The 72,089-nt window shown below is 40.1% G+C and overlaps 3 protein-coding genes across 3 annotated transcripts; all 3 read right to left on the minus strand.

The window, feature by feature from the left end:
- Nucleotides 1–6,809: 6,809 nt before the first annotated feature.
- On the minus strand, nucleotides 6,810–9,316 carry LOC134416617 (cytochrome c). The gene is made up of 3 exons (XM_063153380.1): nucleotides 9,167–9,316; nucleotides 8,208–8,384; nucleotides 6,810–8,060 (listed from the first exon to the last, which is right to left on the minus strand). The coding sequence occupies exons 2-3, from the start codon at nucleotides 8,374–8,376 to the stop codon at nucleotides 7,912–7,914; spliced, it is 318 nt and encodes a 105-aa protein (XP_063009450.1). The 5' UTR covers nucleotides 8,377–8,384; nucleotides 9,167–9,316; the 3' UTR covers nucleotides 6,810–7,911.
- Nucleotides 9,317–18,911: 9,595 nt separating this feature from the next.
- SPMIP4 (sperm microtubule inner protein 4) lies at nucleotides 18,912–31,457 on the minus strand. The gene is given in 10 exon segments (XM_063152174.1): nucleotides 18,912–19,098; nucleotides 19,252–19,299; nucleotides 19,543–19,665; nucleotides 19,751–19,754; nucleotides 21,938–22,033; nucleotides 22,036–22,057; nucleotides 24,526–24,533; nucleotides 24,643–24,827; nucleotides 30,952–31,032; nucleotides 31,438–31,457. Coding segments are annotated over 10 exon segments (774 nt in total).
- A 17,622-nt stretch (nucleotides 31,458–49,079) lies between these two features.
- On the minus strand, nucleotides 49,080–51,456 carry NPVF (neuropeptide VF precursor). Its single transcript, XM_063153413.1, has 2 exons — nucleotides 51,316–51,456; nucleotides 49,080–49,505 (listed from the first exon to the last, which is right to left on the minus strand). Exons 1-2 carry the CDS (start codon nucleotides 51,454–51,456, stop codon nucleotides 49,080–49,082), a joined length of 567 nt encoding a protein of 188 aa, XP_063009483.1.
- Nucleotides 51,457–72,089: the final 20,633 nt, after the last annotated feature.

Here is a 72,089-nt window from a genome sequence, read left to right on the forward strand (position 1 = left end):
ACCAACTGCTTTAGCAAAGGAATAGTTTACTTGAAATCTTAAGATGATATAAAAAGATTATTGAAAACCATTTTCTAAGAGAAAAATATAAATTTGGCTAACCTGATCAGTCAGAGCATCAGCCTGCACTACCTAGAAACTGAAAACTGCTGTTAAAGAGCCAGACAGGCAAAGAGCCAGACAGATGGCACTGCAGTAGATGTGGATTCACTGGTCTTTTCATCTTCACTTCTGGAGACTTTCATGATGACTTGACTTTCAACTGCATTCTGGATTGGCACAGAGCAGCTCAGAGAACTATCATCCTTATATTTAAAATAAAATATATCAGCAATGTAAATGTAATTTAAGCCAAGCTCCCCATCAATACCTTTTATATAGTCTGGCTAAGGAACAAAGGCTCTTTTTCATGCTGATTCTACTGTACAACTCTCTCCTCTGCTAGAGCCCATCTTGTTACCTTTTCATCTACAAAATGTTCACTGCATCTACTAAAGATTACTGACCTGTATTTTTCAGGTAAGATCTGAAGCTGGAGCAAAATTTAAAGCTATGCCACCAACTGCAGTGTAACTCAAGCATATTGTGTGAGTAGGGACATTAGGCTTTGGTGTTCCTGAAGAATCAGAGCTGACAGCCCCACAAAACATCATCTGATGTGTGTACTGAGTAAACATCACACCATTTCTCAGCTGGCTGATTTGCTAACGTGGGACATATATCAGTAAAACCAGTGGAAGTGAAGTGCAGACTGCTGGAGCCAGGTGGCCTCAACTGGATGACTTCAGTTAGCTGAAGCAAAATTAAATGCATCCAACCAAAGAGATACTCACTGAACACACACACCCACTCCCTCTAAAACTTAAACTGAAGATACACAAGTTTGGGTTTTGTTGCTTCTGGGTTTCCACTGCTTTTCTCTTCGTTCTGCAATAGGTGAAATCACAGGTGCATTCTTTGTCCCTGTTGAACATATAACATGTCACCCTGAACTAACCTTGTTTAATTTCCACTTTGCTTCCCCTTTCTTTGCTTCATTTGTGTCATCTTGATTTCCATCCTATGATCCAGTTCATTTGTAGAAGACTACCCTATGTTTTTGATAGATTTTCTGATGTGGAAGTATCTTTTATCTGCAAAGCTCTGTCTTTGATTGCATCTCTCTTTGAGGAGTTTTTTCTGATGTGTTACTGGATGCTGGTACAGAGAGAGATGTCATCTTTCTGAGAATTCAGAGTGACAGCAAACACATATATGAGCTAAATTTTTAATGTCTGATCAGACTGCTCTTGGTAGAGTTAGGCACTGCAAAACAAGCTTAACTTGAAACATAAACATTGACCATGAACTGACAGGACAAAAGGCAGCATGGTCTTTTGAAGAGTTGCAAAGGCTTCATGATCTAGCACATGCCTATGTGCTAGAAAATCCATACTGATAGTTAAATTAACATTGACATCCTCATAAGAAATATCTCTGCTAAGTAAAATTCTAAATAAATGTTAGAAATCTTAGTTTTCCTAGGATCTTATATAGAATCAATGCAAGTATTTAGATACACATGTATTGTAAAGCATCATGGTTTTCAGGGCAATTTGATACTGTCACCAAACACCACCTATACAGCAGTATTAAAAACAGACTTAAAAGTGCTTTTTTTGCTAACAAAAGTCACAATGTTTCTGCCTAACAGCTAGTGGAGAAACTATATTACCTGTATATCCATTTCACGCTTAATACTTCAACTGGTGACATCAAAGTGAGCTCCAGAGTAGGAACAAAGCCAGAATATACATTAGAGATTGCCACTTTTGATTTAAGATTCTTTTGAGAAGTTAGAAAGAAACATTTTGCTTCCTAGCTGAATCTTTTACCATTTGAATAGCTGAAATTTAATACAGATTATTTCAAACTTGAGCATGCCTCATGAAATATAAAACATTAATTGGTTTAGGACTTCAGAATTCCACAGACTTATTGCAGACATATCACTATATTCAGCTGGATAATCACCTCCAGCGTTTTTTGCTGAGCACTTGCATTCAAACTGCTTTGGGTACAAATGAAATTTGTCTTTCAAACTGAAGCTTTTTTAAAATTACCTTCAAGAGCATGATACAACTCCTCTGCAGCTTTTTTTGTACATTGGCTCCCTCTCCTGTTCATTGAGCGCAAGCAAGAAACTGATCAGGTGCAGCCAGTTAAAGACATTTCTCAGCACTTCCATTGTTATTTGTGTTTCTGAGGATCACAAGCAAGGATTTTCTTAGGTATCCAGTTGAAACGGAACCTCTTTCAGTGAATTTAAAGCAAAAAAAAAAAAAAAAAAAAAAAAATTGAAACAATGTAGAAGGATTCTTCAAGTAAAGTCTTTACCTTTAGAGTCCACATTAGAGTTAGAGATGTACATTTTAGAGTCCACTGCAGAGTTAAGAGATGTATAAATAAAGACTACATTTGAATAGTAAACTACAAGATGCTGCATGCAGTTCAGAAATGAAAAGTATATATTGTAACAGTAATATGTGAAATGAAGAAAAGTAAGACCAGAAGGGCAAGCTAACAAGCGACAATTTCTACATGAGAATTAGAACTAAAATTACTCACTACGGCAAAAAAATCTGTGGAATCAAAAATGTGGTACCTTTCCTGTAAAAATACCACTGGAAGGAATACAGACCTAATATCTAATACTCAGATAAATTATTGTCCCCCTACTTGGCACTGGTGAAGCTGCACCAAAAGTCCTGTGTCCACTTCTGGGCCCCTCACTACAGGAAAAAACATTGAGGTGCTGGAGTGAATCCAGAGAAGGACAACAAAGCTATTGAAGGGTCTGGAGAACATGTCATGCAAGGAAATCTGAGGGACCTGGGGTTGAAAGTGTTCAAAAGAAGGCTCAGGAGAGACCTTATCACTCTCTACAATTCTCTCTAGAGACCTTATCACTCTCACCTTACCACTCTCTACTCTGCCTGAAAGGAGGTTGTAGCCAAGTGAGGATCAGCCTCTTCTCCCACACAACCTGCAACAGGAGGACACAGCCTCAAGCTGTTCCAGGGGAGTTTCAGGTTGCACATCAGGATGAATTTCTTCATGGAAAGGGTTGTTAAGCATTGGAATGGACTACTCAGGGAGGTGGTGGTCACCATTCCTGGAGGTGTTCGAGAACAAGTGGACATTGTTTGCACTTAGTGCCATGGTCCAGCTGGCAAGGCGGTGGTCGGTCACAGGTTGGACTTGATCTTGGAGGCCTTTTTCAACTGAAATGATTCAGTGATTCTGTGATCAATAGCAAGCAAACTGATTAAATAACTGGAAATAAAATGTCAGTGTTATAGGAAACAAGGCAAGGTAGGGAGAAGTCTGACTTCCTTTCCTCTCTGTTCTCCAAACCAAAAAATCAACAGTGGAAGTAGAAATATGAGACACACTTCCAAGGAAAGGCTGGTTACAGTCAATGTAGGAAAACTCCTGCAACAAAACCTGGGCGGGTAAGAGCACCAGATCATTGAGGGCACTGGTGCCACATAGGTGACAACCACGATGTTTTTAAAATGCAGTGTGTGTGCATCTTTCTTATCTGAAAGGACTAGACATCAGGGAATGCTCATATAGTCATGTTGTATCTCATACTAAAAAAACACCTGAGGCATAGTGCAGGTAAAAGCCACATAAAACCACCTGCTTTACTTAGCTCTTAAAAATTTAGAATTAAAAAACACCAATAAAAGGCAATGTCCCATATCTTAAAAACCATGAGATATCTTAAAAAGAAATTGTCACCAGACACACACAACTGAATGGGGTCATCAAAAGTCAATTTCTATGAGTTTTGTAAGGGTGAGAATACAGCTTGGTATTTCTGCTAACAGCTTTTCATTTGAGTGCTTATGACCAGAAGACTGGTGGTGGGGTAAGACAGGGACAGCACAGCCTTCCACACAAAAATATGCTTTAACACATAGAGGAAAGGAAAGATGTATCTGGAGAGTGGGTGATTCTGAAAGGAAAAAAGCAGTGGCTCACATTGCATAGGCAAGCTGCATTGAACAGCTTTAACGAGATGTAAAACCAGCAGAGTAATGACTTCTGATCTCCACTGACAGGTTTATTTTTATCCAAGGCTGTTTAAAATTAATTAATTAAATGCATAAATAACCTGGAGAGAACACACCTCCCCTGCTCCCAGGTATGTATTTTGAACACTGTGCTATAGTTAGTTCCTCTTTTGCTAAATTTTTTTTGGCTATCCTTTTTCATAATGACAGCTTCAACAGAGGCATAGAGCATCTTCTTCCCAGAACACAGGTTCAGTTTGTTGGTTATTGCAGCTTTCTGGAAACTGAGAATGTGAATCTCAATGATGTTACAGAAGCAAACACCACCCACTTCTTTCACATCCTGTGACATTGACCTCTAAGCTGAAAGCAATCATTCAAAATGTGACCATCACACTTACTGTATTTCAGATCACAAGAACAATCCTGGAAAAAAGCATGCAAGTACTCATATGCAAGCTCTAAACCATGAGCAGAGGGACATCTGCCTGGAGTCCTGACTCAGCAATTGCAGCACTGGGAAGGGGCAGGATTTCATACTCCTTTCCAGGGTTAGCATGTCCTACTGCTAGCTCTGGGCTGCTCACCTCCCACAACCACTTGGTTTTCAGGACATCAGCTTGAAAGGGTGCAACTCATCCTGTATGTAGTAAAACAGATTTCTGCTGCCTTTAGCCCTAAATGAGATTTCAGGATGTGTTTTGGATAAAGGCCAATGACAAGGCTTACTATAAAGGTAAATGTGTGCACATCAATGGGCTTTGATATATGTGACAGACTAGAATATCTAATTATTACCTATTGGCTGGTTTTGTTCTCCCTCGTAAACAGCAGGAGGATAGTGTGCCTCATTCCTTTTAGAAATTGATGCTATATTTTATACCAAAAAAAGGAAAGCATTACATAATCCCATACAAAACCAAATCTATCAAAATGAAGATCTTTATCTGAAGAAATTATTTACAATTGTACAGGCAGCAACAAATGGAACTTTCTCAAGCTGGTTTTAGAGTGGTTACACTTGAATTGCTAAGACTCTAAATAAACAAGGCAGCTTCTGTATCACTATATTTCAATTGGATGTACAACTAATAAGTTTTGTAGCTTTGTAAGTATCCTACTTATTTGGAAGTCACACTATGAAAAGGTGTGCTTTTGGATTTCACCTTTTTTCCAGTCATTAACTATCTTCCTTCATTTGCATAACTACACATGAAAATATCACAAGATCAGTTTCAAAGGCATGCCCAAGCAAAGTTGTGAACTAGTAGCCAAGCAGAATTTTTACAGGATGGTGCAATGTTTGGCAGTGGTGCTTTGATTCTCTAATTGGCAACTGTAAAGGAACTACTGAAATACCAAATGTCTAGACTGGTATAACCCTCAGAATGAAAACCACTAAACTTGATACTTCATAGGCAAAACCCCATCCCTTTACTCTGTAATATAAACTAAGAAATGAAGAACTAAAGCTTGATTATGATCATGATGCCTCCTTCCCACCCAAGCAAGCCCTTGCATTAACACTTACTCAAGTGATAATCTAACCTCCTTGCAATATTCTTTGCTTATCCATTAGTAAAAGACCCTAGTATTGCATTTCTCCAGTGGCAAATGGCTGCTTATTACCTACCACAAAACTTTTAAGCCAGTGCAGTCCAGGGCTATATACATAGAAAGATGAAATTTTAAAGGCTTGAACAGTCTTTTCCCTAACACGTTATCAAGAATGAATGCTGAGTATACATTTAAATTGTCTCAGTTTTCAGTGTTATGTAGAAGCAACATTTATCTTTGCATACACAGATGGAAGAGCCAAGCTAAATTGTGTCCTCTGCTTCCTTTGGGCAAAGGATAACTGCTTCCTCGAGCTTTTCTGAGGATGGGTAACTTACTCGTTGCAAATTGTAATCTGTGCAGAAATTACCACACTTTACTGAAAAATCCTCTTCCCTAACTGATCTAGAGAAGAAACACGTTGTAAAGAAGAGCAGCTTGGAGGTCAGTGTCTTCTTTCACAAAGGTGCTAACAGAACAAAGTGTCCCAAGTGTCATCACCATCGTCATCCTGGAAGACTGCAGAGCTGGGTACAGTTACATTCTGTATCTACAACTGCTCTATCAGGATTTTGGCATGGAAAAAGCCTCAGTTCTGCATAGCCATAAAAGTGCCATGACAAACGTTCCTTACAGAAATTGGAACAGCAATAAACCACTACAATTTGAAGTTTTCTGCTAACAAATAAAGTAAAAATGGTTTTTTTTTAGTAAAACAATTGCTATTAATAGTGGATCCATAACTGCAAGAAATGCTGTTTGCAGGTTGGTCTGGAAAGAAAAAAATCATCACAACACATATAACAGCAATCACCGAGACTACTGTTAGTAATCTTAGTTCCTTTCACTCATTTACTCTGAGTAAAGCACTTTGCCATTCCATCGTTAGGTACACTACTCCATATAAATCAAATGCAGCCCATCCTACAACTTCTCAGTTACCTTGAATTTGCTCCCATCTCACTCTGGAAGCACAGCAGAAAATGCTACTGAACAGCACATTCCTGAAAGAGCTTTGCTGGCTCTTGTCCAAAATACTAACTTAGCCACATTTATACTTCCCCCACCAACTCAATTAGAACTTACCTTTTTCCATGTGGAGCTTTTTTTGGTCTCATTTCCTAATGACGTAAATCTGGGCACACAACTTTGCTCTGCATTCCCACTGTTTTTCACTTAATTTCATAGACATACAGCAAGCAAGACTTTTAATTTTTTTTTTTTAATTTACAGTATTGATTGCTCCAAATTATGCCTTACTGTTGGTACACAGTAAATACATTCTTCTGAACAACTTAGTATGAAAAAACGCAGATAAAACATCAAAAATACTGCTTTACAATGTGTGAAACAGAACCTTCAGAAGTAATGGTGGTGGCTACAGCCAGGCACAGAGGAAGACTGCTTGATTTTGACTTTTAGTCTACCAGCACATTCACTCCTGCATCCCTTCATCTGAAACTTCCTGTAACAATGGATTCTAGGTGAGTTTTTGCTGAATTAAGAAGATTAGGTAACTCTCATCTTGGCCACTAGCACTCGTATTCCCAGAACAGGATGCTTTCTCTCACACTAAGAATGGCTGTTATCAGATTTACTGAGCAAAGGGCACCAATAACACATCAAAACTGGAGATGTTTCTGAAGGGGAGTTGTACTCTATAGGAGCATGCAGCTGTCGAGTCTGGATGAATTAGGTAACATGCTTCCCCTAGATTAAAGACAAGTGGCTGGGCACAACTGGCAGTTCACAAATTGTAGTTAAATCAGATGAAATACGTTTTTATCACAAGCTTTAGACAGATTAATACATATTGCAACACCTAGCACTGATTAAATTTAGAAAAATATTATACTGGGACTGTTTTTCTTTTTAATAGCCTTTGTTGTTTTGTTGGTAATGTAACAGAAGATGTATGGCAGAAGATGCCAAAAGGACCCTGCTTTTTGATGTTAAAGAGCTGAGCTGTCAAAACTATTATGCTGCTGATGATTACTCATTTGTTTATTTACATATTTTTTTAAACAATGAAGAGGCAGGAAATGTTTATGAATTTTTTTTTTTTTTAATTTTTATCATCAAGGATGAATAAACCCAATTACATAGTCTTTGTTAAGTTAGTGGCTGCCAAACAAGTGTGTACTCCAGTGACCCACCTTGAGCAAAGTTATCTGATGGGTGATTTTCAGGTTAGACATAGTACATGTAAAAATAGAAAGTTTAAAAACCAATCTCATCACATACATTTCCATTGCCATCTCCTTTGTGAAATAAATAAGGCAGCAGATAACTTTTACTTTGCAGTGGCAACTTTGAGGTATGCTATTAAGTCTGCTCTCTCGTTCTTCTTCTTAATACCCGCAAAAATCATCTTTGTTCCAGGAATATACTTCTTTGGATTTTCCAAATACTCCATCAGAGTATCCTCACCCCAGGTGATACCTAAAAGAAGGTATAAAATCCAAACAGTTAGTAAATTCAAAATAATAAACACTAATATTCTTGTCCTCTGCTCAATTTTTGGCAGATTTTTAAAATTATCCCCAAGAACTGAGTATTTCTGTCCCCTAAGGACAGCTTTAAGTTTACCTTTGTTCTTATTAGCATCCGTGTAAGAGAAACCTTCGGCTTGCCCAGTCTTGCGTCCAAACAGGCCGTTCAAGTTGGGTCCAGTCTTGTGCTTGCCTCCCTTTTCAACCGTGTGGCACTGGGAGCATTTCTGGACAAAGATCTTCTTGCCTTTCTCGACGTCTCCCATTGTCAATACTAGACCAAGAACACACACACGAGGTCAGTATTGCAACCTCAAGGTCACCAACTGAGCTGAAACCTTAAAAAGTGTCCTGCAGGTTTACTGAACCACCAAACGCAGCAGGTGAACCTGGCAATTCTCCAGCACACTGTCTAACCTCAAGCCACAGCTCCAGGGCTTGAAGGTTATTATGAAACCACGAGACTACCCAAAAGGTATCAAGGTGATTAAACACGCTTGAAGGGCAGGAAAAACCTTCCCTCGGACAAACTAATTGTTTAAAGGGTACGGCGACAATTTCTGAAGAACAAATTGAACATAACTTGTACAACTGTACAGGAGTTTCCTAGTCGTGAACGACCTCGTGTAAAAGCACAGGACTTTTGGCAGGCTTTTCCTTTGGAGCTGAAAAAGCGCACCAGACACATACTCTTTTTTTTTTTTTTTTTTTTTGCCCGCGGAAGTCTGGCGGGCACCCGGCGGTCACCGTGACCCGGGATGACCCCAGCGGTCCCGCCGGCAGCCACGCGTGAGGAGGCGGGAGGGCCCAAGGGCGCCCGCACCGCCCGGCTCCGGCTCTACCCACGCCCAGCCTGGCCCCGAGCCTCCCCTCAGACCCCCGCCCGCGGCGCGGCCGCCCGGCCCCACGGTGACCTTCCGCCGCAGCCCGGCCGCCGCCTCAGGCCGCAGCCCCGGCAGGGGAGAACGGCCCTCAGAAAGGCCGAGAGCAACGCCCGCCCGCCCGCCCGCCTCACGTCCCTGCCAGCCGTCACCACCCCGCGGGGCCCTGCCGCACCTGCCTGACCAGCTGGCCCGCTGCGCCCTCAGACACGGTGACCGCACACCCGGCACCTCGCGCTCCGTCTGCGCCCAAGGACACGCTGTACTCCGCCCTATGTAACCCGGCACCGCCGCAACCAACCCCTGCGCGCGCCCGCCGCCCGCCTCCCCGCCTGACAGCCAATCAAGCGCCGGCTTCTGGAGTGCTGATTGGTTACAATCAATGACGTCACGCCGCCGGCAGCTAGTGGGGTAGGTTGCGACCGGCGGGCCCCCGGACTTCCTTCCTTCCTGCCCCTCTTCCCTCCAATCGTGGCGGAGCGACGTCAGACGTCCCTCTGCTGCCGAGGGGGCGCGCAGCAGCCAGGTGCTCGTGTTGCGGGCGCATGCGCACAGCGCAAGTGGAAGCAAGGGTCGCGCGGTGCCCTCAGCACGAGGCGGTGGGCGGGGCCTGGGCAGTGACGCGGCGGGAGTCGCGGCCGGGTGGCGGGGGCGGCCTGTGGGGGCCGGGCCATGAGGGCGGGAGCGAAGGGCGCGGTGACGGAATTGCCGCATCGGTGACGACGGGAAACGCTTCTGTCGCCGAGTCCGTTCTATGGAATGAACACCGCCCTGTCATACCACAGCGCTAAGCGCAGTGCCCTGTGTAAATATCGCCAAGGACAGCGACTCCACCCCCTCCCTACGCAGCCCATTCCAATGTCTAATCACTCTTTCTGTGAAGAAATTCTTCCTGATGTCCAACCTGAACCTACCCTGGGGTAATTTAAGACTGGATTCTCTCCTGTCGCTGGCTGCCTGGGAGAAGAGGCTGACCCTCGTGGCTACAGCCTCCTTTCAGACACTTGCACAGAGGATAAGGTGTTCCCTGAGCCTCCTTTTCTCCAGGATAAACACCCACAGCTCCTTTTGCTTTTCCTCACAGGGCATGTGCTCCAGACCCTGCACCAGCTTGTCCATGAATTTTAAAAGCTTCTCCAGGGGAGCCAAGGGAGTAATGATGTGGAAGTGTTGTAGTAGCCAAAGTGAGGGGAAATCCCCCTGGAGAATCCCCATGCCTGCCACCATGGCCCCACTAGGGGCTGGAGAGGAGCAGGCCTGTGGCTGGATCCTCCATCTGCGGGGGACACCAAAGCCACACTGCTCTGACAAAAAAGAAAGGGTTATTGAAGGGACTGCCACTGAGAGGGATGGAAACATCCCAAACGCCAGTCCACTAGATGTATTTGTCCTGCTTCAGGGCAAATTTTGGAGAGAACCCCTCAAAGGGGCTCTTCAAGGAAAGCAGATTCAATTGGTACCTCCCCCCAACTGATCCAGCAGAAAAAATACTTCTTTGGAGAAAAGTGGGAAAAAACCTGTTTATTGAACAATAAAACTTAAACAATATTAAACAATAAAACTCTGCTGCCATAAAAGAGATGACAAACTCAGAAAGTCCGCTCCCCAGGTTGCAGCTCAGCTCAGTCCTCTGGTGCTGGAAATGCCATGGCCCAGGCTCAGCCTGGTGGGCCACAGGTGCAAGCTCAAAGAGGACATGCCAATATTCATTGTGGCCTTCCAAGCAGAATTTGAATGGTGAATTCCAGACATGACTGCCATCTCACTCTGCTTGGCCAGGAGGAGGAAGAGCTGTTGGAAAAGCCCAATGTAATAATGTCCAGTATTCAAAAGAGTTGAACTGTTTGATTTAACTATGGACATCAAAACTGTCACAATTTTCTATTGTCTGGCACTGGAAAAACATTTATTTTCTGTGTGTGCTTTTATGTTGTCCTGGAACTGGTATGGGTGTGCCCCTGTAATTGCCTATGGGGCAGGGCTCATGTGAAGTGTCAACATGAAGCAGAAAGGAGTGAGGACTGTAAAAATACATCAGGGGTTCCTCTGGTGGCAGAATTTTGTATATAATACACAAGACCATTCATCATCACTTCCTAGTTCAGACAGTGCATTGCCTTCCAAAGCTCATGGTATTTAGACAAGACACAGGTTTTGTGCATGTTTTAACACTTCATCACAAGGTACATACAAAATATGCATTCTTAAACTTTTAACAATTTATGCTGTAATCTTCTTGACAGCTCACTGGCCACAGTAAAACTGTTTTGCTTACAATATACAGATAAATTCATGTACTTCATGAAGAGTGAGGAAATATGTGCAATGAAACCACTTTAAATCAGGATCTTGAATTCTGCTGTTGTTGCCCAACTCAAACCTCAAATCATGTCAGACTCCCATAATTATGAGGTTGACTGGAAAAAATATTATTTTAAAAACTAAAGGCATCCTCTCTTTCTTTTATTTGTTTTTGGTTTTGAACCTTCATCATGCCTTTCACTCTTGTTTTTAGACTTTTTATCATGATTGTAGGGGCTGAATTTCATTTAGTAAGGCTTCTGTGTCTTAGATGATTCCAAGGGCCAGATGTAGCTTAAAATCACAAGACCCGTGATAAAATCATGTCTCTTCTATTTGTAAAGAAGAAGGGAGCTGAAAGCACCTTTTAAGCTGCTCTAAGAAATTGCCTCAGTGTAAATTCTTAAGCCTCTTTAAGCACTTGTTGTGGACTGATTTGTGCTGACATCTATTCTGAGGTTCTCCCTTTCTTCACAGAACACAAACTTCAGGCATCTGTAGCTCTCTTAATTTCTGTTGCATTTTGCCTTTTAAATATGTATGCTCCATGCTGAAAATTGCATGTTGTGTTTCACAGTTAACCTTTCTGATGTGGAGGGACACTGTAGCAATATTTTTTTTCAGTTTTTTTCCAAGAAAAAAGAAGCTTTTTTTGAAAACTGCAGCTTAATTCAAGACAACTGGATGCACTCATGATATAATATTCTTTCCTGAAGGTGTAAATGATACAAACAGAGTATTAGTGGGTTCCCTTACTGTATTAATACTGGAAGCAGAGGTTCTGATATAACAAGATAATAGCTTAGGGGCTGTGTTTTCACCAGTAAAAAGAGGTATCTCAATTGGAGAGGATTTTTCATATCTGTTTGAGGCCACTTGGGCATTACTAAGGGTGGATCTGGGGCAACACTGTGGTAAGAACTGACCTGCAAGTAACGTAGAAGGTGCAGGAAAGGATGTTGTTCAAGGTGCCCAGTGTTTGCTTTTTGAAATGTTCTGTGATAGGACAAACTAATAGTGACATTTTTGCCTTCTCTGCTAAATGTGGCATCTGCAACATCCATTGCAGTTATGTATGAAATATATGTGAAATCCTGCATCTGGCTTTCTGTCTAGGGCAGAGTGTGGTGTGGGATTTCGAGAGGCAGCACTGAAGACAAAGGCAGGACTTTTCTGGCTTTGTGGGTTTGAATTGCTGGAGTAAATGAAAATGACTCGGGGTGCAATTTCAGTGCTCTATACTTTACACACATTAACATTCATTAGACTGTTTGCCTTGGTGTGGTTTGCCTAGAAGGCTCATATTTTAGTCTTTCAGTTATTCACTCTGGTTACACCTGGAATACTCTTTCCTAGCTCAGGCCATTACACACTGGAACTACAGTTATTTTGCAGTCAGAATTCCGTGTGTAACTCTATGTAATTCTGTCCCAAAGGAAGGAAAAATAAACCAAATGTGCCAAGTCCAATAACAAATAAAGTATGTCAAAAGAGGCATCCAGATCTCCTTAAGAGGGACACTGCAAATGAAAGAAAAAAATGTTGCCCTGAATTATAGACCTACACTGGAACTCAGGAGAAAGTGTGATTTTTTTTTCTCCACTCTGTGCTAAACTTCTGGTTTGGTCTTTGACGAATAACTTAGAACACATTTCTTATGGAAATCATCACCTCATCCCTGAGCAGCTTGACTACCTCGTTTTCATCCCCTTCCCATGTGGAAGTGGGACAACCCTGAGCTGTTGCTGGTTATCAGCAGACTGTGCCAGCACTGGGGAGTGTGTGATTTGTGCTGGATGCACTGTGGTGTGAGCTGGTTTTAAGAAAGAGTTGGAGTTATGACCTGAGTCATAAATCTTACCCCATCACAAAGCAGTACTGACTGATTTGCACCATTATGATTTCTAAATTGTATTGAAGCAGTTCAGAAAACCTGAAGGGTTTTTTTTTTTTTCTTCTTTCTTCTGATTTTTGCTTTTGGAAGTGTTTGGGAGAAAGGTATATCTCTTCCTGGGTTTTGCATAGGCCAGTTTAAAAAGATGAGAGTTATTCTGGGCTGGGCTTGAAAAGTTTTTTATGCTAGTATCCTTCAGAAAGGAATATTCCACAGTGGCAAATGTATGGGTTTAGGGTTACTTTCCAACACATTTATGGGACAAGTCCTGTCACTTGGAATATACAGCTGGCCTTATGTTTATTATGTCTTTTACAGGCTATTCTGGGGGAAGACAGGAACATGTATACCCAAACAGAAAGGAAACAAAGTTGAAAAGCATTAGAGACTCAAAAGGAAATAAAAATGCCTGATGAATGGTGTGCCTCTAATCTCTACTGCTTATTGTGTTTTATACAGTCTAAGACAGGGAAGCCAATTTTGCTACTGCTTTAAACAGTTGCAAGGGCAGTTTCTGAGATGCTGCAGTTCCTAAAGGTGATTGTATTCCTTCTTAAGACAAAGCTTTTGTGTAATATTTTACCAAACAATTCTTGGTTTTATTTTAAGGACTTCTTTTAGTAATTTCTTGTGGCAATGTATTTATTCTTTGTGCAGTCACTCTGACAATATTGTGGTTTTTTTTTTTAATGACAAATATAACATTGACTTGAGTATCTAGATTGCATTCAATGCTTAATTGCCATAATTGAAAAGGAAAAAACTATTCCCACATTTAAAAGAACTGCTGATGTATTTTCCCATTCCTATATTATAAAGACAAATTATTTGGAAGTGGGACATAAAAATATCTTCCACAGCCAATGCGTAGAGTGGCAGTTGAAAGAATTGTCTTGACAGAGGAAAGCAGAACTTGGAATTCTTGCTTCTGTTCCTAAGTTTTTGGAGAGTGAGTTTTGTTAAACTGTGAAAGCAACTACTTGGCACTAAGGGACGTCAGAAAGTCTCTTAAGTTCCAAGTAATGAGAATTGGCTGGCCAGGATGCTGTAGGTTCCACTTAGGCAGAGGGTGAAGCAATGCTGCTCAGCATCACAGTGAGTTGTAAAAAAAACCAACTACAGGAGGCACAGGGAGAGACAGCAGCCAATCCAGCCAGAGTGGGAAGCTGGGAGATTGCCAAGCTTTCCTAGCTGAATCAATTGCACAACCATTGATTATAATGCCATGGCTTACTGAGTGATAAATTTACTGATGAGTTTAACAGGTGTGAAAATTGCAAAGCACTTTGACCATTCTGTGATGCTGTGGTTCTAAGCCTCAGGCATGAAGATTTATCCAGCAGCCATTTATTGTATGATAAAGTGTCCCCAGGACTGGGATAGGTAGAAGTCTCTGTCATTCATCTGGCCTGGCAGATAAGGAGACCCAGGGTTCAGAGTCACACTTTGTCACTTAAAACAAACACAGACCCCAAACTGAGCACATTGACTGAATACCTGCCTTCACTGCGTGGAGATATGGGGTTGCCCTGCTGAAGCACTTGCCCCAGTAGCTGCTTGCATCTACTGATAGATGCCTTCTTATCTGTGGGCTCACAGAAAAATATCCTTGGGCCTTAAAATACGATGTGTGGGATACAACTTCTCTGTCATAAGATGATGGTTTGATTAAAGTGACACAACAGAGGCATCTTGTTTGAATGAGTACAGAGGAGTAGTGAGTATGAAACATAAGTGCATTAAGTTGGGGTAATTTGCTCTGAAGCACAGAATAGCAAAAAAGGACTGAATGCAAGACTTGTCCTAGGATGCAACTGCATCAACTTCTGGTTTACTATCAGGAAAATAATTCTGAATCATTATAATCCAGTTCACATAGTGAAAGTAGGTTAAAAAAAAAAAAAACTTCTTTATTTCAAGGACAGAGTTAATTAAGTTAACCAAGAAGGACATTCACATTTGAAAGATTCCGCTTTTCTTAAGGACATAACTTTTTCTTTTGGAAAAGAGCTTCAAAATTAACTTTAGGGCTTCAGTAACAGAAGGGCAAATGAAAGGATATTCTTTTATCCAGTCTGTTATGTTTTTAACTTTAGAGTTAGTCTCATGCTATTGTGGAGCCTGCCACAGTTTACTGGAAAGCTTAAAATAATAGAGGTATAATAAATGTCCTTGAACATTGTCTGATTGCATCTGACAAAAATCATGCTACAATAACAGTAATTTTTACTGGCCTCAATATCGGCTTTTGGATGGCAAGTAGTTGGTCAAAACTACCCCATTTTCCATATTTTTTTTCTTTGTAATGAATCAAACTGTTGGAAAAAGTTTCTGGAATATCCTGTTTGGAGGGGATGATAATTAGTTATATTGATAACACATTTGCTTTGTTTATCTGTGGGAGCCAAGGATTATTGTCCTCTCACTTACATGATCAGCTAGGATATAGTCTTCTGAATAATCCAAGCTGTCGAGTGAGAAGTACCTCTGCAACAGCCTAAATTCACACATTCTGAGATTAGTCTCCAAAGCATCAACTTAGCCCCAAGAAAAGCTTAATTTTGAGTCCTTTCGTAAGGAGATTTGTATGGTTGGTCTCCTTATGTAATGATGCTAATTTAATGTAATCTACCAGAGCCTATGCAGTTCTTGTGTCTTAAGGTATAGGCCAGACAGGAAAACCTTGCCTGAAATATGAGCACTAGTGTGGTCCCAAGAATCACATGAGAATCTTAAAAAGAAAAGCTTTGCTCACCTTAGAATTTTCAAAGGAGAAACCTTTTATAACATAAATAGAGATAAGGCCATAAACTGGTGCATTTCTATCTGCTTTCTGACAGAAAGGGAATTGGTGTGCTTTGGCAGGCTTAATTCTCGTAATGTAAACCCCGCTCTCTGCAGAGCTGTGAGGCCTCTGTTGAATGTGAAGCCTGACCAAGACAACACATTCATGGATTGTCTTCTTCCTAGAGAGGAAGTCACTCCTGCAGGTGGTGGAACACATGGGGTGTTCCTGTCAGTGGACAGGTGGGTTTCCTCCCTGTAAGGATCTTTGCTGCCTGTTGTGTCAAGTTTTCATGAGTTTGGTCACCAAGTAATCACCTGGCTGGTAGTTTTAGAACCAGAGTTTAATAGCCCAGCTTCGTTGCTTCTTTTTACATCAGACTTCAGGTATGTGTCAGGTTTTCTATCAGACCAGATTAGAGGTTTAGTGCTGTTTCTGACAGTGATGAATGCTGGATGTTTTGCAGACACAATAAACTACTCAGGATGAGTTTATGATCCTACGGCATGGAGCTTCAGAGCTCTGAGAACACTTAATCCAAACTCCTAGGGTGGATGATGTTTTTCTTATGATGTTAGGACATATCTCTAAGGCTTTTAAAAAAAATTATGTCAATCCTTTTGCCTTTATCATATTCCCAAACTTTTTTGCTTTTTGTTACTTAGGAAGTGTGCTGAACAAAACTAAATGCAAGATATCCAAGTAACAAAATATTCTGTACTAGGCAGAGCAAAAGGCAGAGGTCTGCATTTATTTTAAAATATTTGCTCCATGAGGTAACAACCATCTAAAAACCCATTTATGGCTGAATTGTCTTCAGCAGATCTCTGCAGTAAGTTTCCTCATACTTCAGTTTTAAATTTCAGCTGTTATTATGCTGCTTGGTTATTTTTGTGCAAAGTCCTCTAGATGCTCTCCTGTACTCTCCTTGTGTCCTAATAAATGCATAAATCACCTCTGTTTTAACAACTAAAAGTCTCCTTGTTTCTGAAATGTGTGAAGGTGGGATAGAAAGTGAGTATCTCCTAGTGAAAAATAAGGTCTCTGACTCCTGCAATGTCATTTTAGTTGTATCCTTTTGGTAGCCTTGGAGCCCTTTGTACTCTTAATACTTGCCCAGAAAATAGTGCACTGCTGGGGCACTGTGTCCTGGCTAACCTCCTGAGGACCTCACACATGAAAAAAGTCATAAGTGATTTGTGCCATGATTCTTTGCTGGTATCTCTTTTTTGTAAGGGCAAGTTCAGTTGATAAGGATTAGCTGGAAGCAAGGTTCTGTTTGAGCCTTGTATTCAGGGTATGATCCTGCCAGTCTCCTGAACTCTGGTGATTTGCTTGAAGGGAGAGGGAAATATATCTGATTCCTTGATGGGACAGCTTGAAAGAATGCAATGAAAAAATTCTCAGTGAAAAGCACAATGGTATTTTGCTCCCTCTTCAGGTTCACTCTAGGAAATGACTGAATAATTTCTCATTTATTTAAGAGTTTTAAAAGCCCCTAATGAATGTCTGTATGCTGTTTCTGTTTCTCTAATCCCACTTGGCTGCAGCTTCTGAAGATATGCATTGAACCAATATGAGCTGTTCCTGAAAAAGCTGCTCCAATATTATGTTCCTGAAATCTGTATAGCGGCATCAAAAATCTGTCAACACACAGAAAATAGCAATTTAAGTGTATTCTTTGCATTCTATTGTGAGATAGCTTTCCACAAAAGTTTCCTTTGCTGCTTCCTTATTTTCAAAAATCTTTACAAAATATATTATATTTGGGGATATTTAAATATATTGTATTTGGGGATTGTTTTGTTTAGTGATTTTTGTTCACACTTCTCAGGAACCTAAAACTGCTCTGTGACCACAACATGGCAGCAGGACTATTCTTTCCTTATCTCTTGGTATTAATTTTTTTATAACCCCCAAGTTAATGCTCATTATTAATCTCTGGCTGCTATATTTATCACTTTCAGCCACTTAGGCCTGACTCCTAATAACAGATTGCATGTTTTTGGTAACTTTCCTGCCTCATCCTAAAGGTTCTTCAAATCCCTGGCGGGACTATTAATTCTCATTCTCCCTCTACCAGACTTCCCTTCAGTTTAAATAGTCTCTGTGGCCTTTCCAGTTCTCTAAAACATTCCTGCCTCAGACAGTGAGTGAAAAAGGAGAGAGTAGAGTGTGAAACACAGGCCACAATAGTCTGATATAGGAATGTGTGTTTGGAGAGGCCAGTCAGCCTTAGAGCTGGAGACTTTGGGAATGTTCTGTGCACAGAGACACCATGGCTCATAAGAATCATGTTTGTCCCCATGTGTGCGTGTGCAGCAGTGCTGTCTTTGTTGGCATTTGACCCTCTGCAGAGTAGCAGAGGATCCTTTTCAGGTGGAAGCTTGCTGTTTGGGAGGGCCTGCAAAGAGCCTTACTGGGGCAGTGACGCTGGTCCCCAGCTGTTGTTGGCAGCTGTGTCATGGCTCCTTTCAAAAATGGAAGCAGCCTCTATTCTGATCCTCCTCTTTCAGCCTCTTCTGATCCTCAGCTATTCCTGAAGCTCCGTGCTGTGAACATTAAAAATCATCTTGTCATACCCACCCTAAGTTTATTCCCAGTACAACTGTAATGCTCATTTATTAATCCATTTGGCCTTTAATGAACCAACTCTTTCCAAACCAGTGTTTTTCCCACTAATGTGTTTCTCTAGAGTAGTCATATTTTCATGGCCTCTAGCTCAAGCTTTTCTAGTGTTCTAAAATGGTCTGCACATGTCCTGGGCTACTCTAATTGCTCTTCTCTTTACTGTTTGAATTTATTATGGTTCCCTGGGAAAGGCCAGACAATTTGTATTGAAGTTCTTTTTATTTGTTACTCCATTAAAAAAAAAAAATTGTCAATTAAAGAAATAAAAAAATTATTGAAACCATAGTTCTTGTGTCTTTTTCAGTAGTGTTATCTGTGAGGATTTTCTCTCTCTCCTTTTACAGAATCATGTACATGTTTTTGTGCTGCTGTCATAGAGAGGGAATGCTGCAGCTCCATCAGCCCTGTCTGGAGCTGGGGAACTTCACAGCTGGGGATCCATTCAGGCAGTGTTATCTCTCTTGGCCCATCCTCTGGTCTCCATGCAGGCAGACATGTTTCTTGATGGCAAAGTCTGTGCAACAAAATTCCACTTTCTTCATGCTTTACAGCCAGTGGCAAGCTTGGCTTACTTAGGCTAACTGGGTTTTTCAATATTGTATGTTGATCCAAATATCTGGGCTTAAAGTCTTCATAGGAAAGTGAACATGCAGATTTTGGAAGGGCTTCAAATTTGGGCCTTCCTGAAAGCTGCCACCTCTACAGTGCCTCTTTTTGCAACATCAGTGATTTTCAGAAGGTGGTTTATTGTGGGGCTTGAATCAAGATAAGGAACTTTCTGGTAGCATCTCTGAGACAGAGTGTCCTGCTCTTGGCTGACATCCCATTTCTGGTCTGTGCTTTCTGTCACTTTGCACTGATGACCTAGGCTGGCTGCTCTTTTTATTTCACTCAGTGTTGTGCCTTAGTAGCTGGTGACAACAGTGGGAATGCTGAGTACGGGTGAAGGCTTCTGAAGGAGTGTTGTTTTTGCAGAATTGATTAATGGGGATGTTCACCTTGAAGTAAGCATGCAGTTCACCCCTCAGGAGGTGTCACTTGTGACAGACCAGCAGAAGTGTTTCTGTATGAAGAACGTAGCAGGATTTATACTGCCATCTATGTCTCTTAGCAGGGACTGCTTATTTTAGCAGACCATTGACCCTGACTGCCCTGAAAAGGCACAGTTAGAGGTCACTCAGTAAAGAGAAACAGCCCAGACCTTCACTACTGCTCTGTCTTATAGGGAGCTCAGAGTCACTCTTTATGCTTTGGAGAACTAAATATTCTTTTCCACCCTGGTGCATAAGATATAAATGGGTATAAATGTCTTGTGCTTTTTTCTTTCTTCTATAAGCATCTGTCTTCTCAAATGAGTGATAGTGTAAATGGTGACTTGAATTAGTGTGTTTTTAAGTTCTTTTAGGAACAGCTGCAAGTGGTTTTTAGGATGCTCACTTGCATGTGACTTTTTAGCTTTCTCAGCCACAATTTGATCCACTGCTCACATACTGTTAACCTTTATCAATCCTTTACATTGTTGAGGCTTTAGATGCTGGTGCAGAGCCAAAGGAACTGTTCAAACATAAAGTACATTTGAGTCCCATGGCCAAAGAATGAACTTCAGCAGTTACTGTGCTGAACAATCTCAGTGTTTGATATTCAACATATGTATGCTTTAAGTAGATGAGTGTTGTTCAGGTAAATCACCATGGCCCAGGACAGGCCTCTGCCAATCACACTTTGGAAGCCAGAGGGCAATAAAACTGCTCAGTTTTGAATTATGTAAGGTGCTGGTCTGGATTTTCATTTCCAGAGACAAACTGTTGAAAGTGTTCTTTGAAGCCATAAAGCAAGCCATTTTTTTTTCCTTCATCACACTGAAAAAAAAGTTAGACAGCTTTTCCATTTCAGATACAGAGATTCAATTATCAGAAATTTGTAAATGCATCAGAAAATGTAAAATGTAAATCAGAAGGGATTTCCTTACTTGGATTTGTTTTAATCCAATAGAAGAAAAGCAGGACAATCTGGGAACTTCTTATCCAGGGCCATTTGGGACTATAACTAAGAAAATGACAGCATCTTACTTAGTTGCCCTGCTTTATGTAAGTCCATGCAGTTTGAATCTGGAAGTGTGTTCTGGTGTAGTTCACCCTAGGACAAGGTGCTATAAAGCCAGCAGAGCAGGAATGTGCTCCTTCTGTTTTACCTGCAGAATTGCTTAGTCAGTTACAATTGCTTAGAGCTGCAATCAATCAGGACTGTGTCTATAAAGCCATCACAAGTAATGAGGCGTTAGCAAAACACAACTCTCAACTTGATTTGCTCTGCTTATATACCACATTATGCCCTGCTTGCATGAGTAGCATTTAATGCAGATAATATCTTTTCACTTTTATACAGGTCACAGAGAATATAAAAAGTGTTGAAGACAACAAACACAGTTTTTCAATACCGTTTTATACATCCTTAAGAGTAAATCTTGGCATTAAAATAGAATTTGCCAGTGTTATTGATGCACCCTGGAGGAAGAAAGGCAAATCACTCATGGAAATGGAATCATAGAAACTCTGCCAAACTTGAACTGGTGTGTTTAGTAAGGAAGCAATAGTCTGCAATGGTAATAAGTCACTTATCAAACACATAATGCAATAAGGATAGTAAATTGGTGAGTTCAGTCAGGCTGATTGTCCTGATTGTCCCCATTCACATGACAGCTGCCAGCTCATTTTATGGACACTGTTACACATACTGCTCAAGGCTAAAGGTCTTTTGAATTTCTGTTGTGTCTTGGTGCCGACTTAAAAGAGTAAGATAAAAAGTAAGCAGATAATCACAGTAACTTCCCCTTCTGCAAACCCCAAAGAAGCCATTAATCCATTCTGTCAACCTGCTGTGTCAGGACTGATTTAGTATTCTGAACTTTTGCCTCTGCTTTGGAGTGAGCTTTGCCCTGTGCTTAAGTATTGTCAAAGAGAAGGCTTAGTTCTGCCAGCTGATTTTGATAATACTCCTGCCAGTATTACTTGTGGTGGAAGTATGAGATTCTTAGCAAATTCAGTATTTATTAGTTCTCCACCTAGTTGTTCAGCCAATCTGCAAACTGCTTTTATATAAGGAAATATATTGGAACTCTTCCTAAACAGAGACATGTTTTATTGTCACACATTTTTATGGGTTAGGAAAATCAGGACTAATGCACAATCCCCCTGAAAAGCCTCAGATAATTTACAGTTTATGTGTCCTTTGTTACTAAATGACAAAAAATCAGTGTCTTTGAGTAATTTAGGGCCTAAAAGTTTGTGGTCTCACATTGCTATCCCAACTAAATTAATTTAATAAAAATTGCTTACCTGTGAAGACCTGACTGTATGTTGTGATCTTCAGAGCCCTTTCAGTGTTTTGTAGCATATTGGTTATAATCGGAGAAAAGTTATATTTGAGCTCTTTAAAATGGGGTTAGGGGCCACTATCTTTGGATAATGTTTAGATTTGGATAATATATTTGACCATTTTCTTCTTCAAACTTGGAAAGCCAAAGGATAAGAAGAAACAGCTAAGGTGTAAAATAAATATGTGTGCTGTATGGGGAAGACTATTTTAAAGACTTGAAATAACCTGTGGTAACCCTCCTCTCCCTCAGTTATCTGTTTAGCAAATGCTAATAAAATTTAAATCTGGTGGGAGGAAAATATATTTGCTGCAGTATTAGTACTCAACTGGAAGTTTCAACAGGTATGTACTTGTGCTGAGCTAGGGTCAAATAACTTGGAATCCAAGTTCTCATGGTAGCCACATATGCTAGGCAGGGAAAGCTTTGTAAGCTTTTTTTGTCATAGTCACAGTTATAAACTGCCTTAAAATGAACTGCCTGCTATTGTTTCCATTTTCACATCTGTAAACAGTGTGTGCATGGAGCAGAATGACAGATGGATCTGCATTTTTAGCTGTAGATGAATGCTCACTATAAAGACAGCTGTGATGGTGGGAGAGGTGCTTTCTGTGAGCTGCTGCTGATGTCTCTTTTGCCTTTGGAAACTGGGCTGATGGATGTGCAAACAGAACTCACTCTTTTGGTACAAAATCAGCAAGATTAGACCAGATCAGCTATTTTATCAGCATCAGTTAACCCAGTGATGTGTGATGAAGTCTTAGTGGAAGTACTCTACATGATCATCTGCAGCACTAGATCTGGACAATCCAATTGTCTCAGGCAAAGAGGTGGTGACAGGCAGCTGAGAGCTCGATCTTATACCAGAAAAAAGCTGCCTTGCAGAAGGCCACCTTGCCATTGCCAACTGCAGGATCTCTGGGTTGATTCACACACCAGCAGGGAAGGTTCTTATTTCATTTTCTGTGCATGATTTTACAAACAGGAACAGCAGATTCTAAAACTTATTGAATTGTGAAGCTCATTCTGAACTCCTAATGTCACCATCAGGAATAACTAAGTTTTTCTAGATGTCTTTTAAAAATGAAACTGCAGTGGAATTAGTTCCAACTCTGTTTCTGTCACTGTTTTTTCTTTCTCCAGTCCTTCTGCCTCTTGTTCCCTTATTTACCTCACAGTGAGGCTGCCAGCATTAATTACATAATAGATATTATGAGTTTAAAGGAGAGATGTGGAAAAGACCCAAAGCTTTTAAGCACAATCAACTGTTTGTAAAAGTCACCAGGCTGTTGTCTGGGTTATCTGTATTTAACCAGGGATTTCTCTTTCAGCCATGAGAACTGGAGTGTCCCAGTCTCTGAGAAAGTCAAAACATAGGGAGGGAACAGCAAATGAAATTAAAGTATTTCCTTAGTGCCCATGGTAACTGTCCCCTTAGCTGATAATTCTGAACCTGTTAAACGTTGCTGGAAATAGATTTTGGTCTCTGATGATCCTCCTGTTGTGCAAAAATAGGCTTTGTAAATCCACCTCCACACATGATTAGTGTTTCTTAAATTGACCAGTGATCAGTGAAAACTGACTAAAAATTACTACTACTAGCATTACATATTCTATGGAAGGATTTTGGTTTTGGATGGACAAATACTTCACTAAAAATCACTCATATACCTAATTATATAAATAACAGTACAGCATTGTACTGACTAGGAATGGCAGCTAATTAATGCAAATTGACCTCCCACTTGACATTATCAGCTTTTACTTTCCTGAAAAGCTTCTTATCCACGCCAGCATGTGCTTCTTGTGTTTCAAACCGTTGCTGTCAAACCTTTCCTGACAAGCACTGCCGTGGCACACAGAGGTGCTGGCTTTTTCCTGTCCCAAATTCCCGCTAACCCTGTGCAGTCAGTAGCTGCCAAGTGCTCCTCATCAGTTCACAAAGATGATCTTTGAAGTCTTCTGAAACACAGTACCTGTCAGTTAAGAACAATAATTTCATGCTCTTTTCGTCTAATATTTGATGTAAAACACTCTCAGGGTAAGATGCTGCTGGGGTTAAAAACAAGCACCTCATGATGGCTTTCATAGTGTTCTGCAAATGGTGAATGTCCAGGGTTTCATCTCAGGCTTCATAAGGGATAGGAAGAATTGTTTTTTCTCTCTGGATCTTGTTCTACTCTTTGTGTAGTGATAAAATGTTTTAAATCATTCAGCTCTTGTTCCATGGGTATTTCTGTTGACCCCAATGCAGGTGGCAGGCATGACTTTGGCTCAAAAAATGCTGCTTTTGGGTCCCACTGATGATTTTTTTCTTTCATTTTTCTTTCCCTGTTTTGAAATGTGGAGAGTTAGTTGTCTGGCAGAAAATATCAGACACACTAAGAGATCCATCAGCTTTTGTGCGGAATGGGAGCTGTGCTAATAGCTCTCTTGGCTTCTGTGGCTACAAGGGGGCCACAAATTGCTTTTATTCTCAGTGCTGAGGCATCCTCCATTGAGACTGCAACTATCAGCACATACAGCTTTATTTTAGGCCAAACTGCTTACCTTGACCACTGGTGTAGTCAGATTCTGTTAAACTTCAGCAGAAATGAGTCCCGGCTGCCATAGTGATTTTAGGTAAGTTTCAAGAATAAAGGGTAAACCAGTGGAGTTCTCTCTTGCCTCTGGTCTTCCTCAGAACAACCAGGTCAAAAGTCTTGCTAGAGATACTGGGATGGAAAGATTGATGACTGCTTGAATTGATCCCAGTGTTTCAACCCTCAAGTGATCTGAAGTTTGGGAACATGGTGTGCCTAGAAATGTGTGTAGGGTAGGGGTAAGAGGGGGAAAATGGCAGGCACAATGATCTTGGTTTAGTTTAAGTTGTCAGGAAGAAGGACAGAAAGAAAGAAAATTTCCTTATATCACATTTCACTGAGCTTTGGATTAAATATAACACTTTGCAAGAACGGGGAGAGATGTGAGAATCAAAAAGGTGATATCTTAGTTTTTTAATCCCCTTTTTCTCGCACCCTGCAAGCAAGAATTCCCAATGATGCTGCCCTTGCAGCTTTTTTACATGATCAATCATACTGATTCTCATTTACTTTTATGTGGCTTAAGGGAATTTAAGATTCTTGCACAGCTCCAATTAATAGTAACTGAGTTTGTGCTTGTGTAATCAAAACTTGCCTCTAAGATGACATTTTTTTCTGTGAGGAAGGAGGATAAAGCTAAGCTGGAGATTTTATGGGATACTGAGAACTGGCATTTCATGGAGCGCCCATGTTCCTGTGGCTGTTCTTTTCAGCTATAAATTTTTAATGATAGAAATTTAAGACTTAATAAAATCAGGAGTATCATGAAATCTGAGGAAAACTAACGTGGCAGTTTATTCCAGTAAGAAAGAGCAGGCTGTTAAATGAATCCCTGTTTGGATTCATTTAACTTTAGCACCACTGCATACAGCAGCTTGCTGAGAGCAAACACCTCCCCCCAGCTGCTGTGTAAAGCAAAGTCATGGTCTTGTACAGGAGCCAGATTAATTCAGTTCCTGGAGCTGTGTGTCATGACATAACTAGGTCTCACCAAGCTGGACTTTTCTGAGGCTTCTCTCAGAAGCTTCTCTCAGAATCTGCTTTATGAGAGAGAAGTTGTCCTTTGTAGTTGCTCTTAGACACTTCAACTCTCATCAGGTAAAGAAGCCATGAACAACACAGCCAAGAAAACCCAGTTAACCCATAGGCAAGTCAGTGAGATCACTATTTGTTAGGAGAGTGTGTGTGCTAAGTAAACAGTGCTAATCTTCTAAACCTAATCTTTGCATGCTTTGTTCAATAGAGAGATTTTTGTGCTTTATAGTGTTGCTGCTGCTTATTGCCAAAGAACATGCACTGTGCAATTATGACTGAGAACAACAACTTGCCCTTTTATTTCATTAAGGAAAGGTAAGATACAGGTAAAACGTACCTAGGCAAAGTGTCTGGTGGTTTGGGAAGCCTGTGTTAGGGAAGAATTAGCTGAAGTGACCCACTGTCCTTTGCATCTCCCACCCTTTATCTGAATCGGTGCAGTCAATATATGTCAGGGACAAATCAATGTGTAAGCAGTGCAGGCAGTGTTCTTACTCACACCACTCATTACATGAGGAATGTTTTGTGTTGCAGGGTGCCAAAGACTGAAAAGACATCAGGAACATGTAATGTGTGGAATGTCTTTTTAAAACAGAGTGAAGGAATAAAAAATCTATCTCCTTAGACTTTTGTGTAATAAGCTCTATATTAGTTAACAATGGTATGTGCTATTAGTACAAAAATAATTTTTAAAAAATTCCTTTTATCATTAATGCAAAACAAAAATCATACCCTGTTTATACTTGCAGAGAAATTACCTCTTTATACTATGCTAATACATTATTTATATTTTACCTTGGAGACTTATTTATTTGAAGGCAAGCGAAAAACCCCACTAACTTTAAAGGGCAAGAATTTAATCACTAAGCCTAGCTAAGAGTCTCTTGACAATTTTACCAAGTCAGAAAAATCTAAGGTTGAAAAAGTAATTATTTGCTTAATGGTTCTTTTTGGTATAATAAAAAATAAAACAAATGCCTGAAGTACTACTGGGCTAATCTAAGTAGTTCACCTAGAGCTCCAAAATTTTGTGTATTTCATAAGAAAGGCTTATCTTCCAGGCCTTGCTTCAAAGGGTCTTTATTGTAAATGGGTAGGAGATGTTGTCAGATGAGAGCCCTTTTTAAAGCTTTACTATTTGTACATTGTCACACAATGTTTTTTCAAAAGCTGTGTACCAAAACCTGTGTACCAAATATTGCTAAAACCCCTTCTTTTCCTCAATGAGAAGAGTGATGTCCCAGATTAATTTCCAAGCAGGAGGTGATGGTAACTTCAAGGCTCCTCCCCTTCCTCATCTTGAGGACATAGAACAGTTGGGATGTTAATCAGCCCTGCAGGAATTCTTTCATTTCAGCCTTAGCAGTTCCTGCAGGGGCTCTATCCTCCCATGGCTGGGGTTTGTTCAGTAGCCTGGTTAATGACATAGCTGTGGCACAGGAGCTGCACCCAAGCTTTCTCCATGTCATCTGTGACTCAGGGTGCAGCTGGGCCACTCCATCACTGAATTGGTCTCTATAAAGATAAGCGTTGCAGAGTTACAAAGAGGAAATAAGTCCCTTCACAAAAAAGAGTTTAAATACAGTCGTGTGCTTATTTCTTTCCATACTAGCATGGGTGTTTTAAAGATAAACTTCAACTGCCCGATCAATTTTATTCACACATTCTGATACAAGATACACAAGTCATGCACTTCATTGTGAAATCTGTGCTGTGATGCTCTGGGACTCACTGCAATCAACATGAGGTGTGATATCTCACAAATTGCTGTGCCAGCATAACTCATGCTTCAGCTGAGCTGAACAAAAGGTCTGCTTTTAATGTGTGGTGCTACAAAGATAACAGGACTTAAAGTGTTGAATTCTGGCAACCATTTGTATATTGTTGCATTTATAACAAACTGGGACTCTGATTCGAAGTTCACATCTGTCTTCATAATGGAAGCCTTGATAGAAATGCCATACTTTATAAAAATGCCATGCAGACCAGCAATCTCTGAAAGTTTATTCCACAGATAGTTCTAGTTGATTTTCCATTTATTTCTACTGTATATCTACCAGTGCTATAGATATGTAGAATACTTCTTAGTATTTCTATTCAATTCACATTATTCTGTTACAGCTGTATTATTGTAACAGAATGAGAATTGAAAAGAAATGCTAAGAAGTGTTTTCAATTTCCGTTTTGTTGTGTTGCAGTGTGACTTGCTACATTTTCACTGCAATAATTGGACATAGTGCTGATACACATACACATAAATAACGACAGTCAATTTGCTTTGAGCTCTGGCATGGCAGAACTACTTAACTACCATTGTATATCACTTTTCATTTTAACATCTAAACTTAAGATAGCAATAAAATAAGGATGAACATGCATTTTCATGACTGCCATGATTTAGAGAAGGTTTCTGAGCTCAGCTTGTAACAGCCAGCAAAGTTTTGCATTTTTAAGGGTAGATGGTTGTTCTGAATATTTGTTATATTTTTAAAACTCATACTCATACTGTGGCCTGAAGCCACCCAGAATGGAAGGCAGAAGAGAAAGAGGAAAGGTAGAGCTTTTTCTGGAAAGTAAGTAAGATATTAGCAGTTTTTAAAATTTGGCACTGTTTTCATTGGAGTTCTATTAGACTTTTGCTGGAGTCTGCCACTATCACAGAAGAAAAGTTGGTCAGTATTATATCATCTGCCCCTTCAGTCTACAGAGCATATGGAGTTTGTCCAGTGAAAAGAAGTCAAGGCTCGTGGTGGCAGGATTTATGCTCCCAGTTTGGAAAGGCCCAGAAAAAAATCCAGGGAGTTGTGCAGATGAACACCATCCCATTTCCCTAGCAATGAGCAGACTATGAGCACTCTTCAATCACTTTTTTATAAAGTAGGCATAAATCAAGTTTCACATGAGAGAGAATATCCTTATGGACGCTCTGGCTTCTGTGCAGTAGTTCTGCAGCTTCCCTCATGATGGCAGAGCTTTAAGTGGAGAGATGTACCTGTGCAGTGATAGTAATAAGAGAGACATTGGAACCTGTGTGACCTTCATGAGGGTGTCCCACTTAGTGCTACTTTCCTACTCTCTGACACATGCTAGGGGCCTCTAAAAATCTGTTTCTTTTCTCAAGTGTGGTTTTGGCCTGAAAGGGATGCAGCGCGGGCAGCCTCATGACCTTCACCTTCTTTTCTAGATCAGGCCAGAGAACATTTTGCTTCTCTTTCCTGTTGCTTTCTCATGTATTCTGTAAATTATTAAGAGAATCAGATGCATCACTCCTGCCAATTTTAACAGAAAGGAAGTTACAAGTAGAGAATAAATTGTTTCAAGTGTATAAATTGCCTTTCTCTACAGCCTTTTATTCTTGCAAAGGGAGGCAATCACTTATCTTGCCTAACCTTAAATCCTGCTTGGTCAGGAATCTGCAGATCTGGGAACCACCATGGGTCAAGGAGCTGGGAGACAGCAGAGGAATGTAAATACTTTGTGGCCTGATAAACAGCAAAACCATATTAAAACCCACAAAGCAAAAAAACAAAAAAACAAAAAAAAAAAAAAAACCAAAAAAAACCAAAAAACCCACACCCCAAAAAACCCAGCCACCAACCCAAAAAGCTTAACAAAACAATTTTCATTCATTGTATGCTGTCACTAAACCTACTGGAAGCCTTATTGCTGTGGCTTGTCTGTGGGAGGACAGTTGCTAATGCTCTAGCCTGATGTGTGTGTGTATAACTAAGGCTCTTGGCAGTGGCTGAAAGCTGTTTTGCATCACCTTTCCTAATTTTTGTGGTCTTGTTTGTTGTGAATCTGAGGACCCATTACACCTATAGAAGTGAAGAGGCAACTCCTTTTCTCCAGTGCCTTTGAGTGGGAGGGCATGTGTGTGTGACCCACTGCCAGTGCACTGAGCAAAGCCCATCTCCAGCCAGTCAGTGACTGATTCCAGTGTGCAAAACTGCACAAGGATAGATAGTGCTCATCTTTAAGGCAAGGGCATTGTTGGTCCATGAAAGTGTAAAGAGTTATTGCAAATACCTTGTAATTCATTTCCCACAAAAGACAGTAATGGCTCAAAGGAGACCTCACAGGCTATAAGGTAAATAAACTGAGTGTTAATAGCTCCCAGGTAGGTCTGCTTAGCACCACTCAGAGTGCATTTTTCAGGAAAGGTTCCATGTGGCTGTCACCATTTAATAGTTTCTGATGGCAAGAAGAATATTTGCTCTGAAAGACCTTGGACTATGAACGTGGAAGAGTTTTTGTGTGTGGGTTTTACTTTTTCCTTTAAAGGATATATTCTTTCCTTCAATTTAAAGGTCTTTTAAAGACCAAGAAAAAAGAATATTATAGGGAAATAAAATGCTTAAACTAGGACGAATGAAAATATTTTTAGAGACCCAGCATATTTCAGGTTAAGATGTGAGTGCATAATAACAGAGAAAACATTTTAATGATCTGCTGATCAAACATTCAGAGTCCAAGGTTATGTACTTTTCAGTGTGTACGGGGGCAGAATTTGACCTACTCCTGTAAAATCTCCTTCCTCCTTATACAGCTGACACCAGGGCGCAGAGTCACAGCAGTCCCTGGTTGCTTCCTGTTAAGGAAGAAAATCCCTGGAAAGGTGCTGGGATCTCTTCCTCAGCCTGTGTCCCTGGATGACCCATGCAGGTGAGCGCCTGTCATGAGGAATGCACCTCACAGCCCTCTACGGTTAACTGTGAAATCATCACAGAATTATTCTCAGGTTTCTAATATACTCATCTATACTGATAGAAGAGGTTGTTTATTTTCTCTTTTTGAAGAATTTACATCTATGCTTCAAACTACCTTAATCTAAAATCCGCGTAGTTTGATCAAGTGTTTTGCTGGTGCCATCAAGTGGCAAAATGTTGGATTGCAAAAGTACCATAGCATCCAAATTGACTCAAATACCTCTTGAACAGGACCAATGAGGAAAATAATCCCTGGCAAGCCTCCTCCAAAAATACATATGTATAAAGATGTATGAGAAAAATGGACTGAAGTAATCATGGTGTCATGATTACTTCATGTACTTCAGTCTGATCTGGATTTTAACAAGTGGAAAGGCGAATATTTTTGAGTATTACTAGTTGATAAATATAGGCAACCTGTAAAGCAAACTCAGAGATCCTTGTTGAAGAGCTACTTAAACTGAAGTGGCACAATGCCACTGAATTTCTGTGTTTACTGTCCCCTGTTACTAGCTAATCTCTTTTTACAGAACATGGCCCTTTGATTTCATAGCATAGCTGCACTTCATATGATCACAGTAGACTGAATATTCAGTTTGCTGCTGTATTCTCTAACTTCACAATCTGGTTAACTGAAAATTTAAACTTAAAGTTCATCATTCATACACACATAACTTTTTTTTTTTTTTGCCAGCTGAGTGACATCATGGTATTGTTCAGTAGGAAGGCCTCTGTGCAAAAGAAACACATAAATTTATAAAGCTTATGCTCTATTTCCTTGTAAAATCCAAATAAATTGGTATGTTTTTGTCTTGATTTCTCAGGGGACTGCTAGTATCAAAACTCATAGATGATGCCAGTGTGGAAATTATCCTGTGTTTCAAAATCTACATCATGCAGGGCTGGATTTTGAGAAGTGCTGAGCACCCATGCCTGACTTAAAAATTTCTGAGAATGCTGAGCTTTTCCCCCTGTTAAAACCTGGCTCTTACATTTCCTTACCACACACACCTAACACTCAACAAGACCTATGGGAATGCCTCAAATAGGTACAGGCTCCAACTTTTTACCCTAAAATGAGTTATTTCTACACTCTTGGGATCACTTTCAGGTCCTCCTGATGCCAAAGGGCTCACAGAATCCAGCCAAGCTGCATGGTGCTTTTCACTGACAAGAGTCTGAAAACAGCTCCACACCAAAAAACAAAACCAACAACAGAGAGCAAATGAGAGTGTGAAAAGGATGGAAATGCAGGTGGAAAGATCAGCCATAGTCAGTAAGATTTTTCTGGCATTAGAAAAAGCCTTACATTTTAATTAATTCTCACTGTGGATACTTCCTGACGTTTTATTTACAAATTCTATTATAAGCATGAGTATATTTAAGCTTCTTATATTTTCTCCACTGAAATTTGTGCCAGTACTATGAGAAGCACAAACATGAAAATATTTCATTTGAATCTTGCCCACTTCAGCTTTTTACACTGTAATTATTTGCACTAGACTAAGCTTTTAATTAATATCTAGCCTGTATCTCTGGTATGTTTGGAGATCAGTGAAACTGATGCTATTGGGGTTACTGTAGCCCTGTTGCGTGCCTGTTTTCTGTGTTTTACAGAAACTAAGTATGAAGGAAAGGCTACACTCCTTGGCCCCTGAGTAGCACCTTCAGATTTTAGGTACCTGTGTATGCTTTGAGCAACTCTCCTGCAGTAACATTTTATTGTGAGAGTTGTCCAAAACAAGCAAATGGATGTCATTATCATAGATGTAGTAGCTATGAGGTAGCTACTAACATGAAATAGCTTGCTAACCTCCCTTTCCGACTGCTACATTGGTTTTCTGAGATGGGACATGTAGTTGCAATGACTCATTTGCTTTCTCATGAGATACTATGCCTGAGTTGGCCAGAATCTCTCCTGGCTTGCAGTGTGAGTGTAGGAATGGGGAGACACAGACTACATGCCACCTGGGCAATTTCCACCTTGTGGAATAGGAATGGCTTTTTTCTGGACCTCTTCTTTTCTTCCAAATGGGATTCACTTTGCTTGATTAGGGGCTCTACACTAGTGTGCCTGGCCAACAAATAATCCAAGAGATTGCATATTCAGAAAAGACAAACACAAGAGCAATGAAAATTCTTGTTTCAAGCTCATCCTTGCACCTGTCCTATCACTGTGGCATCACAGCATCTTGCCATGCTTCTGGGATGGAAGTCCCATCAGCATCATTTAACAAATGCAAGTGCTGGACTCTCCCCTGGGATGGGGTAACTGCTTATAGGAACAGATTGGGTGATGAGAGGCTGGAGAGCAGCCCTGGGGAAAGAGGTCTGGTGTTTGGGTTGATGGCAAGCTGAAGATGAGTCAACAGTGTGCCCTGGCAGCTGAAAGGGCCAGCTGTACCCTGGGGTGCATCAGCAGAGCACAGTGAGCCAGGTGAGGGAAGTGACTGGGAAGCGACTCCTGCCCTGCTCTGCCCTGGGGCAGCCTCACCTCGAGCACTCTGAGCTGCTTTGGGTGCCTTAGTGGAAGAAGCACATCAAACTGTCAGAGTGTGTCCAGAGGAGGGGACCAAGATGGTGAAAGGTCTCAAGGTCAAGATGTTGTACAAGAGGCAGCTGAGGTCACTTGGTTTGTTCAGCTGCAAACCTGAAGGTGAAGGGTGATCTCCACAAAGTCTGTATCTTCCTCAAGGGAGGCAGAGGTGCTGATCTCCTCTCTCTGGTGACCAGAAATAATAGAATGTGAGAGAATGGCATGAAGGTCCATCAGGGAAAGTTCAGGATGGATATTTGGAGAAGGTTCTCCGCTGTGTGGGTGACCAGTCACTGGAACAGAGACCCCAGGGGAGTGATTTTTTTTTCCTCAGTGAGAGGAAGAAAGAAGGCGATAGATGTGTGCAGCATGTGCATCTTGCAGTGTTATTGAGTATCAGATGCCAGCACATGCATACCTGCACTCTCAGCAGCATATGGACAGCAAATATATGCAATAGCACAGATGGAAGCTTTAGCATCTAATTCCCACTGATTTCAGAATTTGTAATTTATGCCTTGAAAACTTACCCTCTCCATCTCTAGAGAGGGGTGAGAATGTTACTGTTTAGTAGCTAAGTTCAGACTGAAGGAAGGAATGCTGTGTTAGGCACTCTCATGGATGTGCTAGAGGCTGAGGATACTCTGAATATTTCCATACATTGGTGTCATTTGACACCGAGCAGTTTGATGTTTATGGTGAACCAAAACAAGAATATGATGTGCCATAGACTATCAGAAAACTTTTCTGTTTCTCAGTTTCTGAAGGAAGTCAAGCATTCACTTAGAAGTTCTGTCTAAAATTTTGCCCCTGATCTGAAAGTGGTCAGGCAGATGCCAAGTCACCTGTGTGGCTGTGATGTTTGCATTCATTAGGCCAGCTCTCACTGGAAACATTAATAAACCGTTCCTGGTGGCTGCTCTCTATAGGCTACCAAGCTGCAGAGCAACCACTTTACCTTGGACATAAAGAGAAGCATTGCACACAGAGGTCTGATCATCTAGTCAGTTCAAACAGGACTGGGTAAAACTTAAAATATTTACAAGTCTCCTTCTCCCAAATAAACATTTATAGCCAGTGGTGATCTAGTGACATTTGAGATCTCAACACACATTAAAAAATGTCTCAGCCCAGAGATTATCAAAAAAGGGCTAAGGTGAACATATTTTTAAAGTGTCTGTCATGAACAATCCTTAAGAGTCTCAGCACTATAGACAATGATTTAATAGAAGCTATTAGGATTTTTAACTTCCACAATAGTAGATTTATTCTGAATTCTGACAGACAACCTCCAGCTTTCTGGCTCTTTTCTTCTGAGAAAAAACCCACACCACCAAAAATATAATGTTCTGGGATCCCAATATCAGTTTGCTAGTGCTTTCTTTATTATGAAAAAGTTGCATTTTCCCCTTCAGGTTTGTTTTGTATGTCATATGGATGTCAAACCAGAGTGTAAGAATACAGTGTCTTAAATTATGAGCTTGTGAAGGCCTCCAGAAATTGTTTTCATCAGTGTGTGAGGCCAACACATCTGAGGGTGTGTGCTGCCAACAGCTTCCAGCAGGTCTTGCAAGGAGAGTTCTTATTCATACTGGCATTTTAATTCAGGACTCTGCTTTGGACATGAATCTCCCAGTGGTCTCTATTTTGCAGTACCTTGGTCTTGGAGTACATGAACTGGGTTCCTTATGGATGTAATTATCTGAAAGCTGTGTTCCAGAAATATTCCAGGAGGGTACCACAGCCACAAATGGACTCTTAACCCAAAGTAAAGAGCATCTGAAATGTATTTTTTCGGCACCTCAGATCCTCAGCATCCACTGTTTCACTCTACACATCTTCTCCTGTAGTCCACAATGTGTGCCAAGTGTTCATGTCACTGAGCAACATGCAGATCTAGAATTAATTGAATTTTTTTTAGAGTGGGATGGTCTGAATTTGTTTTTATTATCTGTTTCCAATAAACCTATAAATAACTATGCATATAATGTTAGGATATCAATGCTGAATCTATCTGATGATAGAGTAAAATACATAGGATACCTTCTTTGTGTATATATATATATATATATATATATATATATGCAACTTAGCATTATTCAAATATATGTGCATGCTTCTGGTTATTCAGTGGCACAGTCTAGCCATGCAAATATTGGTAGCAAATGCTCCAGTCCAAGAAAAAATTGTAATAAAATTAATGGATTAATTATTTTAAATGCTGAGAACAACTGTCTTATTTATTTATTTATTTATTTATTTATTTATTTATTTATTTATTTGTATTTATGTGACTAGGAAAAAATGTAACATTTTAAAAACATATGATATTGTAAAACATGCAGCCATCTTCTTTTCAGGTATGGATTGGGGAGTTCATGTGTGTGTTTACAGTAGCAGAAAAATGTAGTTTATGATGTGTGTTACAATACAGATTTTCATGGTCACAGAGAAAAGAATGTTGCAGCCTTGCTATGTGTATTTAATGTTTGGGTTTCAGAATTGGGTCTAACATAGTTGTCATCTGAAAGGTACCTTGCTGTTGCATTGCTTAATTTTTCCTTTTTCTGGGTATCCTGTGTAGCTAACATAATTCTTTCCTGGATATTCATTAAAATTTAAATCAGGCCTGTAATACAGTAAACTTCCAAACCTATTAATAGTTAAAAGAGTGCAGATGGAAATTCACCAAATTCCTGCAATACAAGGAATACCACAAAAACTTGCCTCAGGGCAGATATGTAAGTGGGAGGCATCAAGACACAGCTTGACAAGTGTTAGAATTCAATAATATCAAAGTATTCTGACTGAAATTCAGATGTTGGATAGGAGACATTACAAATACAGAAAGAATTTATCAATTGTAGTAAATCAGAAGCCTGCCAGAAAGATGGAAACTAGGACCTGATTTTGCTAACAATAGAGAGAAAATCTCATCTGAAAGAACATTGGAGGACTTGAGGTTCATTCTGGAATCCATGATGTACGGAAAAAATACGAATTTAGATTGAAAAAAAAAATGTCATGAGTGTCAAGCAGCATGGAAGTTCAGCTTTCCAGACCTTTAAAAATTGCAGGAATTCTGCCATATCCTGCCCCCCAGCTATTAGTATAATCGAGCCTGTAAAATGCAGTCAAAACACATTGATTCCTAAAACTTCCTGATTACATGCTGATGATTACAAAAGCTAAATGCAAGCTTCCTTTAATTTTAAATTTTAATTTAAAAGTTTATTTCAGTAATTCTAGGTCAAACTGTAATCTAGGGGGAAAAAAGGTTTAAAACAGGAGTAGATACCATGATAAATGTTGGTGATTGATTTGTCAAATATGCTCATTTTTTCAAATTAGAAATAAATGCAATATATGTGTTCATTTTATTCTTTATGAAAATTATTTCAGGAGATTTTGAATGCTAAAACCACCGTATAGTTATTTTAGCAGTCCTCTTTTCAGCAGTAATGAACATATTTCCTGGGGGACTGACAGACTATTGCACAAAGTAGAAGATACTCTGTTTCATTAAAGCAAAAAGAAAAAAGTGTGTCTTGCCAGAAAAACATAACCATGAGAAAATGCTTTCAGTAACAGCAAATTGATATCAAATACTTCTAATGGAATAATTTTCCTTTACAAGTTCTGCTCTTACCTGTCTTGAGATAGTCGGACAAGCAAGGAATTTGGAATGGAGTTAGTGCTACATTCAAATTGAAGGTTCTTGATAGGACCTCAGGTCTCTAATTTTCTTGGTAGTGTTGGGGCAGGTTATGCAGTAGCAGGTTATCATGTTTCATATTTGAACTTTTAGGGGAAGATGCAGGATAAAATACCAAATACCAGAGAATTTGTTGCTGCATCTGAATACTAAGGAGAAAACAGATGAGCTCTGTCTAATTCTGGCAAGTGTCTACAGGAAACAGTACTTGCTTTTACTACTGCTACTGGTTATTTTGTACCAGGTTACAAAAGAAAACAAACAGAAAAACAACATGAAAGAAGCAGATTAAAGAGGTGTGATACTATTGTTTTGTGTTACTGATGAACAGAAGCTGGAAATAAACTTTCAAGTAAGAGCATAAAGTTTGGACTCGCACAGAAAAGGACTTCTGCACAGGAAGTCTCGCTTGGTGAATTCAGTTTCACTGTGAAGTTCCAGTCCCACTCTGAAAAGGACTTTAAACCCATGATACATTTAATAGAAAATACCTTTTTCCTAAACTGCCATGGTTTTTGTCTCTACATCTGTGCTTAGGGGAAATGATTCAGTCCTCCTTTCACTTGAACAAATTTGTATTTCAACGCTGGTTGATCAGCTGATTGTGAGGAGAGGAGCTGTACTAGGTCAGTGTAAACCCCTGAGCTCTCCAGAGCTCCATGCAGGCATTTATATCTAAACAAGGTGCCTCTGCTTTGAGCTGCTCTCTTGTGCAAGACAAAAGCATCAGGACTTTTACTTTTTATCAGATGAAGCTTTGGTTCACAGTGACAAAGAGTCTTCCCCAAGGAGAAGACAAAAAGACAAAAAAACACCATCAGTTTCTTAGACAAAGTAGACAAAGAAGCACTACTGCTTCCTTTCCCATCCATCAAGAGCCTGCAGAGCATTCCCTTTTATCTGTGCCTGCTTCTTCTGGGCACTCCTGGGGAAGCCCTCAGGAACCTGTTTGATCCAGGACAAGCGCAGTGTGGAATAATGGCTAGATCAGTTCACAAAGGGAAGCACTGAAGTCACTCTGCTTTCCACACACTGTGACAAGACTCCTTTTGACTAAAAAACAATGGCTCATCATGTGAAGAAGGTTGAGAGGCCTTGGTTTTACATCCTTACATTTTGAGGTGTACTTTTAAGACTTCTGTGTTGCTCTGCACTAATGATCTGCTAGCTTTTGGATATGGACCTTAAAATGGGAAGAAGAGTCTGAGAAGAGTCTCAAGGAGAAAAGAGCAATTCATATTCATCTGACTGGTAGGTTTGCTATCCTGACTTTGGCAAAGCTTTGACAGAAAGGATATTTTAAACAAGTCCTCTTCTTCTCTGGCATATGTCAGTAAAATGGAAAGGATTTTGCTTTGCCTTATTAAAATAGGGAACTAATTAGAAAGTATTTGAAATATGTCATTCTTCCAGGATGTCTGGGAGTTTCAGCCATATGTTTTTGAAGGAAATAAGTTGATGTAGCATATTCAAATGAAAAAACCTAAGCTAATTCTATCATGCTGGCAATTTATAGAGTATTGGGTAGGTCTAATATGGTGTCTATATGAACACTGTGGGTATCTTACATTGATGACTCACATTCAAGTAACTGGCTTGCAATGAAAAAAATGTTCTGAGTTGTTGATCCATAATCTGCAAGTGGGCAAGAAACAGAAATCAGACTTTCCTTCTAGCAGAACTGCTGTGGTTCTGCTAAAACTTGCAATGCTATGTACTTCTGAGTACATATTATTCCGACCCCAGTGGAATTTCCTTTTTCCCCAGTTTTATTAGCCTGTTTCAGAAACTTATTTCTGGCTGCCAGAATTACAGATGGAGCCTGTGACTAGCAGATTTTTTGCCCCCTGCCTGTTGCACACATAGGAAGGTCCCACATTTCATGGGTTCTCTTTGTAACTCCATGCAGCGGCTGCCCACTGAGGCAGGGATCTGTGCCATCAATTTTACTTCATCAGTCTCCTAGCATTCAGCTGTCATCCGTAGCACCAGATCATGATTCGACTGCACTCAACTTCAGGCTTCAACCCATCTGCAGTCTTACCCAGCACACCAGCACCAGGACCCCTTAATCACCACAATCCACCCTCCCTCATCAAAAGGGTTCATATAGGACATATATATCCTATGTCCCTGCAGCTGCACTAGTCCAAACCCACCATTTAAATAATAAAATTTGCCTTCAGCTCCAGAAAATTAGTTCCTGCACAGCACTTCCAGGTGGCTGGCTTGGAGACCTCAAAGTTGCAGTCACTGACACCTCCCTTTAAGAGCAGGACCCAGACCAAGGGTCTGGACATCCCTAAGAACAGTGCTCTGCTCTCTGGACACAGTCCAATGCATGCAGAGGAGCCCACACTGTCTGTCCAGCTCTGTTCCCTGGAAAATGGGCCCAATTCCTTGGCAGAAGAATCCAAGGGGATTTTAGCACAGTAACCAAAGTCACAAGTCCTTATTGACCCAGGGGAAATCACCCACAAAGGAAATCAGAAGTTTCCAGGATGATGTCTCTCCAAAGCAGGAGCCATCATCATACACATTGCAGCCCCAGCGCTTTGAGAAATCCATGATCAAGAGAATGAATTATCTCACTGGGAGGCTTTGCTGAGGAAAACTCCCAGTGGGAAGAACTAAGAAGGTATAGGAAAATGAAACATGATTATTTTGAAAAATGACACCAAAGTAAAAATTTATTTCTAAATGTAACAAATATTGTGCTTACAGAACCCTAAAGAAAAATTATTCCAACACATTCACAGTATTTGGAGATCAGTTCCTCTCTACCCAACCATTATTGTCTGTCTCTTTGGAAGAAAAGCCTTAATAGGAAACTGTAGGGCTGAACTCTGAACTAAGCTTATCTTCTTATTCAATGCACTGTGACTATGCTTTGGTCTGTGTTCTGGCAGTGTTTGACATTGCAGCAAGAGGGTTTTGGGGAGCAGCACTCAGGATGAGGCAGCTGGTGATGCCAGCAGGGGTTTAAATGTTGGATGGGGTGGAAGGATGTTAGAGCACACCTGGGAGCTGGGATCCCACACACATGTAGGTCATGTGCAGTTTTACCTCTCCTGAATAAAGCAACAAATACAGCCACAAACCAAGACACTTGGTTACAGAAAATTTGATTGGGAAGAATTTAATGAAGTCATGTGGATGTTTGTACAATTCTTGACAAATTGGCTGAGCCTAGTGGATTTCAAGTAAGGCAGGCAGCACAGCAGCAAGACTTCCATGAAGTGCCAGTTTTTTATTCCTATTCCTGGAGATACCAATATTCTTTGCTAAGATCTTGTGGGATGTTCACACCATCCTTTAAAACAGTTGGAGCTGGCCACCACTGGTGCAGTTTGGATTCTGGTTAAGTTGGCTTGCTGGATGTTTTTACCTTCCTGTGTTTGACAGACATGGTGATAGATTTTGATCTGTTTTACTTCCTTCTGCTGACCTTTTCTCTCAATATGTTTTTTTTTTTTTTTTTTTTGGCTTGAATTGACAGCAAAACAAATGGATGCATTTGAAAAGAGTGGTTTTTCTGTTGTTTTTTCTCACCAGTGAGAGCAAAACTAGCTGGAGGTCCTACTTTTCTTGGAAAAGCAGTGTGAAAAAAGCTGGAAGCATGTCTTTTGGCAAGTGATAGTACATAAATAGCTTTTCTGAATACCTATTAAATGCACCATTGTATTATTAATAACCAGTTGAGCCAGTAATTGGTTTATTATGATTTTAAACCACTGATTTGTTTTTAACCTGGATGGCTTGGCCATCATATTAAAGTGAACTAAGCTTTAATGTGTGTGCCATGTGCAAGTGTACAGCTATGTCAGTGATTTCCAGAGTTCACAAGTTTAAAATATTCTAAAAAATTATTATTTCAGTATGTCTTTTTCATGCTCTATCTTACTCTAGAGCTGAATGTTTGGAAAGCCTCAGCAGAATATTTTCCTTCATTTCATTAATTACTCAACTGTTGAAAAATGTCTGTTATTTCCTTCCAGAAATATACTATGGAAGAATTAGAGTTGTGGTTTTAGGATACAATGGGAATGGGCTGCCTCAACTGTTATTACAGAGGGTGTGCTGACTGGAAGAAAAAGGCTTAGGACATCAGTTCTACACCCTGAATCTTTACACAAAAAGGACATCCCCCACATGTAAATCTATCAGTACCTTAGTTGTGTGTTTCACTGGCACCTGTATTTCCCCATTACTGAATTTCTTTGGGAAAAAACTAACTGGGAGGATGAAGGTCCTTGATATATCTCTTTATAGCTCCCTAACCAGGCTACAGTGGGTGTCCTGTGCTGATGGAGCAATGGTGTCAGGGAAAGATGGATATCACAAAATCACAGAATGCTTCAGGTGGGAGGGGACTTCTCATGGTCACCTGGCGCAGCCCCTGCCCAGGCAAGGCAACCTAAATCAGGCTGCCTGTGACCACGTTTCCAAGAAGGGATCTCTCACCCCCTCTCTGGGCTCAGGCTAAGTGCTTCCCTGTGTTCACATGGACCATCCCATGTTTCAGTTGATGCCCATCCCCTCTGGTCTTCTCACTGGGCACAATGAAAGGAGCCTGGCTCCCTCTTCTTCTGCAACCTCCCTTCAGGTGTTTGTACACATTGGTGAGATCCTTCCTGAGCCTTTCTTCTCCAGCCTGCACAGTTCCTGTTCAGCCTTCCGTCATATGAGAAATGTTCTAGACCTTTCATTAATCTAGTGGCCTTTCACAGATCCAAAAAGAGCCAAAGCAAGCTGTTTATTGAAGTGAGAAATTATACATATTCTTATCCCTAAGCTGGTGTTAAACGGAAGAAACTTAGAAAGAATTGATAGGCAGATTAATACACACTGAAACAAATTAAATTATCTCTTCAGGCTTTATGTCAAATGCCACTGTAATTTCTTTTTAAAAATTCTATTTGTTCTAGGAATGGTTATTAAAAGACAGAAAGTTGACATGACTTGTTAAGGTTTAACAAGATAGATTTTGTAAAGCTAATGCTGTAGTTTCCATTTTTTTAACTCCTCCAGGAATTTGCCGCGCTAATTTACATCCCAGGTTCTATAAGGGAACACACGATTCTCCCCAAAATCAGGCTTTACAAGGAATGTTATTTCTGCCCTCTCGTGGCCACAGACCATTTTGCAGTTTTGCATCGATGTGAATTCCAGACTTGAATCTCATTTCCATAATTGCAAATTGCTTTTACTTTAGAGAACAGACATATGTTTTGTATCTCCGAATCAATTTTCCTGCATAAAATGTATTTATGTGTATCTTTAATTTGAATAAAATAGTTGATTATTTAGATTTCAAACTAATTACATAAAATTTTTCTAGTTTATATCATGACCCAGAATATGAAGCTTGCATGTTACATGAAACAGTCTGAACAAGAAATCTCGTAGCACACATGTAACAGCATATAATCCAATAGTGATTTAAGAGAAAAGTATTATATAAAAAGAAAAGATTATTCACTGTCAAATAATACTAACAAATGAGAATATTTTGTTTGTTACATGTTGGGAAATGGGGGAAAGGCCCACGCTTTTATACATCACCTGCAAACATTTTTCCTATGTGCTCCTTTTCAGTCAGCCCAAATTACTGAGTGAAATTACCAAATATCCTCATCTTGGTAATTTCTGGGTTAACTAAGAAAATCACTACTATACATGTTGTGCAAGTACCAAACTGTGCACCATCTGCACTTAGCAGCAGAGGGAAATAAGACCTAGAAAGAATTCATCACTAGTTACACATTTAAGATGGGGGTGGGCTCTGAAATCCTCCAGCCCCCCCCGCGGATTCATAAAATCATATGCAGTATAAATATGTGCAAGAACATATTTGGTAGGAAATGTATTGAAATACAGAACTTGCAGAAACATGCAGTGGAGGCTGAGCAGACACAGGAAGAACTTTCTGAAAACTGCCTGCTCTTTTCCCCTCCCCTGCTCTTTCCTCAGACTGAAACATCAGGAGCAATTCAGAATCACCTGGGTTCACACTCCTTTCAAGAGTCCATAAGCCATATGTGATCCCAGTATAACTGCACTATAGACTGCTCTGCAGTACCTCCACTGGTATTTAATTTCTTCACAGGAATCTAAATTAAACTTCTGACTTTTCTCTGATAGCTGCCAGAAGAAGTCAGCTGCTGAATTGGGCTGTACATTTTAGTTTGAACTGTGTCTTGAGGGACAGGCAAACCTGCACCTCTCAGAATTGATGGTGGTCCCTAAAGGCAAGTAGGTACTTAGTCAAAATGGTAACTACACTCAAAGACAAGCTCAGCACCAAACATGTGCTTTTATGTCTTTCTTGAGCCACTCTCTTCAACAACAGAGCTCAAAGAAAGTTTGTCTCCATTCTTTTACAAATAAATTTCTCCGTATTGGCCATAGAAAAAATTCCAAACATTTATTGCCCCAAGTAAGTACCTGCAGAGTTAAGCAGCTAAGAGAAGCGGATTATTTTTACAAGTTTCCCTCTGTTCTCCTTCACTAATTCATCCAAATAAGAAGTGTTTGTCCTGGTTTGGAAAGACAGATGTCTGCTAAGGAAGGCAGGAGTCTCCCCTGAAATGGAAAATGTAAACCTCCTCCCTCTGAATCACTATAAATTTTAAATTAAGGGGCTCTCAGGCAAAAAATATGGGAGCAGGAAATAACAGTTCTTTTATAGGGAAGAAAATAAAAACATAAAATAAACAATGCAGTACACTAGAACAACACTGACAGAGTCAGAATCCAACCTGACACCCTGTTGATCAGGGTGTTGGGTGCAGTCCAATTGGAAATGTGGCTGCAGTCCTCCTGCAGTGTCAGGGGTGGTTCTGTTGGAGCGAGGATCTTGTAGAAAAGGGTGTAGTTTTCCTCTGAAGATCTAGTGGAAGAAGAGGCAGCTGTTCCTCTGAGAAATCCAGCAGAGAAGCCGTGCTGGTGTTCCAGAAACTCAAGATTACATCTGGGTAGAATGCTTGGCTCTTCTCTCTGGGCAGAGCATCTCACAAGGGATGCTATAGTTCTTATCAGTCATGCAGTGACATTCAACAGCTTGTTATCAGGAGATGTCTCCCCAGTTGTGGAAGAGATAAGGAACACTGCACTTAACAGAAGACAACTGCCAGACAGATGGCAAATAGAATACAATTTGCTTGACAATCCTGGACAGTGCTCCAGGTCTTGGAGCAGAGATCCCCCTGCATCCTGCAGACCCAGGTGAGGCAGGCTGTCCCCCTACACCCCATGGAGGACCCCTGCCAGAGAAAGTGGATGCCAGAAAGGGGCTGTGACCCATGTGGGAAGCCTGTGCTGGAGTGGGTTTGCTGGCAGGACTTGTGACCCTGCAGGGACCCACACTGGACACTCTGTTCCTGCAGGACAGCACCTCATGGCAGGGACTCACTGTGGCACTTTGTGAAGATGGGCAGCCCATGGAAAGGACTCATTCTGGAGAAGCCCATGGAGGACTGTCTCCAGGAAGAGGGGCCCCACAGTGGAGCAGAGGAACAGTGTGAGGAGGGAGGAGGAAAGGCAGAAACATCACTTGATTTACTGACCCCGATCCCCAATCCCCAATCCCTGCACTGCAGGTGTGGAGGAGGTGGAGGCAGAGAATTTAGGAGTGATCTTCCTTGTCTTCACCTGTGAGACTTTTGTTATATTTTTTCTTAATTGTCCAGCTGAAGATGGAAATGATATGGTGATTTTGGTATGCTCCTTTTCTCCACCCTGGATCAGCCCACCACAAGCATCTCCACAAACTGTAAATATGTTTTCGACTGATAACTTTGATATAAAGCTCCTCAGAGATTTATGACATACTTTGAACCTCAGTGAGGCACACTGATTTAATGTTTTCTTTCATGTGAGGTGGGGCAGCTTTAGGAACTGAGGGTCAAAACCCAAGCAAAGTTTTGGTTTACAGTGTTCCTAATAGTTGCTTCTGGTTTTGAACCCCTTTTCATCTATTACTTGTTACCTGTATACGCCCAAATTTGCAAAGACAGCTACATGGCTCTGTGTGCCCTAAAACACTCATGTTGCATTGCTGCATGTCTGTGCATTTGTGCTACAGTGTGTAGCATGCAAGGTTTAGCTCTAGTTTCCATTATTTAAACATTTCTTTCAGTGTGGCTGGGGTATCAAATACATGTGAGAAGAAAGGAGATCATGTGGTCCCACCTCCTGTTGAAAGCATGGCCTTAAAAGAAATAATTATCTGCTGAGGTATTGCTGTGTGAGACAAAGCAGTACTTGGGTGCCTCTGAAAATTTGGGATGTGGCAAAATGAATTTTCCTGTGCAAGGTTTTTCTGACCTATGTCTGTATTGAACACCTGACTCCATTTTTAAGACCTGCAAACAATGGAAGTACCCTTCTGTTTTTCATTTGACTTTATGCATTATCAGCACGTTGGAGAATGGTAATAAAAGGACGGAATGAACTTGAATAGCATTTAATAACTTCTGGATTAAGAAATCTGTCATAACCATATACTTTTTTTCAGTATTTCAAGTACAATGATAGCCTACAGAGGTGTCTGAGTTTTCTGAAAACCAATCTAGAATAGTGGATAATTTGTATGACAACTGTAAGAGAAACCCTTTTTTTTCTTTCTTTTTCTTTTTTTTTTCTTTTTTTTTTCTTTTTTTTTCTTTTTTTTTTCTTTTTTTTCTTTTTTTTTTTTTTTTCTTTTTTTTTTTCTTTTTTTTTTTTTTTTTGGTTTTCACTAAAATTTTAATTGGATACAGTTCTGAGTAAGGCCACAGGACTGACCTTCTGTCTAACCACTGCATAGAATACATTGTGCACAGATATGAAGAGATGAAAATTGTATTTTGCTCTATCCATTTTTCATGAGATAAAATACACATAAAGATACTGTAAGCCTCTTTTTTCTTTCCTAGTAGCACAAATTTTTCTCATCCAAACTCTGGGCTACAAAAGATCTGAGTGGCACTAGCTGAGGCCCTTCTACATTCTGTCACCAGGAGAGCAGCACAAATGCAAATCAGACATCTATGACTATCAAGGTATCTGTGCCAGAAGTACTTTTGTGGGTGGCACTGATGAAAGCATTTCCAGTTCCTGCTAACAGATGCTCTTAAACTTGGGGAAATTTTTAAAATGTCTTGATTAAAGTTTGGAAATTTCTAGTGGTCTCTCATTACTAAGGGTAGCCCAGTTTTCATATTTAAAAAAATACAAAAGGCACGTGCAAATGCAATTGAAAGGAATCTAAGACTGACAGATTTCAAACACGATTCCAAAGTCTGGTTCTTTCTGAGGGTAAACCAAAAGTGTCACTTTACACTCCACTAAATCTGTCTAAATGATATATTGAAATCAACCCCATGATGAGCCTTTGGACTTATAAATTAATCAGTACATTGTCAGCTGTCTTCTCTATAAGCTCAAGTCAGAACCTAAAATAAGCCTGGTGTTTTTTGCATGGAGACTTTAATAACAGGCATAAACATTACTTGTATGGCAAGGAGGGCTGGGAGCTCCTGAACCCAGCAAGAATTCATGCCAGGAAGTCCCAATAGTCTGTCAATTGATTTACTTGTGTCCTTTCCTTGCTTTTTCCCAATTCATGAATAATATCTGTATGTGGATAATAAATAATCCAGTGAGTGATAGCCAGAGCAATGTATGCTGCCTGTGGTGCCCCTTCTCCTCCTGTTGCACTATCCAGTGATTGTTTTCTTGGCTCATGTGCTCTCAAGCCAAACAGAAATTTTGCACAGCATAGCATAATTCCTACTTTATGTACTCTTCAGCTAGCAGTTCCTCTGCTAAGGGAAAATAAATCAATAGCCACCTCCTGTATCCGTGCTATGAAGCTTGCCATAAGAGGACAACTTAATTGTACCTGCTGCTGGGCCAGTGTTTGGGCTTCTGCTTTCCTCCCACAGCAGCAATCATTAATGCCAATGGATGTGTACCCTTTCCCTGTTGCTAGGTGATATGTGCCTTAAAAAGGCAGCTTCTGTTGCTGCTCAGGGATTCTCACAAATCTTGTTTCCTTTTGGTTCGCATGATGTGCAGTGAGGTTTGCAGGACCAGAAACACAGCTTAAAGTTCATGGCATTTACTTCTGCTGCCCATTTGATTGTAAATCACTTTAAGATCCTGGTTTTCCTGACTGAAGAATAAATGGCACCTGTTCTGGTGGTCGGCAGTGGCAAGACTTCTGCTTCATAGCCTGGATCTTTGGCTTTCCCCACACACAATTTGTTGACCAGTGTCCTTCAGCATGGACTTGGCTGCTATACCCAAGTGTTATAGTGCAAAACAGGTCTTTCAACAGCACTTGTTAGGTAAAATGTTTTCTGAGGCTCAGAGAAAAACCCAAAGATTGGTTTGGGGCACTTACATTCAGAAAGTGTAACCTCACTGATTTTTATCTCTTTAGAATTTCCTATCTCTTTGTTATTTCAGGTATGAGTGAGTAGGAGAATAGATATTCTCAGGACTATAGTCTGATTCCTTTGGATTGAATTAGATTCACCAGGTACAGGTTGAATAGTGTTGTGTTTCCTGTAGCCTCATTAACTTTGTGGAGGAATGGCAACTCAGCCTCTGTCCCATCTATGAATTGATCTGATCAGTTTGATAGGGTTTTTTTCCAGGTTCTTGTAAAGATATGTGGAATGTAAGGACATTTGGTTACTGGTTTTTCAGTATAAAGACTAAGACAAGAGACAGGAGAAGTAATAAACTCTCGGAGATCCAAACCTTGAGGAAGAGGAGGCAACAGGACAGTAGCAAAGAGCAGAACTCCCAGACCACTTGATGGGACTCAAACAGAGCCACTCAATGCCTTGAGGAGGTTCAGGCAGGCACTGAATGGACCCAGGGCATGGACACTGTGAACATGGGTGGCTGTGATCTGACAGCACACCTCAAGCCAGGCTGGCTGGACAGTAGAGTGAATGATCTGGTTGCCAGCAACTGAGGAGTCAAAGGGACCTGCAGGTCTGAGGGCCAGGAGCCGGAGAGAGACAGATTGTCTGGCTCCAAGCTGTTGGACAGACTGAGCATCAAAGGGCTGCTGCTGAAGGCACCCATTTGTGTCTGTGATTCTAAATGTCAATTTAAAGCTGGACAAGCTGTGAGCTGAAGAAGAAGTGTAGGAGCCAGCTGCTAGAGAGACAAGTTGCCTTTCAGATTTATATCCAAGATGACCCATAAAAACCAGGAAAAGCATTTTCTCAACACTTGATTTTCTTTAACAGCTCATGACACAATGGCTATCAGCAGTTTTGATTCCGCTTCTCATTGTTATTATTCACATTATAGGATTCTTTTCATTTGAACCATGTGCCTTTATTAATTTTATGCTTTTTTAAATTCTGCTTTAAATGCTGTAAATTACACAGGCATTGTTCTGAAATTCAGTTTTACAGCCAATAGGACATAAGTAGCACAGAAATAAATAGAATTATACTAGACCACCACTGAAGCAAACTACCACAACAATTACTACAATTATCATTGCCTTATGTGTCAAGGGTTTGTACAGAAAAAAAGACATTATGCATACATGAAGGCAGGTTTGCATTTCAATTCACACATTTCCTTTTGATGACCTTTAGTTTTGAAAGCACATTGCAGCTTTTCCAAGTCTTTCAGATTCTGTCTTCATAATTTCATTCCAGTATTAACGTAAGTGTTAGAATTCATATCCCTAAAAATACCAGACAAATAAAACAAAAGCTGTTATAATTAAGTGAGACAGTGAGAAAGGAATGAAAGGAATCAAATTAAATGAGAGAGAACCTTGGCTTCTAATATATCTGTTATCTTTTCTGGCCTTAACTTCTACTTTATTCATGTGTCAGATGGAGGTCAGGGGTAGCCAACTGAATCTTGGTTACAAGACAAATGGGCACTTCCAGTAAGGCAGCAGTTATGATAAGAAGGACTGTTGTTGAAGAGCTGGTTTAAATTATTCTTACTAATAGCAGGAAATAGTTTTTCTATGCTGAAAAAAAATCTGAGATGTCACAGAAATTTTTCCATGGTAACATGGAATGAAAACTCAAAGTCTCAAACATTGTCTCAGTAAGAAAATATGAAAAAAATAGGATTGGATGAGAAAAAATAATTTTCAGAATGCTGCGGTTTGGCTTGGAATTTTGTCTTTTATAACTCTAATTTGCATAAATTTAGAAAATTGAGGAGTAATTTGTAGGTAAGTTTGTAATTTTATAGTGCTGAAATGGGATATTTTAATGATTCTGAGCCTTCTTCACCAAAGCTATGACTGTTCAAAATGAAACCTGATCTAAAAAAGCATCAAATCTAATCCTGTCATGTGAACATTTTCAAATTTGGCTGTTTGGTACCTTCTCATTAAAAAAGGTTTTATAAAAAGATCATCTCTACTGCTTTTTTATGAGGCTTTTTGATTTGATGAACTGCAATCTTTCTTTTGGCAAATTGAACTCATATTGCAATGCTTAGGAATATTCCTAGAGGAATTCTAGCTGTATTTAATCATTGGTAACCTATGATTTAATATGCATTTTAATATGGGGCTTCAACACTTGTGTAGCATTACCTGGTTCGAATTCCTGAACGTCTCGAGGCAGATTGACAGCCAGTGACTTCCCAAATCTCTGTGGCAAATTTAGAAGTGATTGACTGGAACCTTTAACAAGTGGAGATCTCTCAAGCCTGTGTGATACCCTTGGAGAATGATTAGGTATGTTCTCTCCAAAAGCTCTTCCAAATCTCAGGGGCAAATTTGAAAATGGTTTAATGCTTCTTTCTTCTGGATAATTTCTTCCAAATCTAAGAGGTAAATTAGCAACTGAATTTGGCATCTTGCTTGCTGTAAAAGGGTTCATTTTGATGATATCTTTTGATGCCCAGTCTTCCATTTCTTCAAAATTGAGACTCCTCTGCTTTTCTTCCAAAATATTATCTTTAATCTAAAGAAAAATAATTGAGAAAAGGATATAATCATTTTATAGGGCATTACTCCAGCTACCAATGACACAAAGTATTCAATTTCATACCTCCTTAGAAAGCTGCTGGGCAATGCTCTTATTTTTTTGAATATGAAATGTTTTTTAGATGTATTTGCTAAACTCCACTGTAACGTATGCTCCTTCACTACCTCATATGCTGACATTGTCCTGCTTATCTTTTCAGAGCTCTGACCACAAGGGCATATTCCCATATCAGTGTCAGCAAATGGTTCAGCTCAAATGGTGTCAGTTGGAAATATTTCTGGGCACAGGTCTCAGACCCTGTGCAGTCAGTTAAGATGGGACAGCAGCTGCTGTCAGGCCCACATTTGCTAGTGCCACCACCTGAAGTTCTCTCGAGTGGAAGATGCTGAATTTATTTTGTGACTTCACACAGACCCAGACTCATCTGGTCTGGATGAACAGGAGGATGGACCAAGCTACCTGAAGGTACAGCTTATATGTTCCTCAGCACTGGGCAGATGCTTTGGACACAATATCCAGCCAGGTTATCGGGCAGGGAAGTGAATGGAAAGCTTTTGGGTCAAGTTCACATCATGCCTGTTCTGGCCTTGCAGCATAGAAATTGCCCTGAGCTTTAAATGGCTTTGGTCCTCCACTAGCCCACAAGATACATGGGGAGCTCCTGGGCTCCTAATTTTTTGTGCAATCAGCACAAAATACACTTTCTGTATCTATGCTGTCATACAGTGAAGAACTGAGCCTAGTATATTACCTGTCTCATGATGCTGAGGGCAGCTGTTGCCTGAAAAAGAGCTTTATCTGTATGACCCTTCTTACAGAGCAGTGTTCTTCCCTTGGCATATTGAAAACAACTTACTTTTGTGACAAAAATAAGTTTCCAGGACTTAACTGCAAATATGTAAAAATATGGATTTAAATTTCAGTCAAAGACACAAATGCTCCTAATCATAATTTCACTTCCTTATCCCCATTTGTCTTCCCTGTGAGCTTCTCCAGTTACTGGCAGAGAACAGGAATGATCCATTCTAGTTCACATTGCATGATTTAAACTTTAAATAAACTATCCCTCTGATAGCACCTGCACAGTGCTTCTGGAAGTATATAAAAGATAGTGAGCTCAAGTCCAGAAGATTTGACTAGCATAATTGAATTTGTATTTTGTTTTGAAGGATGCTTATTATACCAATGATATTGGTATAAAAAGAGAGGTTAGCTCCCATTTCCTAGGGAGCATTTGCAGGGAAAACATGAAAAATAATACAGATGAAGTGTGCAAATTTCATTTGGCACCTATTGAGGCATAATAAATGTGAAACCCTGCAAAGAAATTTTTATAGGCAATTTCCAGAGTAAAATTTTAAGGCCATTAAGTATATTAGATTTAAAATGTTCTCTGTTTATCATTATTCTTTGAGTATTACAAGCATGCCTTTATTAATTTTGGATTAACAATCTATCTGTTATATTATGTGCATAAAACACCTGACAGGAATGTTAATTGAGGATTCAATGTGTAAATAAGAAACTTTTCAGAAAAAGTTGCAGCCTAATCACAAAGATATACTGCAAGAAAATTGGAAAGTGAGTTGATTTACATAATCAACAGATGTGTTTGAGCAAAGAAATTTATTGAAAAATTCTTTTACCAAGCTTTTTTCATACTGCTAGTGCTGTAATGCGGAATGCTGTCGAATGAGTTTAGGACAGCCTGTGCCAAAAAAATCCAGTGTGCTCAGGATCTCACCCAAAGTTCCCCCAAACAATGTCACAGTAATGCAGATCTTACCTCATAATCTTTATCATCATTGTCTTCTCTGCTCTGCAGCCTGGACTTCATTGCTTCATTTAGGCACATGCTGTTTGATGTGAGAAAGACCACTGTAGCTAAAGCAAACAGAATAAACTTCTTGGTTGAAATGACTTTCATTTTTGTCAAGTTAAGCTTACTTAGAGAGCTCAGAATCTGTACAGAAAATAAAACTGCCATCTTTTTATATAATCAGAAAACAAAAAAAAAATATTTCACCATGACATCAGTCTCTAAAGATCCAATTCCCAGTATTAATTAGGGAAATAATTTGAATATATTGGAAGAATGTTGGGAATTTCTTTTGTGAAGCATCTTAGACAACATAACTCCTTGTTAGGGACACACTGACTTTACAAATATTTTGTTCTGGTGAAGTATGTCTTAATTAGCTAATTTTGAGAGCCACAAGAGTAGAGATGTACAATAGCAACAATGCTCCATCACTAGTAAACAAAATCACCTTGTTTCTTTCTTTTGTGTCGGTGTCCTCAGAAGAACTATGAAAGGAAGTTTTCCCCATGTAAGCATTCTTCTGCTTAAACAATCCTTTTGGACCACAGAGTGCTTGTTTATGCTTATGTGCACCTAGGAACATTTGTCCCATTAAAATCAAGTATTGGGATTGTTAATCAGATCCTAAGAGATGTTATGCATCAACGTGATCTGTTGACGTTCATAATGCCTGTGCTCTAAATTTGACATTAATTTGCATTCAGAATGGGTTAGATACATGCTTTTAAAACCCTGCCCATAAGGTAAATTTTTAGAAATTCCAAAGGTTATGTTGTATCTATATTTTTCAGGCCTAATTTCCAGCAGTGGTTTTTAATCTGCCACTTGGCTGAACACAGTGAAAGCACTGGACTGCCCATGTGTGTTCTGTCCCAGAAGGAGATTCAGGATGCAGACTAAACCTACCCTTAAAGCACACATTGAATTGGTTGGTAGATAGGCTGGTGAACCAGGCTAATATTAGAAAAAAAGCATATTGTGTTGTTGTTCCATTTGTTATTCCTAAATTCTTGAACTTATTTAAATTAGTACTTAAAATCAGCTCCATATGGATGAAATCTGATTGCTTGCATTAAGTGCTCACACTGAAAATTGGACTCTAGGCATGTTACTTTGCAATTCAACACCAGAGTTGTAAAATGTCCATTCCATCACAGTACTAACAATGTTGTCCCAAGAGAACATGTTTTATGCTGTGGGCAGCATGGACTGTTTATCTGTTGACAGTATGTTACTGTCTTTGCTGCACAGAAGGATTTGCAGCTAACCTTATTTTTTAATTAAAAAATGGCTGTTTTGATGGGTGCATGCCTGCAGTCATTTCTACCTTGGATTCTCTGAAACTGAGATCCTGAAAGCCATAAGCAGCCTTCAGGAGGAAATCCCATTGACAGAGCTGGAAGTGAAAAGGGCACAGTTTCTCTTAGATGAACTTCCCCAGATGGAGAAGGGGTCAAAGATTCTGGTGCTTTTTTATGTAACAGAGGCCATCAAATTGCTAAAGTAGATAAGTATGGTATCAGTAAGATAATTAGGACCTCCTGTGAGAAAAGAGTGTATTTTAATAATTTACTGGCTTTTGTATGTCACTTTACTGTTGTACCATTACTTTTACATTTACATTTTTGTATTCCTTGTTTCTTTGTGGTGTGCAATCCTTCTGGCCATGTCTGATAGCAGAAAAGGTTGGGTACAAAGACCATAGAACCATAGGTGGTTTTGAGTTGGAAGGGACCCTAAAGATCATCTAGTTCCAACCCCCCATGCCATAGCTGGGGGTGCTTTCCCCTAGATCAGGTTGCTCTGACCCCCATCCAAGCTGGCCATCCACTTCCAGGGATGGGATATCCACAACTTTTCTTGGCAACCTGTTCCAGTGTTGTTCCACTGCCCTCACAGTGAAGAATTTCTTCCCCATATCTAATCCAAATCCACTCTAAGTCTAAAGCCATTCCCCCTTGTCCTTTCACTACAGGCCCTTGTAAAAAGTCTCTCTCCAGCTTTCTGTAGGCTCCCTTTTGTACTGAAAGGTGGTTAAGGTCTCCCTGGAGTCTTCCCTTCACCAGGCTGAACAACCCCTGCTCTCTCAGCCTTCTTCATAGGAAAGGGTCTCCACGCCCTGATCACCTTCATTGCTCCCCTCTGGACCCACTCCAACAGCCCCATGTCCTTATTATGTCAGCAGCCCAGAGCTGGATGCCATAATTACAGAATCACAGAATCACAGAAGTTCAAGACTGGAAGAGACCTATAAGATCATCAAGTCCAGTCAATGTTCTAACTGTTCAACTAGATCATGGCAGCAAGTGCCACATCCAGTCTTTTTTTAAATTCTTCAAGGGATGATGACTCCACCACCTCACTGGGTAAATGATTCCAGTATCTGACCACTCTTTCTGTGAAATATTTCCTTCTTAATTCTAACTTACATCTGGCTTGACGCAGCTTGAGACTGTGTCCTCTTGTTCTATCCGTTGTCGCCCGGAGAAAGAGGCCGACCCCCAGCTCACCACAGGCACCCTTCAGGAAGTTGTAGAGAGTGATGAGGTCGCCCCTGAGTCTCCTTTTCTCCAGGCTGAACAACCCCAGCTCCCTCAGTCATTCTTCATATGGCTTGTGCTCCAAGCCCCTCACCAGCCTCGTTGCCCTCCTCTGGACACACTCAAGTAACTTGACGTCCCTCCTAAAGTGAGGGGCCCAGAACTGGATACAATACTCCAAGTGAGGCCTCACCAGTGCCGAGTACAGGGGAAGAATGACCTCTCTGCTCCTGCTGGCCACTCCATTTCTGATACTGGCCATTTCTGATTCAGGTGGAGTCTTATGAGAGTGGAGTCGAGGGGCAGAGTCACCTCCCTCACCTTCTGGCCACACTTCTTTTGGTGCAGCCCAAGTTATGGTTGGCTTTCTGGGCTGCAAGATCCCTTTTCTGGCTCATGTGATGGCAGTGAGCACAGTTCTGTGTCATCTCAAGGGGCCGTGGTTCCCCTTGCATTCTCTGAGACTGCTCTGCAAGGTGCTTTAGAGTGGGGTGTGGTAGATAGGGAGGGAAAAGATGCCAGTAGAGATTCATGAAGAGGGCTTGTATGAGCACACATAAACCATGCATGCAGGAAGTAAGAATTCATGATGATGCATTTGTCCTCAGAGTGCCTTGGTATGAGTCCTTTTCTCAGAGCGGGTGACTTGTCTTTTTAAATAATTCTGTTTTAAAATAATATTTATGACAGGGAAATGGAATTCTGGGGATACCAAAATTTTGGTATTTTCAGATCTGAAGAAAATTCTTCCGAAAACAGAAGGAATAAAACATCAATGGAGAAGACCTCTAGAAGGAGCCCATGTCTTCCTAGTGCTTGGGCAGGTCAGGGGCAGCAATTTTCTCTTTTCATCAAGGGCTGAATGTGGATTCCTGACTCTCTGGAGCCTCATGTCAGGGGGCTTCAATCTGTGGCAGTAGACAGAGTTTCCAAGTTCCTTTATGGTAACAATACAGACATACAATAACAGTGAAGAATGCAATTCATACTCTAATATCTATCTAATGTGGTCATTTACCACTGGGCCTTCCTTTTATCTAGCTGCTGCTTTATGAACCTCTCTTGATCAATGATCTTGCAATTAACTCTGTGAAAATATTTGCCTTCTAAATTAAATAGTATTTGCAAGATCCAAAAGTTCTCTCTTACATTGTTTGGCATGAATACAAATTGTGCTTTCCCTGGACAGAAAAAGAAAATGTATTGCTGTTGTCCATGCCAAATCAGGTTTTCTTGACATTCAGGTTGTCTCCTATGTATGTTGATTTTCTAATCAACATAAAGTGAGGTTTTCAGGTGTTTTGTGGGCCAGGCAGTCAGGGATTTGTGTGTCTTTGTACTTTCTAATGAATTAATTTGCCTTTGATGGCTCTACAGCAGGAACTCCTTGGAAATTTCAAGTCTAGAAATTACAATTATTGTTCATTACCTTCATGAGGAAGGACTTGTCAGACCCTACTGCTCAAGTACCAGAATGGATAACGTGAGTGCTCTTCATCAATGTGATCATGACTTCAGCAGCAGCATTAGCTGGCCCAGCTGACTTCCAGCTGAGGCAGCTGAGGCATCTTGTCATGATCAATTAAAATTATTTATTGGCAGGGGGAAGCCACATTTGTTGGTGACACATTGTGTTGTAGAAGTGGGATGTTTATTCTTTAATTGCTTCTGCTTGATCCACAAAGGGATCAAGGCACATGGAGGGGAAACAGCTCTGGAAGTTGTCGAAAATAATTTTTGAGTTCTTAGCCTCTGGTCCTACGCTTGTTTTTTCTTGCCATCTTACATCACTCATCAGCCAAGCTATTCAGAGCACTTTAACATAACTGAACTTCTGTTTTTAAAATTCCCCAGTTCAGTAGGAATGAGCTGTGCCATCTACATGGGAAACAAGCCTCACAGGCAGTGACAATTTAAGAGTGTTCCCATTGGTGCATACTAGAGACTAGGGCAAGGTAGTGTTTGCTTCTGGTTTTCCCTTCATTTAATGTAGGTAGGCACATTTTAGCACATGAGTAGGAGCATTTTGGCTTAGTGGTATAAGAGTAAGGTGGATTTGATCTGTGACAAGTTGATGGACATACTTAAAAAATTTGACATTAATATATAATAAGTGGTAATGGCAAAAGTAGCTCAATTTCATAAGCAGCTCTATGCACAGTTATTTGATTCCAGTGAAAGAACAAGTTTTAATATTGCTCTTTTTTCATATGAGAATATACTTATAAATTCTTATCCATTATTAACAACATATTGTGTGAAAATTGCATGTTATATGACTCATGACACCAATAAGCATCTGTGCATTTCCATAATGATAAATCATTCATAATATATTCATTTTGCCATTATATATTATATGACCTATCCTATGGCTCATTTTGAAGTAAGAAGATTTAAAAATTTGCAACTCTTATTATTGGCAAGCAATTCTGTTCATTTTTCACCCATTCCTGCGGCATGCAGGGGGTTGTGTTTGCTTTGCTGTGCTGTGCTCCAGTTCTGGCCCACAGTGCAAGGAGTATTTGCCTGGAATATGTTTGGCCCCAAGCAGATGGATATACCTCCACTTCACTCAGTACCATTACTCTGTATGCAGATGTAGGCCTGGTGTCCCTCTCATACTGATAATAAATATTTCAGTGATCAGGGGAAGCAGTGAAGCTTGCTTTCCCATAACTTATTGATTGAATAATCAATGACAGTGAGGTCCTGGAAGGGTTAACCTTACTGTAGGATGTCCCTGTGAGCAGTGTCTGTATACTCTCCTGCTGTGCCTGTTATTTCAGAGAGATTTTTCCCTGCCAAATTTGACTGAGCTTGACTGCTAGACTTGAAAGTTATCAAGGGTGACTGACAGACACACACTTATGCACAGAGAAACAGACTTGCCAAATTTCGTTAGAAAACCAAAACCAAATCAGGAATGGCTCTGCTGAAATACCACAGGTATAAAACCTCAACATCTGTAAATTTACTGTGGACACAGTGATAATTTTGATCTTTATTAATGAGGCATTAGCTCAGCTTCTGGGGTTTTGCAGAATAGGAGAACCTACTCTACTGTGAAAGAGTAGGAGAACTTACTCCACTGTGAAAGCTCCATTCTTTGTGTACTGTAGCTTGGTGTGGAAAAATAACATTTATGAAACTGCCCCCTCTGATTTGCAGAATCAGACCTTTAGTTTTAAACCACATTTTCCCCTATTTGTATCTCTGAGCTTTCCTGTTAGCTGGGTGGTAGTAAACTAAGGACAAATGTATACAAATATAAAGGTACAAGTAATCTCATTTTTAGGTTAACCCCTATGAATTAATCACCACTGTTAGAAGATATTTCCCCCCCCCCCTTGATTCCCTGAATACAGACTATAGATGTGTAGTTTTACATTTAATTTTTTTTTCCTTGAGCTTTTGGAGCAGCAGGACAGCATGAGAGACAATGAGAGGCTTGAGCTGTTATGGTAACAAGCTGAAAATGACTTTGTCTTCTTGGTAAATAGGTGTGAACAATAATTCCAGATTAGACAGGTTCTTCAATTATACATTTGTGTTAGTAATAAAATAAACATGTTTTCAATAACATTTGAGATATAAATATCTTCTTTTTTACTAACTACTCTGCAGAGTGTAATACCATACTTACCAATCTACTATAGCTTGTAGCACTCTTGCCCATTCTTGTCTATTAAAAATTTAACCCTTTTACCATACATTATTAAAAGTGCTTTGGTTGGCTGCAAATCAAGAAAGACTTCATAAAGTCTTACAAGAACAAGAAATCTGATTAAATATAGAGTCCACAGGCAGCAATGGAAAGTGCATGAGAAATAATGCAACATTAAATTATGCCTTAAAAACTCCTTCAGGACTTTAAAAATCATTAGTAGATTTTATTCAAGTTAACAATTAACCAAGGGACTCCTAATAGATTCATTATTCCATGTTTTCCCTTCATTTTTTTCAGTTTGGAACTTGTGCTAGTTATAGATACAAATCCCTTCATTCCTTGTTCTCCCCTTTTTCAGAATGTTTTTTTTTTTTCCCTTAGAAATATTATGCTCTTTGAATAGTTCCCCTATGTCTTGTATATAAACATAGGACTTTGAAGATTAAATCATATATTAGCTGAATTGGGGGTTGCAGGGACTGATTTTCACTCTAGGGAAAAACATAATTTAGGAGAGGAAAAATATTAAGAGAGAACACCTGTGTTTTGTGGAGTAAGAAAAAGACTACAAGCACTTTACTGACAAAGCTGGAGAAGCAGGTCCAGCTTATTTGAGCAAGGCTCTGCCAGGGCCACCTCCCAGGAAGAGGATCAGGAGCTTCTCAGCTGCTTCAAATAGGGCTGGGGAAGGGAGGTACCAACTTGATGGGAAAGAGGCAGGATTAACAGTGCAGACAGTGGCCCAATTATTGCCAGTTTTGTGCATCTTTCTTTGACACTTGTACTGGATATTGCTGGACAGTTTGGCTGCTTTAGTTCTGAAGTTCTTACAGTCTTGTGGGGAAATAAAGGTCACTTTTCTCCCCTACTTTCTCTCTTAATTTTTTTTCCAATGGAATTTTGCTTCCCTCTTCACCTGAAATACTGAGAACAGTTCTTGTGAAGATCTGATCCTTATGGTGTGACTATGGGATCAGAAAGTTTCTAATGGGAAGGCTGGGAATGCTAAGGTACAAGCCAGTACTGGAGGTTCTACCACTCATCTGTGATATCTCAGGGCAATTGAATGAGGATAGCCCTTGAAGAAATAAATAAGGGGAAAACAGCACTGATAGAACAAATCTAGAACTTGAATACAGGATGGGACATGACATTTTCAAATAAAAGGATCTAGAGGAAAACACCAGGATTACTCAGGTTTAGTTGCTGTGCTAGTTTGAGGCCCATGTGTACTGAAACAGCTGTGTTCAACCTCACTCTGTCTTGAAGGAGAATGCTTTAAAACTGTTACACAGGGCTCCTAATTTATTATATAATCTGATGAGTGGGAAGGGACCCATCAAGATCACTGAGTCCAGCTCCTGGCCCTGTGGAGGACACACTAAGACTCACACCATGGGCCTGAGAGCATTGTCTAAACCTCTATGAATAAAAAACATTATTGGTCCTTCTAGGAGTTATCAGCAGTGTCCAGCATTTCTGGGATGGGCTGACAATGGCCTGGAATTGTCATTCTTGAATTCTTGACATATCAGCTTGGGCATCAGGAACTTTTACTAGAATACTGTTCCTCAAAATCCTTATCAAATGCCAAGTCAGTTCATTTGCTACTCAGTTCCCTGAACCTTGCGGTGATTTTCTAAAAAGACAAAACCAAGGAGTTTTAGTCCTGAAAACAAAGGAGTTCTGGTGGTGATTGCTGCATTGTAAGGTAAGTGCTAGGAATGATGAGAGCTGTGTGTGATGCCAGGGCAGCAAAAGAATCAGAGGCAGAAAGCACAGGAGGAGAAGAGCAAATCTGGACAGCCTGTGCAGGATGTCGACCCAAAGCTCAGTTCCTGGCTCCTGAGTATAAGAACTAAGTAAATTTTGAGTTATAGGTCTATAATTCCATTGCTGCATTGTGGTGACTGTATAAGGCCACCTGAGCTCTGCTCTTATAGTTTATGATTTCACCACAATCCCCTGGTGGAATTACAGCCCTGTAATTTTTTACAGTAGTGAGCTACTTATTTTCCTGTTTATGACAGTACCTCACTGGAGAAGTTGGTAATGGTCACCTAGTCCTAGCATATAGTCCCTTACACTCTTGCATTTGTTTTTGAAGCAAAAATGAAAATTGTTCTTTAGGAGCAGGCTGACAGGCTGGGCACAGAGGAATTAAGCTTGTTTTCTAGCTCTTTATCTCTTTAAAGACTGTTTAATTTAACAACTATTTGTCTGGATGCAGAAGAACATAATGACTACAAATTTCCCATCTCTGTGTGACAAACAGCTGTAAGACTCCTACTTCTACATATTTTCCTTTCTCTTTCTTGCCCTCCTGCTGTATATTAATTTCTCAATCAAAGCTCATCGCACCAGCCCCTTGCACAGGATGTGACCATAATGGAGGGCTGAGGGGAGGTCAGTGTGGATCACCACAGGTGGATGCCAGGACTGAGGAAGAAACAGTTCTTGGGCTTGATCCCACCCTAGCACCATGCCATGGATTTTGGTCCAGAGCAGATGGACATAGCTGCTAATTTGATTAGTGGTGAGTGTGGAAGGGAGGCAGCCACAGCAAAAGGGGATGGGCACAGTAGGCAGGTAATTGAAGGGTCATATGCTTGTCTGCTGTAGCATCACAGCCATATTCTGCTCCACAGGTAATGGTGCCAATTACTCAGTGCACATAAATGAATAGAAGCATTTAACAATCAGCACAGTTGGCCAATCAAGCCATTGTACCCTGAGTACTCAGAGAGAGGGCATCACAAATGTGGCAACAATTCTGGGGAGCTGCTTAGGAGAGTTAAGTGCTTGAGTAGAGAGGTAGGGGATACCCAGAAGCTTCTGATTTTGATGGGAGTACTGACCTTGGCATTTAGAAAAACTCGGTGTCTCTATTAACATCTTTCAGTACAATTTTCAGAGATTCTCTGGCATGTCAAAAAGCATGTGTGGCCAAAAGGAACCAAACCTGCCTCCACATGCTGACTAAGGCATGTATAATAGACATGCCTGAAGGATTGCAATTTCAGATGAGTATGAATTTTTGAAAAGGTGTTTCATTACAAATACTGAATTACCACTAATTCTAATCTAGAAAATTAGCATTGTAATGTCATAGGACCAGTTACATGTGGAGACTTCTTTGCTTCTTTTTGTTGTAAACAACAAAGTGCTGGATGTGACACATGATAATCATTTTTTTTCTTGAGCCTGGGATGTGAAGAAGTATACCAAAAAATCTATTTTGATATCTACTTTGCCAAGACTCCTAAGATTGGACATTTGCTTTGAGAAAAAGCTCACACATCCACCTCCTTGACACTGAATCTACTGATTTAGAACATAAACTGGTTTTTTCAGGGCATATTTTTAATTAAAATATAGATAAAAACCTAAGATACCTAGACATATAGAAGTGGTGCCCTCCAAGCTCTGGTCAATGCAATACATGCTGCAATTTCAGGTGAGGCATTTTTAGTAAGCTTTTAATACAGTCTATCATAGCTTAGTCCATGGTAGTTCCTAAAACAGATCAGAATTTTCTATATTTTGCTTATTTGTAGATATTTATTATCGATACAATATCTAAATTAGGCTCTTACACAATTTGTCCACCTTCTTCCCTCTATTTGCTGTGTGCAAATAGAGGGAAAGAGAAAAGCCACGCCGAAGGATTTATTCAGTAGTGTTTCCATTTAACCACATGGGGGCATGAGATATTTATTTAAGAGAGCATTCTAGGCATATGACTGGGAAATATGAGGAAAGGAAGCCTTCCTGGTAAACTGGAATCAAAATTGTCACTTGCTTTTTCAGATCTTTGCTTGCCATCAAAATACTTAGTAAACTGTTATTGCAAATGACATTAACCTAAAATATAGTAGGAAACACAAATATAGCATGGACAGGAAAGAATATCAAAACAGATTTTAAATATCCCCATTAGTCAAGCTAGCCTCTAAATATATTTTTATGATGCTATTCTGGGGCCTCTGTGAGCAAAATCTGAAATCTTCCATGTAACATATCTGACATAAATAGCCTCAATATTTACATTAAATGAGAAGGAAGCTGCTCTGAAATATAGCCACCTACATCTGGAGTAAATCCATTTCATTAATTGCCTAGATGACATTAATTTTTGTCATTCACTTGCAAGATGAGTACTGTGCTCTATACATTGCAGCCCAGATCCAGCAAAGCCCATGAAATCACAGCTAATGATGTTAAGTGCTTGGATAGTTCTCCTTGAGCACATGCCTTAAGCTGAGCATGTATTGAAGTGCATATTGAAGTGCATTCCAACACAGAAAAAGTAGCACAATCAAACCTTTAATTAGTTTTAAAATGGAATTCAAAATGCAATGCAATTCTTTGCACTTTGCATTGGAAAAAAAATGCATGCTTTGAGATTCTCTTGGGACAGACATGACTAAACCTATTTATCCACTTTGGTTTCTGAAGGCAATGAATGCTTGTTGTTTTCTGCTGCTTTTCTCCCCTAAATTTATAAATTTATTTTGCTCAGTCAACTGGTTTGTTTACAACAGAATATTTATATGACTAATTCCAAGACTGTGTTTTAATGGATTTTTTTATTTATAAGATAATGCACACATTTTATTGGTATTTAAAAGGCTGGAATATTTTTGCTTCTGCTCTTGTAGTTTTAAATCAAAGCAAAAATGAGCAGCAGTAACACTGTATAAGCAAGTGCTCACAGTACCTGAAAGCTTGTTTCTTTTCAAAATAAGTAGAAAATCAGGATTTTGTTCTGCACATTTTTGATGCAGATATTTAATTCTCACACAGGTCAAAGGAGCCATAAATCTAGGTCTTGTATTTTTGAGCCATTTTGTGCTTTCCATTCTGCAGTATTCAGCATGTGCCTTTGACATATTGATGTCTGTCTAAACAAGATTGCTGCACACAGGTGAATTCCAAGTCTGAGAGGGAATGTTGTCCTCCTGTTCTTCTCAGAGAGAAGAAACTGAGAAAAGGACCCCAAATTCAATTCATACTTCACCAAAACTTGGAGTACTTATTTTCCTTAGCTTTGTGTAAACCCATCTTTGTGGTAAATATATTTCTACAGAAAGTCTAAATATTGTCCAGAGTCAGAAGACAGAGGCAAAACTATTTCTGATGATAATGTAGGTTGTACAGCACAGCAGAATTTATTCTAGCAGACTACAGCTGTTGGGTACCTTTTCCTAAGCTCTAAAACCTTCTTATGTCGATGCCTGGGCTTGGATCCATTCAGTTTGCTCCAGCAGTTTAATCTTGACATCTTGCATTTTTAAGTGCTCTATAGAAACTTGCCTAAAAATCCTTCCCAGAAAATGCTGAAATAACCTGAGCCTGCTTATCCACTTGTTTATCTAAGGAGCTCTCATGTCTCTTGGCTGTGTTCTCAGAGTTAAAACACAAGCACATGAGAGGAATTGTGACAAGCAGAGGATGAGTCCACATTGCACCCCTATCCTGGCAAAATGTGACACTGACTGACACTAACTGTGCCCTTTCTGTCCCCAGAACAGTCCATAGTAGGTTTGACTGCATTGTTTTTATGTTCCCTAAAATGTCTGCTCCCTGCTAGCAATGCAGCACTAGTGTATTAATCTCTAAAGCTATCAGCTCATCTCTGCTCTCTCTAAAATGAATGAGGCAATGAACATGGTGTCAGATGCTGTTTTCCAGTAAGCTTTTCTGCTCCACTAATGCATCAAATATATTTGAATTTACTATTCACATAACTTTTTATGGAACACTATTAAGCCAATTTGGTTGATAACCACTGTAACCTTTTTAGTAAGTTACAGCACAGTGAGGTCACTATTCCTGGATGTGGTTTGCTGTATCATGCACTATGTGCTCATGCCATGATATCCTTGTATGAAGCAGAAGAGCACAGTTAGTTGGTTTTGTTTTTTTTTTTTTTTTAATAGTGCTTGGGTTTATTTTTTTTTTTTTTTTAATCAAGAACTGATTAGAGAGAATGATTTAATTCTGCTTTTCCTCAAAAGCAACATAGTCTTGGGAAAGGATCAAACAGTCCCTCTAAGCTGGTTACCACCTTCCTGACTTCATGTTGTTTTTAAATGAAACATCTGACACATTTTCCAGCTGGCATGTTATTTTGTTCTTCTTGACAAAGCAATTCAAAATTCACTGAAAAACAAGCTGAATGGAAGAGGGATTTTTTTTCCATAGACATCTGTAGCTTTCTTTCAAAGCTGATGTGATCTTTCATCTGGACAAGAAAGGCTTTGATCCAAACTCTAAGATCCCCGTATCTTCCAGTTAATTGGTGTTAGTGAGGTAGGTTTGACAGTCTTTAACACAGTCTGTGGAATTCTTTACTGTGTTAAGACCTGTCTATTGTGGCTCAGTCAGCTCAAAGACATCGGCTTTCTCTTGTTTGACTTCTGTCCCACTGGGCATGGTTACAGGTTTTATGTGCTTTCATTATTTTCTCTTGTAAAAACCACTGAATGCCAACAAAGCAAAACACTTGTGAAACTGAACAAAAACAATGTCTTACAGACATTCCTGTAACCTTTGGTTTTCACACAAACTCACAGATAAGACAAGAGGAGAGGGGGATCACATTAAAAATTGAGATCTTAATTTTTAATAACTTGCTTGCTTTTTTGGGGTGATCATGTCTGTAATATATTTGTATTTAATCATCCTGTAATATATTTATTGATTGAAACAATAGAAGCAAGCATCATAGCTCCTATCTTGTGTACGTGGGTTAAGCACTGTGCATAATAAAGTATTATTCTCCAAAGAAAGATTCTAATTTTAAAATCCACATTTTAGTCTGATTAATTTAAACAAAATCTGTGTGCTTCCTTCATGGTAGGACACAGCAAAATAAAGAAAATCTTATCTTCTCCATTGTGCAGCATTTGGCATTGAGGGTAATAACTTGGCAAAGAGCTCTTTCTGTATGGGGCTTTTTCACAATTTTTTCACAAAAAAAATTGACACAGCCTCACAGCCACACGGTTATTGGAATTAGAGAGGAGATAGGAAAGAAATGCATAAAATTAATTTCCTTTTCTGGTTGAGGGGCACTACAAAAACCCCTGTCAATTCTCCCTCAGGGTGCACTGCAACGCCATTATACTATACTGAGACTTCAAGAAATATTACAACCAAAAAGAAAAGGAACAGTTATAATTACAATAACAGAGCATTAATATTATACCTAAAGAGCACTTAAAATTTCCTGGGTAGACAGTCCAGCTTTCTACAGATGAAAAACTTGATGCTTTGTGATCCATCCTTTTTCCAATGGAAATTTTCCTCTCAGACAGTCTAACAATTACAATTATCCAGTTAAACTTCATATTTGAAAAAATACGTACCCAAAAATGTGTCAATTTTTTCCTTACCACAACTATTAATCTCATAAATTATATTATGCTTTTGCTTAGACCCTTCTCACTTCTTTCCCTTTGCAACTATAACAAAGCTACAGCTTCACCAGAAAATGCAGCTTTCTTCCCTTGTCTGTGAGATGGTGGGACTGAACATCCCCTCATGAAAAATCATTGGTGAAAAGTATTCTTCAATAGGTGACTCAAATACTATCAGAACATGCAGCTCTCATATTCCTCTGGGCACTGCCAATTTGCCAGCTATTCTCCAAGGTACAGCAAGCAATGTAATAGAGAACAATTCCCATTTCAGTATCATGCTGAGCTGTTGCAGCATTGTTTTGGGTGCTGGCAGACAAACCAAAAGCTATTGACCACAGCAGTGCTGAAAACTGTCTGACTCCTAATTACCTCAACATTCCAGAAGTGCATTTTGGAAAGATTGGAGGGCCTTTGTGGAGTGTTTATTGTCTGTTAAGCTAGAGGGTAAGCTTACTCAGGTCCTGATACCTGATAATAAGAGCATAATATGAATTTCAATATTGAAAATATTAAAGATGAAAGTAGAGATTTCTCATCCACCAGTCATAAAAAGCACAAAGCAAAAATCATTATTAGCTGATATGTTTGAGAAACTATGCGACAGCTATGACCTTGCAGCTGTTATTGATCTTGGCAGTTAGAGGTTTAATATTGATTAGAAACTGATATACCACTGACATGCACATATCCATTTCTTTCTGAATATATGCCTCATCTTTTTTCTCCAGGTTCATCTCTAGAGCAAAGATCTCAGAGTTCAATGAACTACTCAATAGTAGCTTCCGCATCCCACAGTTATTTTTTCAGTGCAGACTGTTTCTAAAAGTTGATAGGAAAGCAGTGCCTTTGAACTACAAGTAAATGTGGATATCTGCAGAGGGTAAGGCTTGATCTTAAGTAGGAAGCTCAGGTTTGCAGGAAAAAATGGAAGGAAAATTAAATGAGGCTGTAAAAAAATATTTTTACATTGATGAAAAAATCCAACTCACCATTGTAAATAGGAAGAAAAGGCAGCATATAAATGGAGACACAGAATTATGACTGGTTTTTCTAATCAGGGCCAGGACAGAAAACTGTTAAAAGAGCTAGTCCTATGCTCAGTGTAGAAGAGATATTTCAGGATAAAAACTCTTTTCACAAGTAATGCTGACATGCCCACACTGTAACTATCTGTGACAAATGTGTCAGTGGACAATGAGATTGTTCAGATGTGGGTGACTTGCAGGAGAGGAGAGAGACAAATAGATGGAGTGGCTGGCTCCTTAGGTGAGCAGGTCACATTCTCTGTGCTGGGATCCATGGCCCTGTGTGTGCTGTACCTCACAGGGCTTGGCCTGCCATGGCCTGATCTGCTGTCCACACCAGAGCACCTGGTCTCTGCATGTGAGATTTGCAGCCTTCACACAGCCGTGCCCACGCTGCTCCAAGGGCTTCCTGGGTTTTTGAAGCAGCCACAGATTGCCATTTTTAGATGTCGTGGTTGCAAATGAAGGACACAAGAATCATTCCTCCAGTCCTGAAGTTGTGAGAGGCTGCTCTGGAGTCTGAAGAAGAAAACATACATAACCAAGTGCATTAAGCAGCCACTGAGGGGGTTGCCACTCATTTTGGACTGGGGATTTTTGTTTGTTTGATTGTATTTAAGGGGTGCAATAATTTATTTTTAGCTCAGTACTATGTAACTTTTCCTTTGGATGACTTCTGTAGAAAAGTGTAACAAATGCAGTAATTATTCTCTGGCGTCCTGAGACAAGTGCCTGGCTGTTTCCCTATCACTACTGAAATCTGAAACCAATGAGAGATTTGGGCCAGTTGTTAAGTTGCATACATAAAATCTCCTACATGAGCTTAGGGTTTTTCACATGTTTAAGCACCTAGGGTTGATTCAAAGGGACTGATGGAATAACCAGGCTTTATGCATTAGACATGAAAGGCATTTAAATAAATTCCAGTTTGGCATTTACGTCTGGCATTTTCAAGATTTACTCTTATCTCACTTCCTTTCAAGAAAATTGGGATTGTGCTTTACCCAGTTTTTCAAGCATTTCCAGATAAATACCTTCAGAGAAAAGAAATCTGGCTGAAGAATGTACTTGCTTCCTTTACTTATTCACAATTTCAGCAACAAACCCAGGCAGCTTTTTATTTTTAACCTCTTCAGGGCTGAATGTGTCAGAAAGTTCAGACACAGCCCAAGGAGTTCTGTTTAATTCTTGTTAACATTTTGGATTGGCATAGATGTAATCTCATTAGGGTATCCTTGGAGAGTGACGCACGGAGGGAAGTAGCCTCTATTGTTTACTTGTACTATATGTTGGGATAATCTGTGAGGCCCTAGTGGAGTTGTAACTCTGAACATGCTGATCAGAAGCATTAAGGAAATTAACATAAAGCTCTATTAATGGCTTAAGGGAATCTGACTAAACAAACAAGGCCACACTGAGCAATAAATGTGAGTCTCAGACTGCATGACTTTCCTCATAACTGCTCTAATTAATTGCTACAAAAGATTAATTTTATAATACAGCATGCATATCAAAGGGAATAGCTTTGTGATTTAAGTGCTACGTGTCTCCCTGGGAGATTCAGGTTCAGGTTCTTCATGCAGCTGTTGTCAGCCTTCTAAAATACAATAGCTAAAATGAATTTCTTGGATTTTACTGCTGGAGTTTCTATGGAATGGAGACCTCAGACTGTCTTCCGCTGAAGTCAGTGGCAGGTTGCTATTAATTTCAGTGGAAGCAGAAGCAGGTACACAAATATTAAAACCCAATTCTGCTTTGAAATTGTGTTTGAACTTTTTCATTAACTTAAAACCATGTTATCACACACAAAATATCCTTGCCAAAACCCTGCTTTCCAGTAGTGGTTCAGCTAAACGTGGTGATGTGAGCTCTGTACAGCTCCTGTACAAGCTGGATGCATAATTAGCTGAAATTGATTGCATTGGTTTCTGGATCACGATGTGGCAGAATTGTGATTTAGTGTGTTTGGAAATGCAGCAGAGCTAGGCTATAAAATTTCCTGTGAAATATGTTAGAGGGGATGACTGTAATAGACTGCCTTTGCATGACCTCTTCTTCGGTCAGTAGTTAAATTCTGCCTTGTCCAGAAAAAAGTGAGGTGGAGTTCCTTGGAAGAGTTTGAACTGAGTATGTTCTTTCTTTCTGGTCTGAAGCAAGGGACATCCATGACACTTTTTTATATGCTGCTCTAATGCTGTATATTAACCTGTATATGGAAGCCCATACTGGAAATTTCAGCTTAGAAGACAGAGCAGTTGTCTAAAGCTCAGGCACACAGGACAGAACTCATACCAGATAAAACTATTTTCTTCCAGTGTAAGTTATCTTTCTGAGGTGGTTGCCATTATGATCCAGAGAGAAAAATATGCACTTTTCAAGTGCAATTCCTCTGACTTCAAGACTTGCATTTTAGAAGGTGGATGGCACCCAGACTGTCTGACTAACTCTAATTTTGGTTCTATGAATCCCAGCTGCAACCAATCTGTTCCTTGCAGTAGCTGCCAGTGTTGCCTTTCAGTGCCACAACTGAGCTTGTGGTATCTATAAGTGACAGCAAATGTAAGACAACATGGCTTTGATTAGCCCCAGTGAAGAGGGTGAAGCCAAGTCACAGAATTTTATATTTGCATGGCCATGCACATAGGAAGTGTGCTGATAGCTCAGCTGATGTGTGATACCCCAGCTGTACATCTGAGCCCAAGGGGTCATCAGCCAGGCTTGTTAATCACCTCAGTGAAGAACTGTCAAGCAGAACAATGGCCCTCTACTTGTGGATCTTGGCTGAAGCTGTTATTTGATGGTTGGCCTGATCTTTCCTCTCCAAAAACTTGTGAATGGAATCCAATAATTATTCTTGGTTTATTTTGACAAGTGTTTCCATTGCTTCCCCCTCACTTAATATTTATCTACATGAGCCAAGTTGGAGGCTTATGTTTTAAAGAAAATGAATGGTGAAATAAGACTCTGCATTCAGAATAAGCAGCCTAACTAGGTGACCTGATTTTTAAAAATGTCAATTGCCCAGAAAAGACTTCCAGCCCTAGAGACCATTAAAAAAATCTTAGCTTTGTAACTGTTATTACAGTTATTATTTATGGTATGTATTGCAGTAGTACTTCTGGCAGCACACAAAGACCCATTGTGTGAGGCACTGTACGACCACAGAGACCAAAGTTACACAGATTAAAATTCCAACTGCCTGTTCCATGGTGGAAACAAACTCAGAATGTGCACACCTCCCTCAGCCACCCCCTCCTTGGAAAATGTCTGTCAAATGCTCTACTTGTTAAATGAATCAGTCAGCCAGTAGCCCTGGCAGGGCAGAAGAGGAGCCAGGAAGCTTTGTCCTGTGCACCCCACAATTTCTGAGACCCCTCTGGACACTGGCTGAGGGCTCTCTCTGCTGCTCTCCATCCCTGGGCACGTCACAGTCACTCAGTATGAGCCCAGCCAGTTTTCTCCATGCAGCACTAATGGCTTTGGCTGAAGTGACAGTCCCCTTATTTGTGGCTGTTTCTGTGCCTTTCACGCCCAATCAAAAATGTTTACAAAGGTGCAGTCAGGGAATGAAGGAGAGGGGAGCAGAAGAAAAGAAATCCAATTTTGTTTGGAAACACTTTCAGAGCTTAATTAGTAAAGAGGGGGGGTGGGAAGGGGGGCTGAACAGGTGGTGTATTATTCTGCCAGGGATCTTCAAAAGCGAGGGAGTGCATATTGTTAGGTTTCTGCAGAATGAAAAATGAGGAGGTCGGCAGTACCTGGGTACCTAAGAGCAGGTGAGCTGCCGAAGTAAGGTCAGAGTTATGCACACACAGGCACTCAAAAAATCTGCATAGAAAAAAAATTCCTTTTTGCCCACGAGGGGACAGATCCCAGCTCCACATCGGAGATTTACATGGATTCATATTCATTACATTAGCAGTAGCCACATTTAGCAGCGATTCCCAGAGGAGCAGGAAAATGATGGCCTTGAAGAAAGCTGCCACATTTCAAACTCTCCAGCTGTGCCTTGCCACCATTGCTGCATTCCACTGCCAAATGCAGTAATTTATGAATTTGTCTTTTTTATTTGAAAAAAATGTTAATTTACAGAATGAAGAGAAGAATAGGAAAGCACTAACATGCCTGGAAAAGAAATGTCCGTATTTTCCTTTAACTGCTTTATAACTATTTCTCTGATGCTGTAAATGTTATTTGTGTTCACAAGGTCATTATTATTTTGCATTAGATGCCTGAGAGAAAGCAGGGGTGCCAGCAGATAGAGCATTCCAGATTACAAAAGAGCCATTCTGAAGACATGGTAGCCCAGCAAGACTACCACAGAGTTTGAAAACATAGAGAATGAATTATGAACAGTAATTATTTTTTGCTTTGTTTATATAAGTACTGAGCATGGGCCATAAAAGTATAATAGATGTTGCAGTTGTTTCAAAAAAGCTATTTTATGTTGCATTGGATGGAACTACGTACATGTACATCTGTTCTGGTAGGGCAGACTAGGACTTATACTTTTTTATTATTGAATTATTAGTAGAGTAAAGCAAAGTCTTAGTAATTTGTCTGACACCAAAAAGAAAATAATATTCTTCCTAATTAAATATATGTGCCTCCCTTAGCATTGTTGCTAAAAGCATCAAGCAGAGCTGTCTACAGGACCACTGAAAGAATTTGCAGGCTGAAAAATATCTGCATAATAGTCTTAGCTGTGGGTTGATTCTATTTTGCAGTGTTTCAGTTTTCAGTCTAAGGGAATTAAATTGCACTGTATAAATTTTTGGATTTTGTGGAGTATCTTAAGGTAGGAGGTCCAAAGTATGGCTTTCTGTAAAAGTTTCTGTACCTTGAGAGGCACCTTGGTGGAGGTGGAGCTTGGTAGAGTTCAAGAGCAACTTGGCTAAGGCTTTCTTATACTGCAGTTTAACAAGTTCAGCACTATCTATCACTGAGGCCCAGGACAGAACCTTTCTAATTCAGAGTTTTGCTACTGTGGTGTTAAAAGGAATGAAGATCCTGTTCAAGTGAGAGTAGTTCACATCCAGGGATATCTGCCAGCAGATCAGCAGGTAGAGCTGTATTAAAACCTTTATGTGCTCCTTTGTGAAACCAGGCATTTATAATGTTGACTAATTATGGTGCCTTCCCCCTGGTGCTCAATTATTCCCAGTTTTATGGGCTACTTAATGAAGCAAAATTCTCCATTAGTTTTTGAAATGTCTTTACCATCTAATGCTAGGGGCTGTCTTCTCAAAATGATGTCTGCCTGGACCAAAGTCTCCTGCTCTGTTGATAAAATGGAGGCAAGGCACTGACAGAAGGAAATAATCAGCTCAAGACTCCAGGAAGGAAATGTACATTTTTTACCTGGCTGGTGAAAAATAAACTGAATGGGGTGAAAAAATACCTCTTCAAGGCGACTCAGCCCATCTTGCTCTGCACCAAGGTAATGCAAGATTACCAGCCCAAGAGAAGACAGGAGCCCTCCAGAGGTCTCTATCCTGACACCCTGTAGGTGAGAGGAGCCAGCATGCTGTGCCTGCTGTGTGCTGCCTGCGGCACAGCAACCAGGGGCAGCCACCAGCAAGGTCCTCAGGTGCCCCTGAGAGCAGGCAGGAAGGGTTTTGCTGTGAGAGCAGAGGAAGGCTGGCACTGTGGCACATCTCACGGGGCTTAGTCAACACTGAATTCTCTGTATATCTCTAGGTGTCTCCTAGGTTCCCTGGCCAGTGAAGAAAGGAACAGAACAGAAGTGGTTTCGTTTCCTGCCTCAAAAGGTCATTCTAATACATCATTGATCCTTCTCATTGAACATGGTTCCCTTTATTTCACTTCAGGGGTTCACCTGTTCACTTTGTGTTATTCCTTTTCCTTGCTCCCATACTGAGAACGACAATCTCCTGGGCATTAAAGTTTGTTTGCTGCTAGTGTTTAGGAGCTGTGAATCAAACTTCTCTTTCACTTATAAGCCTTTCATAATGCCTCTGATTTTGGTCATGGTATGTAGGATTTACACCCTTGTAAATGGAATCAGTACATGACCCATGACAGGGGCTCCTTAGCAGTCTTTTTTTTAGGCTGT

Source organism: Melospiza melodia, chromosome 1 (assembly GCF_035770615.1).
Source record: "Melospiza melodia melodia isolate bMelMel2 chromosome 1, bMelMel2.pri, whole genome shotgun sequence".
NCBI classification, from domain to species: Eukaryota; Metazoa; Chordata; class Aves; order Passeriformes; family Passerellidae; genus Melospiza; species Melospiza melodia.

Coding starts and splice junctions, on each gene's coding strand:
- LOC134416617 (XM_063153380.1), bottom strand. CDS start 8,376: ATGGGAGACGTCGAGAAAGGCAAGAAGATCTTTGTCCAGAAATGCTCC. Junction 8,061..8,207: donor GGATGCTAATAAGAACAAAG/GTAAACTTAAAG, acceptor ACCTTCTTTTAG/GTATCACCTGGGGTGAGGAT.
- NPVF (XM_063153413.1), bottom strand. CDS start 51,456: ATGAAAGTCATTTCAACCAAGAAGTTTATTCTGTTTGCTTTAGCTACA. Junction 49,506..51,315: donor ATGATGATAAAGATTATGAG/GTAAGATCTGCA, acceptor ATTTTTCTTTAG/ATTAAAGATAATATTTTGGA.